The sequence below is a fragment of the Peromyscus californicus genome, unplaced genomic scaffold (assembly GCF_007827085.1).
Source record: "Peromyscus californicus insignis strain IS unplaced genomic scaffold, ASM782708v3 Scaffold_9__1_contigs__length_137607984, whole genome shotgun sequence".
In the NCBI taxonomy this organism is placed as follows: Eukaryota; Metazoa; Chordata; class Mammalia; order Rodentia; family Cricetidae; genus Peromyscus; species Peromyscus californicus.
Window position 1 is genome coordinate 50,516,933 of NW_026294617.1, and position 72,089 is coordinate 50,589,021.

Genomic DNA, 72,089 nt, shown 5'->3' on the forward strand with positions numbered 1-72,089 from the left:
GAAGTTCAGATTAATTAAAAATATTTGTGCATTCATTATTTATTGAAGAATACAGAAAGGAATTCAAACATTTTAGTGACAAAGACCAAAATGAGGAAGAGAAAGTTAAAATATGATTTTTTAAAAAAAAAATCATAAAACCCTTAACCTAGAAAGGTAATATCTGACTATAGAGGAAATTTATATATAGATACATACATTTGCCATTATTTTTTACTTTTAAGAATTCAATAGACATGTTTCATAGTTTAATGATTTTACACATATACACACACACACATAAACATGAGGGGTATCATAGACAGAGAAAGATCATGTTATCCTTTTCAGCACAAGTTACTCCCTCCAAATTGTCTTACTGAACTTTGGCAAATACAAATAATTTAAAGCATTCTTCACAGTGAATAACCAACATGAAGGAAGGGAGGCTGTTCCCTTAGGAAGACAAATTCTCTCATTCAGCATTCTTGAGTTCTTTGTCTAGGATTAGGGCCCCTACTGTGGAATAATCCTTTTGTCTTCTATAAAGATTTGTCAGTCTTTATTGTTAGTTTACTAAAAGGCTGACTGGCGGGTAGCCAGGCAAAAGGTATATGTAGGACAATCAAACAAAAGATGCTGGGATGAATAAGTATTTAGTCAGAGGAGATGTCAGCAAATACAAAAAAAGCAGGATGTGTAAAAAAATGAGGTAACAAGCCATGAGCCATGTGGCAGAGGATAGATAAGAAATATGGGTTAATTTAAAATGTAAGAGCCACCTAGTAACAAGCCTGAGCTTTGGCCAATCATTTGCAATTAATATTAAGTTGCTCTGTTGGTTATTTGGGAACTGCCAGGCAGAAAATAAAACCCACCAGTAAGACCCATGTTGTTTCCCTTTTAATGTTAGAATATCTATTGATGTCCTGTTTGAGTCTTTTTTAAGTGGCCATGTTTTTGAAACCTCATGGATGTTGCTTCATTGTCTTAACTAGTAGATACAATCTCACAGCAGGCAACCTGGTCCTCTGACTCTTATGTCTTGCTGCCCCCTCTTCTGAGATGTTCTTTGAAACTGGCTACAGGAGTTTTGTTATAGATAGATCAAATGAAGCTGGGCATCACAGAATCACTCTTGATCTGATGCTGTTTTCTATAATGGTCTCTGTTGCAAAGGGATGTCTATGGATGTTTATGGATGAGAACTATATATACAAACATGTAACATTATACAAAATGTAGATTATATTTACATATTTAGTATCTATGAACAATTAATTAATAGTATATAGGCCATGAATTTGAAAGAGAGAGAGCAAAGGGAATTACATGAGAGGGGTTTGGAAAAGAAAAGTTAAATGGAAAAATGATATAATTATATTTTAGCTTCAAAAAATTAAAAAAAATTAAGAAACTTCTTAAAAAGAAAAGTTGGGGTAACAAAAGATATGAGATGAATAATGAAATGTATAGAAGAAGGTAGAGTAAAATCAAACCTGAAGAGGTCAAAATGACTGCAATCACATTAAATAGCCCATGTTAAAACCATAATAATTTTGTTTTATGCATACAATTTTGCAGTCTCATTTTAACAAGAGCAAAAAGTCAACACCAATATTTAATATATACTAATATATACTAGTCGATTATGTAAACCAGACTCTATGTTGCCTCTTTAAATTTTGTATAAACTGTTTTAAAAATACTTTCACTTATTTTGTATAATTAAAAATACTCTGGCGCACGCCTTTAATCCCAGCACTCGGGAGGTAGAGCCAGGCGGATCTCTGTGAGTTCGAGGCCAGCCTGGGCTACCAAGTGAGTTCCAGGAGAGGCGCAAAGCTACACCGAGAAACCCTGTCTCGAAAAACCAAAAAAAAAACAAAAAAAAACAAAAAAAAACTCACTTTTGCCGGGCAGCGGTGGCACATGCCCTCAATCCCAGTATTTGGGAGGCAGAGCCAGGAGGATCTCTGTGAGTTCAAAGCCAGTCTGGTGTACAGAACAAGATCCAGGACAGGCACCAAAACTACACAGAGAAATCCTGTCTCGAAACAAAACAAAACAAAAGCAACAACTCACTTTCTTAATCACAATGTGTTGCTTCTTTTAATGGCTTTGTTAAATATATACAGGAAGGCAGATAGAGAAAGAAGCTGTTACCAAATTATATTGTAAATTCAGGTTGTATATTTTTAAATATTCAGAATAAATTACTGAGAAGCATTCAGTTTACAACCAATAATTACTGCTTTGATATAAGTATATTTTAACTTGTATCTCATATTATTGCCTTTCAATATCATTTTGAAATGCTAATATTTTGTATTGATGGAGCATGAATTTTTCTGTTCTGTGTCTCTACTCTTAGAATCTGATAGTTAGAAATCTTAACATAACACTAACATTCTTTGTTAGGTTGTTATTATTGCGTGTGGACTGAGGATATTTCATTCTTTAAATGTTGTACTCCTTTTGTCAAAATTCTAAACCACTTAGGGTATTACTTTTTAATTTAAAGGATATTTTTAAATGTTTCAGTACCTATGAAGTAACTCCTTGTCTTAAATAAAATAATGTTCTTCAAAATTATTCTCAAATCTTTATTTTGTAGCCTCCATTATATTATTAGTGCTACAAAAATATAAAAGTGACCCATTACACATGTATCAGGTACATCATAATTTTATAATGAAACTTTGAAATACAGATATATGAATTAGAATTGTCAAAACTCTGAAGACGTCATCAAGAAAGACAATTCTTAGTGGATGAATATTTTTTTTTGCTACATAAAGACCATGTTTGTTATTTTTTTTAATAAATGCTCCTTTTATTAAATTTCATAGTATACAATCAACTGCTTTGTTTCTAAGTCTTCTAAAGGATACAAGCTGAGTTACTTTCAAAGTCATGAAAAAAGGAATCTTTGCATAAATAATTGTAACTTTCTTTAGTAATAATCAAGAAAAAATGACACATTTTGTGCACCAATCTTAAAATATAGTTATTTATTATATTATGTGTGCTTTGTGACTCTATTTGCTACCTGTCTATTTATGGACCTCATGCATGGCTGATACACAGGGAGGCCAGAAGAAGACATCAGATCCACTAGAACTGATCATACAGATGGTTGTTAGCATCCACATGGTCGCTAACCACAGTCCTCTGGAGAAACAGCTAGCACATATAAGTTCTGAGCCATCTTTCCAGCAACATTTTATATATTAGCTTTAGCAAGTAAATGCATAATTCTATTGAATCAAAGAACTAGAGAGTAGTATTATAATGTTCTAAAAATGAGAAAATACGGCTACTTCAGAAGCATATTTTAAAATGCATTTATTTGAGTTAAAGAAACTTCTAAGAATTAGTAAATAAAATGAAAATTATCAAATAAAAATGGCAGCCTTTGTAGATTCACTCTTAAATTACATGCTCACAAAGTGACAAAATATAAAATTTATGTCATGTTGTTCTAGACCAAAATTATAAAGTCTCAAAACCTTAAGAGAATTAAAAGCTACATTATTCATAATTTTTAAATAAAACTAAGCATCAATCTGAAATACATCATTTTGATGCAATTATTTCAAAGACATGAAGTTAATGGTATTAGATTGTAAATAATACTATCCCTGGCATTCTGAGAATCTGGTAAATATTTGGTGCACCTGGCACATTATATCAAGACACAAATTTAGTGTTCCGATATCTCTTACTGCACTGTTATAATTACTTCTTTGTTCACTAGTGAATGGCATCTATATACTGTAAAATTTCAGTCAATAAATATTATTGGATTGTGAGCTATTTCCATCTAACAACCAAACACCAAACTCCATCAATCTCAACAACTTGAACATCAATTTATAATTTCTCCTCTCTTTCACAACAGGTAGAAATAAGTAAGATAAAGTCATAATCTTGCTAATACTCAAGTCAGTAGATATGTTCACTTTTTGGAATGTTAAATTTAACCATTATATTTTAAATACTTTTATATTAAGATTCTAAAAAATGTGCATTTAATATACACACTCAAAGTTAGTAAACAATCAACCACCCTAATTGTAAACAATATATTTCTTCCATTATAAATTTTGTCCCACATATTAATGGCAATAGGAAACGGGTTTGTGGTAAGAATCACAATCTGTATCTACTGTTCTGTTCTTGTCTGCAGGGTCTACTGTCATTCCATGACATACTGCATGAAAATATGCTGCTTGTCTCTCAGACCTAAATGTAATTTCATTTCTAACCTTATTCTGAGACAAAGGCAGGATTATTTCTCTCCAGCTTTTCATTCTCTCTTCCCTTTTCCCTGATAAAGAACTGTGATTACTAATTTCTCTATTTGAAAGTTAGATTACATAACCAATAAAAATAAATGAACAAAAGCAAGTAACAAAACAAACTGAATAATGCAGACAGCTTCAAAGAGGCTCTGGGAAGAATGAGAAGGAAAGACTCAAGGCCCATCTAAGAATGTGGTTCAAAGCTCTTACAGAAAACTTTGATTTCATAACAGTGTTCATACTTTTGGCAATGATCACTTGCTGTATTTCACTGAAACTCTTGTGTATATTTTCTCTAAGATGAGTATCACCACCATCACAAATTTTGAATGTACATATCTGGTTTGGATGGTAATGATTAGATAACTGATACCATATACTTCCAGTGATTCACTTCCTTCAAGGATTAAGTCGTTTCCTTGCATCATCATAAGTCTGTTGCTTTCTAAGTGTTCTTTAGCATCTATATTTATCACTTGTGCATGGAATGCTACTCAATTTTTATTTCCCAAATTTCTCAAAGATACAATCTGAGAGACTACTATGATTAACATTGATGTGGGATTTAATGCCTCTTTATGCCACTCTAACAGTATGGGTTGATGGATCTTGCATATAGCTTCACATCTTTGCTGCTTAGTATCTGTTAGTGCTGCTGTTAATTCTTGACTATTCTTAAATTTCAGTGCCACATCATGCTTGAGTGAGATACACTTTATATTGACACCAAGATGTGAGAGTCACAGTATTAACTGTGTATACATGGGCTGGCATGACAATGCTCCAGTAACTCTCTGTTTAAAAACAGATGGTAAGACCGTATTTCTTAGCTTCTACTCTATACTACAGATTTCTGTTTGCAAAAGAAGAAATAACCATTTTCCCAATGTATTTGATGAATTTCATGACAATACTATAAAACAATACAGATTTTTTAGCAAAGAAATAGAAGTCAAATTTTGGAATTTCACTTTAACAGATAATAATAACAACAAATATTTAAAATGTATTGTTATTACATGGTCAAAGTCATAATGATGCAAATTTATTGAAATCTGCATATTTTCTTTCAATAGATGGCAAAGTAGAAAATTGTGTGTAGCCTAATTTTATCAATTAAAATTAGCCTAACTCTATTAAACCATTGTTCTGGTTATAGTGGTCCTGTGGTTAAGATATAGTATAAAATTCTGAACAATTTATCTAAATATAAAATGATCTTCTATCCTTTTATATCCTGATTTTCTGAGCTTTCTTATTTGTTTAATGGTTACATGACTGTATCTATATTTTTGCAGTACTATTGTACTCAATTTCATCAGCAGTAATACTCTTCAAATTCTTTGAGTTTGAAATTATCATGTATGTGAAAATAGATGATAGTTGGAAGTCCCTTCTCTCATTTTGTAAGTGTGTATTTGAGTGTGTGTGTGTACATGTGTGTTTGTGTATGTGACATATGTATGTGCTTTATAGAATTGCATACACACATTATTAATATATGAGAGAGATTTATTATTTGATGACACTTATTTTGACAATGTATAGAATGCATCTATCCTGCATGGCTTTGAAATAGTGTATAATCAGATACTGTGGCTTTTATTAACTTAAAAGAATAGAAAAACAAATTTATTATGAAAAAATAATTATATTATAAAATAAAGCTGGGCGATGGTGGCGCACGCCTTTAATCCCAGCACTCGGGAGGCAGAGCCAGGCGGATCTCTGTGAGTTCGAGGCCAGCCTGGGCTACCAAGTGAGTTCCAGGAGAGGCGCAAAGCTACACAGAGAAACCCTGTCTCAAAAAACCAAAAAAAAAAAAAAAAAGAAAATAAAATAAAATTCAAGTGTCCTCAAAGTAGTTTTTTCTAACTTTGTCACTCAGTGAATTACACATACCAGCATTCCTTATGATTTAGAGAAGTTAAAACTTTATAGTTTAATTTTATGTTAAATAATTCCAGGATATATAATGTTATAATTTGAAGAATATGCTAAGTTTTTCCCTTCATTCATACAAGGCATTAAGGAAAGCAGTGATGCCAACTTGTAGATGTATCCAACCTTCCCATCAAACAATAAACACAGAACCAATGCAAAGAAGAAAGCCAAGAGGTCAGAGCCAAGAGCCAAAACCTTACCCTTCCTCCTGCGGTGGTCCTACCTCTCCGAACCAGAGCTACCCCTGTGTTAAAGTCTTTATATAGAGTTCCTGTCCTGCTTTCTCATTGGTTGTAAACCCAACCACATGACTGCCTCCTCACAGCCTGTCTGTATAGGCCTCCAGGTTTTCCATGATTGGTATTAAGATTAAAGGCATGTGTATCCAATAATGGCTGTATCCCTGAACACACAGAGACTTACCCAGCTCTGCCTACCAAGTGCTGCAATTACAAGCGTACACTACCACTGCCCTGCTTTCCTATGGCTTGCTAATAGCTCTGACCCCCGGGCAACTTTATTTATTAACATACAAATAATATTTTAATACAAATAAAATATCACCATATTTCCCCTTTTCTATTTTAATAAAAAGAAAAAAAAAGAAAAAGCTTATAACTAATATAAGAAAAACTATATACAAAAGGACAATAACTATATACAATATATACAAGTAATAAATACCTAAACAATGTCTAGTCCATTTGTATTTGACAAATTCAGAGAAAATAATTTCATTATCTATCCTATTTTGGTAAGTCCAAAATGTATCCTAATTAATCTTCAACTATAACTAACTAACCTTCAACTATAACTAACTAATCTTCAACTCCCTCAGAGACCCAAGAAGGAAATAATATTAGCTAACAAAAATAAAAACAGGAAGTGCACATAAGCAACTTCCAAAAAATTTGTGAGTTGACAGAAACAGACAGCTGTCTGGACAGTCACCTGAGGTTTCTCCGAAGTGCTGGGGCATCATCTTCAGCCTATAGGCTTAGCATATCTGACAGACTCATTTGTGAAGTAGGATGTACACAAGGTCAACAGTTCAACCTCACATTGAGTGAGAGTAGTCCATGTACCAGAAACACCTGAATTCCACTAGTGTCATGTCATGATTCAGGATTTTAAATTCTGGAAATTGTTGATGGTTTTTTAATTCAGCTGTCCATTCTTCTTGGCTGTGTATATATGGCTTCATCTCAGCATCCCATTCTTCTCCATATCCCTCCATCAAATGCCACTCTACTATTGAGAGGCGTGAGCTTAGTTACTCTTCAAGAATAACTGTTTCAGCTGCTGTTCCATTGCACATCAGAGGCCATCGGCCCACTGCCTGTTCAGCTGCCTTCGAAGAAAAGGGCACTGTACCTTTTTCGAATTGCGAAGGCCACTTCAGGGATGGTGCCATATTGTCCTGGCCTCTGAAGATGCCTTTTGATAAAGCCATAACCACACTTGTTTTGGCAAGAATCAGTAATCCTTTGTTTTATGTCCTGTTTGTCCATTTTGTCCTGTTGATTCGAGGATACTTTGTTGTCCAGTGGCTAACTTTTGCCACAATGAAAGTTAACTCCATATGCAGTTTCTTCAATGCCCATATTTTCTCTGAAGTAGATTGGTACTGCCAGGAGCCGACATGTCTCATAGTCATAACAAAAAAGAAAAATTTTCTAAGTTATTAAAACATTTTAAATGCCATATTCTGTAGATCTCTGAAGGGTTTGAAGATAACCTGTCTATCTAAAATATATCTACTCAATCTTGAAAACATACCTAATATAACTACAAGTTCTATTATAATATCTAACTACTAACTTTCATTTCTTTATATCCTAATAGTTGGTAATAACATTCAAGGATCAGAAAATTGCATTACATTGTTAGATGAACGGTACAATTAGAAAAATATATATAACATTTTCTAACAATAACAATTTCAATATATATAATTTGTATACAATATAAAACAATCCAATCCAATGTAAAGTATTTACATTTTTCTTTTCTTTCTTTCTTTTTTTTTTTTAAATAAGAACCTTAAATCTAATCTCCTTTGCTTAGCCTTTTTCCTAACCCTTGACAACAACTTGTAACCAACCCCCCTAATCAATGAAAATTATCCCAGACCCAAAACCCATTAAAAGACCAAAAAAACCAACCGCCCCACACCACCTCTTTGGGAATGTGGGCGTCGTATTCTTGAAATTGCTTCCTGCTGGGTATGGGCGAAGGTATCTTTATCCTGAAAGAAAAATTTTAGGTTAATTGTCAAATTCTAGGAAAGGTAAATATATCCTTCGTTATCCAGTCTGTGTATAATGCCAAAATTCAGGGTTTATCTCAAATCCTTATTCAAGTAGTCTTTGAGACTGGATCATCTCAGCTAGCTCTTCTCAAAATTGCTCTGAGCACTTTGTAGTTCAAAGCTGATCTGTAGATGATGTTTGTCAGCTTAGTGATGTTATTATTGTCCACGTGGAATTGTTGTTGTTGTGGGGCCCCATCTTCTTCCTGGAGACTTCAGTTGATGTTAGGCCTAACCGTGATTTCCTGCAAAAAACTGATAAGAGACTCGAACACAAAGACTATATATGCGACTTTTTAGAATTAGTTAGTACTCTATATGACCATTTATATCTTAACAAAGTTTAAAATGTATATATATCTATATATATTGATCTTGTAAATTTTGATATAAAATTCATACTTTAAGAAAAGTTTAAAGAATCAGAATAGAATCAAAGAGTTGAGATTCGTAATAGAATAGCCCCTTAATTAATTTGACTTTTCTCCTGTCCCATAGCAGAAGATGGCTCTTTTCTTCTGGCATGATACAGGGAGTTTGCATTTTCCTTTTAACAACATGCTTGAGTTTAAAGAAGGAGAGAGCCATTCTCCAACTCCAAAGTCAGCTTTAAATTTTAATTGAACTGGGACTATTAGAAGTTAAATAGTGTTAAATCTTTAAAGAAAAGCAGAAACAAACATTTAGGAAGACATAAAATTTTTTTAGATAACATACCCACACGCCATTTCACTCTGTTTCTTAGGATAGATGATTTGTTCCTTTTCTTCAGTTGTCTCATTTGTCCAGTGTTCTTCAAATTCCTTAACCTTCATTCTCCTAAAAGACAAAAACAATAACCTTTCCCCAAGGTTTTTTGGGGATGTTCCTTTTTGACAAGTTATCTGATTAAATGAAAAGGCATGTGTTACTGGTGTAAGTTAGTTTAAATTGGATGTTTACGATAGTTGATGAACTATCACCTCCTCTAATTAAGAGGTCTCTCTTGTTCAAATCGAACCTTTATCAATTTTGATGGTACCCACAGCTTATCTTCTCCTGTAGAAATAAAAGCAAAACCTCGTCCCCAACGTAACACATACCCTGGTTTCCATTCTGAGGTCAGCACATCCTTAAAGTATATAGGTTGATTTAATTCTGTAGTTTTTTCTATTATCCAATGTCTCTCTGCAGCTGTTGTTCCTTTCTCATTGGCATTGAGAAAATTCAAAGTTAATAGAGCATTATGTAGTCTATTTCTGGGGGTTTTTGTTACTCCTTTTTGTTTATTTAGCATATCCTTTAGAGTTCTGTTTGATCTTTCTATAACTGCTTGACCTGTAGGATTATGTGGTATACCTGTAACATGGTTTATATTATAATAAGCAAAAAACTGTTTCATTTTAACAGAGACATATGATGGAGCATTATCAGTTTTGATTTGTGCAGGTATACCCATAATGGCCATAACTTCTAGCAAATGAGTGATTACAGAATCAGCTTTTTCAGAACTCAAAGCAGTTGCCCATTGAAATCCTGAATAAGTATCGATAGTGTGGTGTACATATTTCAGTTTTCCAAATTCTGCAAAGTGAAACACGTCCATCTGCCAGATTTCATTCCTCTGAGTACCCTTTGGGTTACATCCTGCTGGTAATGGTGTTTGATTGTAGAAGGAACAAGTAGGACATTTCTTTACTATTTCTTTGGCTTGTTGCCAGGTTATGGAAAAATCCTTTTTTAAACCTTTACTATTTACATGATGTTTTTTATGAAATTCTGAGGCCTCCAGCACATTTCCTATCAATAATTTATCAATCTCATCATTGCCTTGTGCTAGAGGGCCTGGCAGACCAGTATGGGATCGGATGTGAGTTATATATAAAGGATGACTCCTTTTTCTGATTGTATCTTGTAATTGAATAAATAATGAAGTTAATTCTGAAGCATCATCGATAAATTCTGCAGTCTCAATATGTAATACTACTCTTTCAGCATACTGAGAGTCAGTTACTATATTGAGAGGTTCTGAAAAATCCATTAATACCAACAGAATAGCATACAATTCTGATTTTTGAACTGAATTATAAGGACTTTGAACCACTTTACTTAAATTTTCTGATTTGTAACCTGCCTTTCCTTGTTTGTTGGCATCTGTATAAAATGTACGAACTCCAGATATGGGTTTTTTCCTCACAATTTGAGGCAAGATCCAATCAGCTCTCTTTATAAGATCAATTCTATTGCTTTTGGGATATTTGCTGTTAATTTCTCCCAAAAAATTACTACAAGCTTTTTGCCAAGCTTCATTTTCTATCCATAATTTTTCAATGTCCTCCTTAGTTAAAGGTACGACAATTTCTGCTGGGTCTATTCCTGCTAATTGACGAAGTCTCAATTTTCCTTTCCAAATCAAGTCAGAGATTTTTTCCACATAAGTTTTTAATTTTTTATTTGGTTTATTTGGTAAAAATATCCATTCCAATATAATATCTTCCCTTTGCATTAATATTCCTGTTGGGGAATGCCTAGAAGGTAAAATAACCAAAATGCAATCCAGCTTTGGATTAATACGATCTACGTGCCCTTCATGTACTTTCTTTTCTACCAAGGCCAATTCTTTCTCAGCTTCAGGTGATAATTCTCTTGGACTATTTAAGTCCTTATCACCTTCTAAGGTTTTAAACAAATTATTCACTTCATCATTTTTTACCCCAACAATAGTTCTTAGATGAGAAATGTCTCCAAATAATCTTTGAAAGTCATTAAGAGTCTGTAGTCGATCTCTCCTAATTTGTACTTTTTGAGGTCTAATTTTTTGAAGTTCTATTTTATATCCTAAATAATTAATAGAATCTCCTCTTTGTACCTTTTCTAAAGCAATTTGTAATCCCCAGCAAGGCAAAATTTTCTTTACTTTTTCAAACATTCTTTCTAAAGTATCTGCATTTGAATCAGCTAATAAAATGTCATCCATATAATGATAAATTATAGATTTAGGAAATTTTTTACGTACCACTTCTAATGGCTGTTTTACAAAATATTGGCACAAAGTTGGGCTATTCAACATTCCCTGTGGGAGAACCCTCCATTGAAATCTTTTAACCGGTTGAAAATTATTATAAGTAGGCACTGTGAAAGCAAATCTTTCTCTGTCTTTTTCTTGTAAGGGTATTGAAAAGAAACAGTCTTTTAAATCAATAACTATGAGAGGCCAGCCTTTTGGTAACAGAGTAGGTAAAGGAATTCCAGATTGTAAAGAGCCCATTGGCTGAATTACTTTGTTAATTGCTCTAAGGTCTGTTACCATTCTCCATTTACCAGATTTTTTTTTTATAACAAATACAGGAGAATTCCAAGGGCTGGTTGATTCTTCAATATGATGAGCATTTAACTGTTCTTCCACCAGCTCTTGTAAAGCCTGGAGTTTCTCTATTGTTAAAGGCCATTGCTGAACCCATACAGGCTTGTCTGTTGACCATTTTAAAGGTAGAGCTGTTAATGTTTTTGGAAGATTATCAGTTGTTGTGCCCTGTTCTTGTATGACATGGATGGCTGGTGAGCACTCATTAGAATAATATCTTTTAATATTTCTCTCAGAAACATGTACTAATTTATGATTTGTTTCTGAGATTGGAGGGATATTAATCTGAGTATTCCACTGTTGTAACAAGTCTCGACCCCACAGGTTCATAGCTATGTTAGCCATATATGGTTTTAATTTTCCTTTCTGTCCTTCTGGACCTATACATTCAAGCCATCTTACACTTTGTTTCACTCTAGATAATGTCCCAATTCCTAAGAGTTGAATGTTTACCTCCTGAAGAGGCCAAGTTGGATGCCAAAATTCTGGTGCAATTATGGTAATGTCAGCACCTGTGTCTACCAGACCAGACAACAAAACACCATTTATTTTTATTGTTAGTTTTGGTCTTTGTTCATTAATAGAAGTTTGCCAAAAAAATTTTCTTTATGTTTTTTCCTGTATTTCCTATTTTCTCTGTTTCATCATCTCGACTAACATGATTTATTCCAATAGACATTTGGTTATTTAGTTGCTTTGAGTAGGGGTTTCCTCTACAACTGCAGGAAAGGTTTGAACTGGATTTACTGTGGGGGCCTGCCTGAGGCCCCTCTGGGAGTTTCCCGAAGCTCGAGGCAGAGGGTTACCCTGTCTGTCCCTTGTTGATCTACATTCGTTGGTCCAGTGTTTTCCCTTACCACACCTTCTGCATACTCCAGAAGGAAGGGGCATTCTGTTGCCAGTGTTCCTTGAAGAAACATTATTTCTAGGAATGACCTGTTTACAATCCCTTTTCAAATGTCCTTGCTTTCCACATCCAAAACATCTAACATTGCTCAAACCTTTTGAAATTGCTTTTCCTACCCACATATCATCATGGTCATAAGCCTCTACATTAACTGTATCTCTAATCCAATCTTCCAAAGGTGCAGATCTTGCCTTTAACGGTCTAATTATTCTTTTGCACGCTGCATTTGCATTCTCAAAGGCTAAAGATTCAATTATTATCTGACTAGCCTCTGAATTCGGGACCATTTTTTGTACTGCTGAAGTCAATCTTTGTAAGAAGTCTGTGAAAGATTCTTTGGGGCCCTGTATAACCTTTGTAAATGACTCAGTTTTTTTTCCTGGTTCTTCAACTCTGTCCCATGCATTCAAAGCTGCCGTTTTACATAGAAGTAGGGTTTGGACATCATATGAACATTGTGTTTGTACTGAAGCATATTGGCCTTCGCCAATAAGCTGATCCTGGCAGACTTGTATTCCGCTATCCCTCCATTGTCTTTCTATATTTTTAGCCTCATTACTGAACCACATTTTCCACTGGAGATTTTGTCCGGGTTCAAGAACAGCCTGTGCCAATTCCCGCCAGTCCTTTGGTATAATCCTATTACAAGTTGACCAGGTGTTTAACATTTGCTTTACATATGGGGAGTGCATGCCATAAGATGCTATTGCCTCCTTAAATCGTCTAACATTTCAACTGGAACCCAAGTATTTTGTTCATTCTCTTCATCAGGTAGCTGCTGTACGGCTACTGGATAAATTAAGGGTGATTGTGTGAAAACTGGCTTTCTTTCTGTAACCTTACGATCCAATTTTGAAACAACTTCACTATTTATTTCTTCTGTCTGAATTTGAATTTCTCTATAATTCATTTTTACTGGTTTAACAAGTTTTTCTAAGACTGTTATCCTGGCACTTAAGTTGACGATCTTTTTAAATAGTAAAATGAGGATAAGAAAAGTAATAAACTGAATAATTCGATCAATATTAATCTTTTCATATAGTTGTTCCATTGTCAGAGTGCCTAAAATTTCAAACAAAACCCAATTTTCTTCCAATGTACACATAAAGCCCATTTTTTTTTAATGTAGAAAAAAATTCTCTTTTAAATAGATATGTTAATTGACTTACCAAGTCTGGGTAGAACAGTAGAATCCCAGGGAATTTCACAGCCACCTGGTGTTCGAGGTGTGAATCCAGCGAGAGAGAGAGAGAGAGAGAGAGAGAGAGAGAGAGAGAGAGAGAGAGAGAGAAAGTGTAGCCTCTTGAGCCGAGTCAAGCCTTGGCTTTACAGGCAGGGGCCCTGTTCAGCAGGGCAGGTCTGAGTTGTTTGTAGCAGTTGCAAGTAGCTCCAGCTGCGGGTCAGTCAGGCCTGGGCCCAAGCTAGGCAGCCGGGCCGCCCAGGCTGGAAACCGGACCTGCCACCAAGCCAAGCCAAGCGGTTTTTAATGAATTCTTGTCACGTTGGGCGCCAAATGTAGATGTATCCAACCTTCCCATCAAACAATAAACACAGAACCAATGCAAAGAAGAAAGCCAAGAGGTCAGAGCCAAGAGCCAAAACCTTACCCTTCCTCCTGCGGTGGTCCTACCTCTCCGAACCAGAGCTACCCCTGTGTTAAAGTCTTTATATAGAGTTCCTGTCCTGCCTTCTCATTGGTTGTAAACCCAACCACATGACTGCCTCCTCACAGCCTGTCTGTATAGGCCTCCAGGTTTTCCATGATTGGTATTAAGATTAAAGGCATGTGTATCCAATAATGGCTGTATCCCTGAACACACAGAGACTTACCCAGCTCTGCCTACCAAGTGCTGCAATTACAAGCGTACGCTACCACTGCCCTGCTTTCCTATGGCTTGCTAATAGCTCTGACCCCCGGGCAACTTTATTTATTAACATACAAATAATATTTTAATACAAATAAAATATCACCATACCAACTAAACTGTGTATTGAATTCATGTCCGTTTTTGGTAGCCATGCCGTTCTTTTGAGTAGTAGGGAACTAAGAGCCCTGTCTGTAGCATCAGTCAATAAATTGTTCAATAGTGTCTGCTACTGGTGAGATGTTTTGATCAACTTTTCTATACAAGCTACTGTGACTCATCATATGTGAAGGTGAGGCAATGCCATTTAAAACTTAGACATCTTTAGTTGAGTAGATATAAATTCCAGTTCCGATGAAAAAAAGGGAAGCTGAAAACTATGAGGTGCCCAAAGTAAGTTCAAGTTGAAGGATTTAATGAAAATTTGAAAAAAAAAAAAGTGGGGGTGCCAAAACACACCATCATATAAGATTTCTTGAGGTTTTCTTCTTTTAGCCATTATAATAAACATTAATTAACATTGTAGAAACACAAGAGAATTGCAAGTAAGTTGCATGTGTATTTGGTAGGAAATAACTAATTTAAACTTATTCTTAACTTTGTTGAGTTTTGAAGATCTAGATGTGCTCTTAAGAAAAGACTTTGATATTCTGTTTAAATCCCAAACACTTTTTAAAGAAAATTAGTATTCTAACAAGACATTTGTCTCTGTTTAAGGTCATTCTTACAACACTGAAGAGAGAACATGCTGACAATTTATGAAGCAAGTGTCTTCCAACTACCAATAGTATAGGGCAAACTTACATTACCTGTCAAAGCTACACTGAGAAATGGAAAGAAAAGACAACTGTACAGAGAATGTATCTATATTCATGTCAGTTTTCCTCTGTGCTGGATATGCCACTAGAGAACTACAAAGAATCACATTCCTTCTCTGAATAAAAATTGACAAAGAGAAATCTAACAAAGAATATAGGTCATTTCAATATATTTGAAAAAAGTCTACTACTCTCTGAAGGCATATCCATTACGGTTACTAATCACACAACCCAATTTGAAAGAAATATACAGAAACATATGTTAATTTCAATGTAGGGAAGAAAATTATAAATGTATACGATAGTACTTAGCTTGTGGCAAAACATCCACCCCCTCCAGCCTATATGGAGGAGTTCTGATTTTCATTCAGAACTGAAAAATTTCTAATCTGTGCTAATTTTAATAAGTTTGGAGAGGATGTTTTGCTATCTACTTTTCCTTAAATGTAAGACAATGTCTACTGGGTAGTGCTTACTGTCTTACACTCATGATTTAACATAGCAGGTCTAAACTTGATCCATTATAGATACTTCTAGATCAGCTATTGAATTTAGTCAACAGAAATCTTTACTTCTCCTCTACATTAACACTGCATTTCCTAACTATACTATACACTATTTATCATCATATAAAAAGGATTTTGAAGATGACATGATAGTATACTTGAGCGACCCCAAGGACTCCACCAAGGAACTGATACAGCTTATAAACACCTTTATTTTAAATGTTATTTCTTTGCTATACTAAATATATTTGCATTAATATTAAAATAGTAAAGGTATGTGAGAATTTTTCTTAATGATTGATACAGGCAATGATATCCTTAGATAAGTTGTCATGGTATGGGTAAAAAAGCAGGTTGAGCAAGGCATGGAGAGCAAGCCAAACATAAGCACGCTTCTCTGGCCACTGATTCAGATTTGGCCTGTGAGTTCCTGCACTGAGTTCCTGCCCTGACTACACTTGATGATTGGTTCTAACTTGTAAACCAAATAAACCCTTTCTTTTCCTAATGGCTTTGCTTCATGATGTTTATCACAGTAGGAGAAACCTATCACAACGGCATTTCAAGGTTTTAATACCTTGACACAGATATGTGGGCTCATTTGTAGGTTATTGGGATTCTATACCAGTTTTTTTTGTGTGTATGAATGTTATTAATGTCTTGATAAATTAGCTCTTCACAATCAACAAAAGGTTCCTCTCATATGACCTCAAGTTTGTTACACTGTATTTGTTTCCAGTTTTATGATTCAATCTTCCTATCTTTGCTTCCAATTTACTGGTATGTGGAAAAGATTGATACAACATGATGAGGTCTGGAGATCAATCACTAAAAGGGGTGCTGCAGATTCTTATCAAGCTAGCATTAAAATGAAGACCTGAAGTTTTTACTGCACTAGGTGACAGCTAGAATTGAAGATCATTTGAGTAGCATTTGAGGGTCAGTATAGATCATCCGTTTTCTTATTACTTATTTATTTTAGTTATTTTTATGTATATATTGATATTAATCTTCTATTAGATGTATACTGGAAACGATTCTCCCCTTCTCTGTATATTTCCTCTCTACTCTATTATAACCCTTCACTGTAGGGAGCTACAGAGCCTTTGAGTTTCCCAGCTCAACAAAGAATCTTCTTTTTCCAACAGATGGAGACTATTACAGAGGTTCACAACTGGTCAAACTGCAGAAAATGGTTTGGGGTTCCCAGCCAGAGTTTAAACTTCTACAATATAATCCATGCACATAAGGTTCAGGGAAAATAGGAGAAGAGGAGCCAGATTACTTTATTAGACATAGTATATGGGTGCCTGCTGAGAGTGTATTCTATTCTTGACATGAAAGTTGCATCCATGAAATTGCAAAAATATGGTTGCCTAAAGAAGGCCTGCCCAATGATAGCACCAATTGACATGCCAACATGGTCAGTGAAAATTTCACAAGGTCCCTCCCACCTCTAGATGAAGAGATTAGGCTACCAATGTTGCTAAGAAAAGGAGAATCAGTTTTCTCTAAAAAAGAGCTTCAAATTGTTTACTATACTACACGTTTTATGATACTATTTTTACAGATGTTCTTACAATTTACATTATTAATTTGTTTCTGAGTAAATAGGCTCCTATAAGGATGGTTTAAATTTTCAGGCATTAATTACACCTAATAGAATTCAAATACACTTCTTAAAGTATTTTCTCTCTCTCTTTTGTACTGTGTATTAGTCATCCTTAAATTATTTTTATCCAGTATATCTTTTACTTTTGTATTTTAATCAAGATCTTAATATAGCATGTAAAGAAATGAATTTCATTACAGTATTTTCCAAAATCCTTTTTATATGATGATAAATAGTGTATAGTATAGTTAGGAAATGCAGTGTTAATGTAGAGGAGAAGTAAAGATTTCTGTTGACTAAATTCAATAGCTGACCTAGAAGTATCTATAATGGATCAAGTTTAGACCTGCTATGTTAAATCATGAGTATAAGACAGTAAGCACTACCCAGTAGACATTGTCTTACATTTAAGGAAAAGTAGATAGCAAAACATCCTCTCCAAACTTATTAAAATTAGCACAGATTAGAAAGCTATATAGTAGAAGCATGTATGCTAATTTAGCAATCCTATTGTACACTATAATAGCAAAAACAAAGTTGAAAGAAAATTTTATTGCCAGGGTACTCATTGGTTAAACAATCATGTAGATGTATCGAACCTTCTTATTAAATAAGAAACACAGAACCAATGCAAAGAAGAAAGCCAAGAGGTCAGAGCTAAGAGCTAAAACCTTACCCTTCCTCCTGCGGTGGTCCTACCTCTCTGAACCAGAGCTACCCCTGTGTTAAAGTCTTTATATAGAGTTCCTGTCCTGCCTTCTCATTGGTTGTAAACCCAACCACATGACCGCCTCCTCACAGCCTGTTTGTATAGGCCTCCAGGTTTTCCATGATTGGTATTAAGATTAAAGGCATGTGTATCCAATAATGGCTGTATCCCTGAACACACAGAGACTTACCCAGCTCTGCCTACCAAATGCTGGAATTACAAGCGTATGCTACCACTGCCCTGCTTTCCTATGGCTTGCTAATAGCTCTGACCCCCAGGCAACTTTATTTATTAACATACAAATAACATTTTAATACAAATAAAATATCACCATACAATCACATTGTTCAACTCCATACTATAAAAGGGAGAAAAATTTTCAAACAATTTCATTAAACATGGACCCATTTCCTCAGCAATCTACTTTCTGAGAGGTTACAGCAAAATTAAAGTTTAAATACCATTTTGAAAAGTTTAGTCTCAGCAATCTCTTCTCCTCTTGATCATATTTAATTGTTTGAAATTAAAATATAGTGTATATGTGTGTGTGTGTGTGTGTATGTGTGTGTGTGTATGTGCATGCAATAAAAATTATGAATAAAGAGGCCATAAATTTGTAGGAGATCAGGAAAAATTGTGTCACATTAAAAAGGAGTGAAAGAAATGGAGAAATGTTGTAATTAAACTATAATCCCCCAAATTAAAATAATCAGTAATTACATCTTTTTCTCTTTCTCTTTCCTCCCATTAGTCACACCCTCCAACACACACACCTGCATGTATAAGCTCTCTCACAAATCCATGATCTCTGGCTTCTGTTTCTTGAATTGTCACATGTATGTAAGCATATATATCCACATGTATATGCATATATGTATAATCTTTAGTATAAATACAATCTGCTCAGTCAAATAATATAACTTGTATTTGTATTATTAGAACACCATTTTAATGCTCATTATTTTCATTGCTTGTGATCAAATCTAGAATTTTACACATACAGAAATGTGTTACACATCTCTGGTAGATTCCCTTCTGCAATCAAAAATTATCTTTGGAAGCACATTTATTTTTACAAAGCTACTAAACAATCAATGTAAGAAAACAAGAAATTGAAAGTTGAGCCCTTCAATAATAAAATAATTATAGTGTTTAAGATTATTTTAGGATGAGGTAATACTCATATTCAAAAAATAAGTCTATGTTGAAGACAGGTATTTTTACTACATATTGATAAGCAAGGAAAGATTCTTACCATCGCATATAATTAGGTCATTTTCCTAATTTGCTGCATTTTGAAGTGCAAAACACACATTTGTGAAAGATGTACATGCATGATTTCACTTCACTAGACATTTAATAGCTATCACTTGCCCCAACTAAGGCTTGTATCAGTTTTTTGTTTTAAACAAAAACACTATATGTTAATGTCATCCATGTAGATTCAGCATTGATAGCAATCTCAATATAATTATAAGTGGGCTTATGTGAGATATACACAGATATACACAGCAACAGAAATAAAAAGCTGAACATATTTTGCTTGATTATATTAGGTATATCAGATCATATGGGACGTTTTTCTTTAAAGTTCCTTTAAAATATGATATAAATTTTATTTTAATATCATTAATACAAGCAATTCTACTTGAATTGTGGTAGAAATAAAATTTGACTCCATATTTTTTCCAATAATCACCTTTCCTTGTCATGGGTTTTTTTTGTGTGTCTTTTTATGCCCATTTAAAGTCAAAAACTCTGGCATTTCCAATAGTAAATTTCCTTTTATGACAATTTGGTTCATGTTTAAACAATTTGATTATATATATATATATATATACATATATATATATAATCACATATATATATGAATCATGTTTTGTATGTATCATATATACTGTCAATATATATGTGTATATTTTATTATTTTATTGCTTTTAATAATTAAAATTTCTTCCCTCCATGTTGGAGATATGCCACCTGCCACGTAACTGCCTAAAATATGAGACATGTATTTAAGTAATAATTCAGACATGGGTTTTTAGTGATGAGTCACAACAGTAAGTATTGTATCAAAATTCTGTTTCCAGAAGGTTTTCAAAGCATCTAATGGACCCAAGGGGAGATTTTAATTTCTCAATTTTCAGTAATGTGAAAAATATGATGTGGATTGTCTTTTTAAATAATAAATAATTCAGAAGTACTTTGATTTTTAATGAATGTCTCTGTTCTCCTTTTGAATTTCAGTAAATTTTAAAAATTATTTTGTGATTTATCTATAAAGATCCATATGAATTACACAAATTTTCATGCTTATAGAAATCAACTTACTTTTATAGGAGTCAAATTTATCTTTGTCATTACAAATTTTTATCTGTCTATTATCTATCTACCTATCTATCTGTCTGTCTGTCTATCATCTATCATGTGTCTGTCTATCATCTATCTATATAATTTCTATTCATATCCTTCAAACTTGGGTATATCCAGTTGCCATTCAGCAAGCAGCACCCCACTAAGTGATCATCTGGGGAAGATGCAGTGGAACAATTATTCCCAGAAACTGTACAGATGCAAAACTCAACTTTTGAGCCTGATGTCACACCCAGAGACAAGATTTTTTTTTCTCCTGAAAATGTAATAGAACTTCACAGACGATTAATTGTTGTTCCTAGACCTCAATATCTTAAGAAGAGCTTTGGACCCCTCTGCTCCCCACTCAATCAGGAGAGAAGCTGGTAACTTTGACAGTGCAGTTTAACTCCAGGTTTATTATTTTTCTTTCATTTCTTTTCTTTTCTGTTTTCTATTTGTAGTATGTTTAGTACAAGGTGGTAAATGGTCTTGAAATTTAAAGATGCAAGGTATAAATATATAGACTTAAGAGAGCTCCGTGGACATAGAAAAACATACTTTGAAACTTGATATATCTTATGTGGTTGGCAATAACAACACAAAATCACAATAGTTAAGTGTGATGAGTTCAACCACAGTGTGCAGTGTCAATGGCATTGGACTTACAGTGGGCATGTGTGATGATACAACTGTAGGCACTGGAAACAACTCAGAAACAGTATTAATTCTTCTTCACTGATCTAATATTGGAGACCACAGGACATACTAAGTGGAGTGTTGAAGGAGCAATGAGATATTCCAGCATGGTGGAAATCAGTTTACCAGAATGCCATTGCCATGATACATGGTACTAATACAAACATGCAAATGCTATGGAACAAGCTTTTTCATAGCTTTTTCCTTGTTTAAGCAAAAGGACACAAATTTTATGTTCCCATATTTTTGTACTTTTAATTGTGATCAAATGAGATAGACAACACTTCCTAATTTTCTGATTTGACTCAAAGGAAAGTAAGAGATAAAACAGAATGTCTGGCACACACACAAAAAGTATTTAACAGTACATATCTTGCTTTTATAGCTTAAAAACACCATAAAATGCAATGATTCCTGATCCTAATTGTTCGAAATCATATTAGTGCACAGAAATGAGATACATCAGAAGGAGACAGGAGCTAAATATATTTCAAGATAGACTAATATATCTCATTAGATCTAAAACCCATGTGGCTAAACCTATGGATTAAAATAAGAATTTACCATCGTTGAATGAAAGTGCTAACAAAGAGAGAAAGGAATTCAGTGACTCATTAGAGTGTGTTTAACCAGATGATACCAGATAGCATAAGCAATTAGAACTAGCTAATAGCTTTCTACTCATAGAACCTAAATGAAGTAAAAATGTTGTTTGGGGACATTAAAATGAGAATAGGAGCAAAAAAGAAAGGGCAGACAATTTTAGTGTGCATTATAAATAACAAAATATATAAAAAATATTCACATGAAGTGTTTTTAAACTATTTCGCAGTGTAAGATTCTTAGATGAAAATTAAGTAACAGTATATCTGGAAATCTATTATAAGCATTGATTTTTAAAAGCCTAGCAGTGAACTTTATGTACACTGAATTATATTTTAGTGTATCCATTTACATTAGTGATGACATAATTCCCTTAAAATAAAGTTCAGGTGATCAGTGATTTAAAAGGAATACAGTGAGTACTATTCCTCTTTTTCTCTTTCTGTCTCTGTTTTTCTGTCTTCTGTCTGTCATCTCTCTCTCTCTCTCTCTCTCTCTCTCTCTCTCTCTCTCTCTCTCTCTCTCTCTCTCTCTCTCTCTGTAGTGTGTTTAGACTCATGTGAATGTAGGTATGCAATTATGTATGTACACACATTGGGAAACCAAGATTTGATGATGAATGTTTTCTTTGATTTCTTTTCCCCTTATTTTTTAAGAGCCTCTAGTTAAAACTAGAGAATATTGGTTTGATGATAACTGCTGACCAGCAGACACCATGGTTCTGTTTATTCATACCTCTCAGCACTAGTAATAACAGTAATTCACAGCAGTACACAGTTTCTATCCAGCTCCTGGAGATAAAAATTCCAGTCTTCATGCTTGAGTGGCAATCAATTTACTGACTGAGCCATGTTTGCTACCCCTACACGTGATAGTTTTTGTTTGAAAATACTTTAAAATTCTGGGAATTTTACTCCTCAATAAAGATTTCCTCTCCAGCGTAGTGTCAATATTCCTGGTTCATTTGATGAATCACCATCTCTTTCCCAAGTTATACATCAAGTGTTTCTTGAGATTATCACTTAAGAGAATGGGAAGGTGGAGGTAAAGTATCTGAAGTGATTTTATGTCATTTTTCTAGATTGAATCACTGTGTGCGTTAAGAGTATAGAAATAAAATTTTTAAAAAACTGATTAAACACTAAGGAAACGGATATTCACAGAACTTTACTACCAATGTTTTTCATTAAAATAAGACTAAATTACTTCTAAATATATTTAAAAATCTTGACTTGACGTATATTAGTTGTTTGTTTGTTCCTCAAAAGCATATGAGTCTTAGTAACAGGTTGTAAGGTGACAAAATTAACAACATAATCTTTGGGCTTCTTAGCTTGTGTTTATTTCTTTCATTACAGTGGCCAAAGCGTGCACACATACAACTTTTTCTCTTTTTTATGTAAATCTCATCTGTTACTCCACAACAGTTACCTATATTTCTGACTTCAGCAAATCCTTCTCATCCATACCTTTCAAACAATAGTGCTACAAATTGCTGTATTTTTCAAATCAAATTTTAATCTACTGACTAAAATCATATTAGTACTATTAAGCCAAACTTCTTTCCATTTCATGTTCACCATCTAGATCAAATGATGTTGTTATTCCAGACTGAGAATGCAAGCTCTGTTGCTCTGTTTGAACATTTCCTCTTCCCTCTTTCTCTCTCTCTCTCTCTCTCTCTCTCTCTCTCTCTCTCTCTCTCTCTCTCTCTCTCTCTCTCTCTTTCTCTCTCTCTTGTTTTTTGAGATAAGGTTTCTCTGTGTAGTTTTGGTGCCTGTCTTGAATCTTGCTCTTTAGACCAGGCTGGTCTCAAACTCATAGAGATCTGCCTGACTCTGCCTCCTGAGTTCTGGGATTAAAGGCGTGCACCACCACCACCCAGCTCCTCTACTCTTGATGTGTTTTTATTATAGGAAATTTTTTAACCAGTATAGGACTTAATTAATCATACTATAAAATTACAGGATCTATTTTCTATATCACAGATACAGAATATTGTAGTGATAATAAAGTGTGCATAATGTGTCAGTGTAAAACACATTGAAGTTATACTAATTAATCAAATTGCACTTATTTTCTTTTGTATATATATATATATATATATATATATATATATATATATATATATGTTTGTGTGTACATCTGTGTGTGTATTTAACACAGAGATATATGTATTAGCTGCTTCTGTTGCTATTAATGTTCTAATTTGATCTTTTGTCTTCATTCTTTCTTGAAAACATATTATCTTTTATTATATAAACTTGAGGAAATAAAATAAAAATTGGCCATATGAGGCCAATTATTATTAATTTTTAGATTTTGTTCCTTTTTTGGTATTTACTTATTTATTTTAATCTTGTCCACAGCTTCTCTCTCTCTTCTCCTCCTGTTTCCTTCCTCTACCTCATCTCTGCTCCTCCAATTCACCCCTCCTCTGTATTCACTCAGAAGGGATAGGCCTCCCATGGGCTTCAGCAAAGCATAGCATATCAAACTGCCATAAGACCAAGCACCTCTCCCTGTATTCAGGTTGGGCAAGGCAATTCAGTGTGAGGAATAGGTTCTAAGAGCCGGTCAAAGCACCAGGGCCATCCACTGCTCTCATTGCAAGGGGTCTCACAAATAGATCAAGCCACTCAATTGTCACCTATATGAAGAGGGCCTAGATCAGTCCCATGTAAGCTCCCTGGTTTTTGGTTCGGAATGTCTGAATGACTAAAATCAAAACCACAAATTACTGCTTATTCTGGAGAGGATGTGGAACAAGAGGAACACTCCTCCACTGCTGATTGAAATGCAAACAAGTAAAGCCTTTGGAAATCAATATGGAGCTTTCTCAGAAAACTGTGATTTAGTCTACCTCAAGACACAGCTATACCATTCTTGGGCATATATCCAAAGGATACTCAATCATACCACAAGGACATTTGCTCAACTATGTTCATAGCAGTTTTATTTGCAATAGCCAGAACCTGGAAACAACCTAGATATCCCTCACCTGAGGAATGCATAAAGAAAATGTGGTACATTCAACATTGAAGCATTACTCAGCTGCTACAAAAAAATAACATCAGGAAATTTGAAGGCAAATGGATGGAACTAGAAAAAAATCATCCTGAGTGAGTTAAGCCAGACACAGAGAGACGAACATGTGAAGTGCTCATTCATAAGTAGGTATTAACTATAAAGTAAAAGATAACTATGATACAATGCACAGAACCAGAGAGGCTAGGTAACAAGAAGGGTCCAAGGGGGAATGAAAGGAACTCCCTGGGAAAGGGAAACAGAAGAGATCTCCTGAGTGGACTGGGGGCTGTTGGGTATGGGAATTTGAGAAATCAGGTTGGGTGAGTTTGGACAGAGGGGGATAGTGCTGAGAGAGATGACTGGAAAGGGGGGCTTCATGGGGTCTGATAGAAGCCTGATGCAAGGAAAACTCCCACGGAGTTTTCTGTCCACCCTTCAAGGGTAGCCCCAGCTGAGACTCCTGGCATCGCCCCTGATCAGATTGGTGGCTACCTTGGTTGTCATCAGTGATCCTTCATCCAGTGACCCATGGAGGCAAATTCAGGCCAAACATTGGGCCTAGCTCAAGGAGTCCTGCTGAGGAGAGGGAGGAGGGATTATAGGAGCCAGCAGGGTCAGGGATATCGCAGCCAATTATTGTTTTTTAATCTTCATATTAAACTTCATGGTTTCAAATAATGAGTTAAAATTCCTTTGTCCAGATCGGATACATAGATGGAATTGTAACTCCTTAGTTTAGCTTCCAATGACTGCTATATATCTCAACCTCCTAGTTCTAACTTTACCATTTGTTTCTTCGTTATTTGCTGAGAGCTGGGCAAAGATTTCTCTCAGGTTTCACAGCATCCATGTGTCTTCCATTGCTGCTTGCTTCTCAATGACTTCTTTCCTATTTAGATCTTTTCCTGAGTTTGAATGGTCTAGTTTTAATTACCTTCTGACTAAAATGAAGTAAGTTTTTAAGTTTTTATATACCAAAGATATTATATTCTATTTGTTTTTAACAAATTGGTATAACTGAAAATTGCACGGGCCTGTTTCACTTTATCAGGTTTAGGTGTCCTTGTATCCTTGCTTGTAGGTGAGAAGATATTGCTGTAAAAGTTTTATATTGTTTAAAAAGCATTGTGTTTTTCAGTTTTAGAATAAAGATTCCAAAGCTTGTATACTGTCAAAATAGCAAGTTTGTTTACGGAGGAAAATTATAGAATTTTAAACATTGTTTGTTTTCAAAAGCAGACAAAGAGATTTAATACTTATTTTTCTAGAAACATCTACAAGTTTTAGTAAGCATAAGAAGTATATTCAACATGGCTACTTGTCAGGCAGGGATGCAGTGGAAGAAGATGCAAGAACACAGAGGGTACAGCCAATGGGGAGAAGGAAGTACTCAGAGACAAGGTACAGCCAATGGGCAGAAGAAAGTACTCAGAGACAGGGTATAGCCAATGGGGAGAAGGAAGTACTCAGAGATAGGGTACAGCCAATGGGGAGAAGGAAGTGAGGGCAAGACACAGTGTATGGCTTCACTTTTGAACATGGAAGATATTTCACTAAGAAAGGTGGAGTCAGAAAGGTGGAAAGGACAATTCAACAGAGAGTCTGGTGATGATGGCGGGAAATACCATGAAGCTGTGGTAGTTTGAGTGAGAATGAGCCTATTGACAGATAAATCTGAATGCTTTGTCTCTAATTAGTGGAACTATTTGAAAAGAATTAAAGGTCACGGTTTTGTTGGAGGAAGTCTGTCACCAGGTGTGGGCTTTGTGGTGTCAAAAGCTCATGGCAGATCCAGTCTGGCTCTCTCTATATATATACCTGTTACCAGCACTTCAGAATGTGATCTTTTAGCTAGGGTTCCAGTGCCATGCCTGACTACCCACTCACTCCCGGCCATGATGGATATGGACTCACCATCTCAAACTGAAAGTAAACCCCCATTTAAATGCCTTCCTTTATTAGTTTCCTTGGTCTTGGTGTCTATTCACATTAACATTAACTAAGACAGAGCTCAAATCAGAAAACATCATCATTATTTCAAAATATTTGTATATATATTACGTATTAGACCACATTTGATAATATCTTTCTTCAAATTGAATACCAATATACTTACTTCTAGTTAGAGTATGTCCAACTATACTATACTTTATTCCGTATTTTAAAATAGAATGCTTTTTAACTATAATAATCTCCTAATAATGCTTCTGAGTTATTTTTGTTGTCTTTTTGTAAGTTTTAGTGACAAGTAATTTAACTAGAAAGTAACAACTCATTTGACTTTTAAATGAAAGTCTACTGCTGATTCACATCTCTATATGAACAAGCCTATGGATAGAAAACAGGGCTTCAGAATTGGGAAGAATGGTGATTATAAAAAATCTAGCTAAATCTTTCAATTAAATAATATTTGACAGAAATATTTCCACTTCTGCCTATAACTTTTAAGTTACAATTGATATTGCCTGGCAGTTTTATTCATCTCCGTTAAAGCTGATTTGCTGATGGCAAGTTCACGTCATTAATGGCTTGATAAAAACTAATTCATTACAATAAAATTAAAATTAAAATTTAGTTATCTCACAATAGTTTTTTATACTCATCTGATAACCTAGCTAATGCAACCAATGTGTTTTTTTAAAAACCTAACAGGTACTGAGTGGATTTTCTGCACTTGTTACAAATCAGATTACAATTGGCCATGAACCATGGTGTGATAAAGGGCCATGCCTTTTGCCTTTTGGTACCCTCACATGGTAAACCAATGCCTACTTCCAGGCCATCTTTGTGGTTAGTTTCTCAGGATTATTTCAACAGAGTATGACTGAAATGCAACACCCATGTCATAGCTAAAACCCTTCCATGCCCTTAAAAGGGCATGTAATAGGATATCTGATATCATAATCAGATTTAAAATCATTCCATAGAGAGGTATACTCACTCCACCTTCCATATTTTAGTTTTCAACAAAGAATTTATTTGCTCATAATATACAGTGTATATTATTATTTATTTTTATTTTAGTCTATATTTTCCACATAAAATATATTTTCCATACAGGGTTTTCCTCAGTATTAAAAATAATTTTTAACACACAATAAAATCCAAAAATATTTTCTCAATAATTGGACACGTGAATGAACCATTCAAGTCTAATCTGTGTGATGTTGCAGTCTTGTATGTCCATTCTCCCCTCTAAAAAATTTAAAAACAAAAACACATTATTCTTTTTATCTTCCTCCAGAAACAATTCTTGTCTTAGAACAAAATATCTTTCTTTTCCAGGATAATTTGCAATACAAATATCTTTGTAAAGCTAGTCTGAAACAGTAACTTTGTAAGACTCAAAGGAGGAGAAAGCATTACCTCAGAAAAGTATTGTAAATCTAAGTTCCTGGTACTATGCAGCTCACAATAGAGTGCATGTAAGAAATTATTGGCAGTTGGCTAGTGGGGAATGAAGATTCAGTTTTATACTGAGATACAGTCCCTAAAAGGTGACCCATGCTCCAGGAAATGGTCCTATACCCATGAACACAAAGAAAGCACAAAAGTGGACTCAGTGGGTTTTATTTCTTAGTCTTTTATTGTTTTTAATTTATTGAAAATCCTATACAATATATTTGTATCATATTTATTTCTCTTCTCTAACTCATCCGAGATCATTCCCCCAACTTCTTACCTATCCAACTTTATGTTTTTTTCTCCCTTTCTCTCTAACAAAGCACCAAAATAAACATGAGTTCTAGAGAACTTGAAGATGGGGTGAAAAGAGGGTAGACAGGAGAGATAAGGAAATAGAGAGAGAATGAGGATGGTGCATTTCATCAAAACATATTGCATACATATTAACTTTTTGAAAAAAATTAATATATGCTGATGGCTATTTAGGTTTTCAAAATTTTATGCTTTTTGAAAGTTAAGATAGTACTTACTCATTCTGTCCTTTGTGGTTTCTTCCTTTTTGTTTATTCTTCAGGTAGGAAAGAGTTCAGAAATGTCATTTGCAGTTCTAAGAGATGGTTTAGTTTTAAATTGCTCTAAAATATGCATTTGAGTTGTGAAGGCCAAATGGAAGTTAAATTCACTTTGTGAAAAGAAAATTAATTTAGACATCTGTTTTATCCTTAAATACTAAAAATTAAGACAAATTCCAGTCTACATTTAGTAACTTCTTAAGTGTGTGTATTCAGTGAGTCATTCTGTAGTGTATAAAAAGACTCAGAAAGAACTTAAGGTTTCCTAAGAGCCCACACAGAAGTCAGTCCATATTCTGCCAAGATTATTGAGGGTTAGATGACCATAAATTAATTATATTTTTATTAAATATTCAGTCAATGAAAGTGGAATTGTCTAAGTGTATCACTTTCCAAATCCTTCCAAGACACAGATAGTTGATATTAGGTCATTCCATCACCTGTGACTCTGCCATATTGACTACACTGAGATAAAAGCGTTTAAAAGGATCAAATCTAAAAAGAACACTCTAGCCATTCATCTTGGAAAAAAAATAGAACAGAAATCCCCATGTGAGAACCACTCTTCATATAGCGCAAGAAAAGAAATGTTCTATCAAGAGAAGCCAGAGACTGACAAATTCTGCAAGTAGAAGTTACCAACCTAATTCTTACTTTCATTTACCTCCTCTGCACTTTCTAGGTGTTTCCCGACTACTCTGTCTTTTTATCTAACCCAATATGCAAATGATGAAGGATTTATGACTACTTTTCACTTCTTATTGCATAAAAATTACATCAATCCATGTACTTTTCTACAGACAATCTTTTTTTAGCCATATTAATTTCAGACCCAGATAGATACACTAGAGGAGAGAATGCCAAGTTTTATGTCTCTTACAAAAGCATACTGAAAACACTAAATGTAATGGAAAAAATGAGAACATCTAATAGCAAAACTATGACTAAACCTTATGTGTTTTGTTTTCTACTTCTGTATAAATATTTGTATATTTCTCAATCTAATGTTTCTCAAAATACACAATTATCTTCCTTTATATATTCACATATGCTATTCTCTGAATAACCAATTTAACATCTTTATATCTTTTATTAAATTTCACTGATAGATTCAGGAAAATTTATATATTTCTAAAGAATATAGAGGCAATCAATATTCATTAAAACTATAATTTAAACTCCAGGAAGCCAAAAGGGAGCATTCTTTCTGTGCTTACTTTTGAATTTTTCTTTCCAAAAAAAAAAACCATAGTAAGTACAGAAAGAATCAATTTGGAAAAATGTCAGAAGTCTTTCTAAACAAAAAGACTTCTAGCTCGCATACTTATGATTAAATTCTTCCAAAATTTACTTTGAAAAATGTCAAATGTATGGAGACTTTGAGGTATCTCTAGAGTCTTTGCTCCATTGATGTTGGTAGAATTGTGAGTGCACTAGTCAATTCTGTCCTGATTCACTTTATAACAAAATCCTATGTATGACAAATATTTCAGGAATGTAGTTCATAATTTCAATTCCAATTTCTACTAATAATATAAAAAGGAGTAATTATAGTTGAAGATGTTCAAAACAAAGACAATAATCTTAGAAAATATGTATTAATCAGATATGCATCAATAAACAGATGGAATGAGTTACAGTGTGTACAAAAATGATTTGCCAAATCAGTGTGCATGAAATAATTTACAATATATTCACAAAAATGGAATTCAGAAAAATGAATAAGAAAAGCGTGTATTTTCCTATTATTTAGAATTAGTATTTTAGGATAGAATATTTAAATCATTTTTTCAATTTCAAACTCATTGTCCATATAAAATATTTGATACCCTGGATATACAGATATATTATATAAAACAAAAACAAACATATAAACCATATATGCATAAATAATGGTAGATAATGAAATATATTACACATATAATAAACCAAACATAATTTGACATTAAATTATAAGATAATTATATACAAGTAGTTGTTTGTTATATACATAATTTTTCATTAGTTAAAGATAAAAAAAAATTCCCACATTGCTGAGGTATGTATGCTTGTTTTCTTAACATAAGTAATTCAATATTGGCTGAATATTTGACAGTGCACAAAATATAGAATACTAGGAGTTTTAGAATTGATCCATTTTTTTTTTTTTTTTTTTTTTTTTTTTGGTTTTTCGAGACAGGGTTTCTCTGTGTAGCTTTGCGCCTTTTCCTGGAACTCACTTGGTAGCCCAGGCTGGCCTCGAACTCACAGAGATCCGCCTGGCTCTGCCTGGGCTGGAGAGATGTCTCAGTCGTTAAAGGCTAGGCTCACAACCAAAAACATATTTTATTTTTAATCAGCAATACTGAAAACATTTCATTATGTAAGTATGTAGTACAGAGTAATAGAAGTATCAGGATCACATCAAAAATTGTTGAAAATTCTATCATTAGCAGAAATCAAGTAACTCAAATGACATTTTTAATTAAACCCTCTAATACAAAATAGTCAATACACATTATATATATATATATGTGTATATATATATATATATATTCATATACATATATACACATATATATATGTGGTACATAAATGGTAAAGAATGTCATTAGAAAAAGATTTAAATTATTAGTTCTCAGATAATACATTGCTGTAAGGACAGAAGACTTTGTATTTATAAAAAAAAAATCACATTGCACAGCACATAATCTTGTCAAACCTGAGGTGAGTTTCAGGAAGATATGATGGCAGGGCACAAACAGTCAATGAGAAAGTATTGTGGTTAACACACAATACTTTTGTAGAGAACCTGGACTTGGGTACAGGTAGACATCAGGAAATTTAACAATTATCTATAAATCCGGCTCATGCTCACACATAATTAAAAACAACAGAAATAAATCTCAAATATATCCTTTCCTTAAAATAAAGAATTATGTTTCCAAGAATCTTCTGGAGACTTTGACCTAAAAGTTGCTACCAAGTAGGAATGAGAAGATAGTTTTAAGTGCAAGATTCTGGAGCTGTCTCATTCTACATGTAATGGGCATTAAAATCTTAATCTACATGTCAAGAGTTTATCCCTGGAAGTGTCATACTTCATGATTTGTATACTACATATCTTTGCTTAACTGGCAAGAAGTATAAATTACCTGTTGATAAGATGAACATGGTGATACTCACCTTAAAATATAAAATATATTAAATAAAATACCTTTTTTGAACAATTTTGGAAATTTTTTAGGAATAGAAGCCTGAAAACTGTATTAATAACATTATATTAACATAAAGGTAATCAAAATGGTAGCTTTCAACAGGATTTTGCAAAATGGCCTAGGAGCATTGATGTTGCAATTTCCACATAGAAATAAAATTAATCTTTAAAAGCAATGTTACTCACCAGTTGCTTACTGCTTTATATTAAGCTAATACATTAAAATTTTCTATGAGTTTATAACTTTACATATGAATGGCATGGCTCTGCTTGTATTTTTCAATGTAATATATTATCAAGATAATTATTTTATATAATGCAACATTTTTCTGATAGTAATTTTCACCATTTAAATTCTCCATATCACTAATAATTTCTACTTTAAAACCATGTTTAATAGGGAGAGATTGCATATAAAACATTTGATAATATGGAAATGGGAGATAAGAGATGAGATTCAGAGGCTGAAAAAGAGTATTATACATGTTATGATATCATAAAAGATTTCATAAACACATAATAGACTTCTCAGTTTCACTGAATTTGCTTTCAGTATAACACATTCATGTCTTTCCTTCTATACTATTCTGCTTTAAACTTTAATTAAAACAGAACAATTGCTGCATATATTAATTATAATGCAATATTACTTGGTTTGAATACCATGTCTTCACTTAAAGTTTCTTACCTTTTCATTTTTCTTAAAGGATTAAATCTGCACTGTGTGCTCTCAAATACTAGTTAAATTTTCTGTTAAGAATTCCAGGTTAAGTAGTGAATGATTTTTTTTTCTGCAGTACCTCTAAGGATTGTGCTCACTGAGGACACTGAGAAAATGGTAATTCTTTAATTCACATGGCTGGGTGCTCCAGAAAGTCCAATCTGGTGTTTAAGATCCACAGGATTCTAAAGAGGCTTTGGTCTTCAGTTAACATTGGCAGGTGGAAGAACTGGGGTTCTGATGTTCACTAAGGATGGTGGTGGCATTTGCTGCTGTGACAAGACAGACCCTGGTGAGCAAGAAGAGAAGGCAGAAGTAGCATTGTTTCTCTTTGGCCCTGTTTATATGATGCTGCCACACAGACAGAAGGTTTTCTCCAGCCAATTAATTCTCTCCAGAAATCTCTTCATAGACCTGTCTGTCATATCTATCTTCATTAATTTTAGGGATGACCAAGTTGACATCAAGATTAACCATAATGCACCTTTCCCTCATCACCCTGAAGGATAACAGAGCATATAGCCTGAAGATGAGAGTTTCTTTGATCTAAATTAGAGGTAAACTTACATTATTCCCCTGTTTTCTACCTTGCGAGAAAGACATAGTGTCGCACAGTATGTAGAGCACTGATAATTTTAAATTATTGGCATTTAAAAAAAACAGAAGTATGGATTATTAAGGTTTTTACCTTACTGAAATGGTGCTTTTGAATAAAATTTACTTAAAATTTATACAGTGTGTACATAAGTCAAAGAGGACTAAATTTAATATGTACAAATTTTGCATCAGTACATCATTTACAGTAGCAAATAAAATGTCCTCAGTACTGAAGAAAGATGAAAAGGAAGTTAAAGAGGAAGAGTAGAAGAGGAGGAGGAAAACAAGTATGTCACTTCCCATCTTATTTAATGTTAATTTAATCACATTAGAACCACATTAGCAATGGTTCTCATCTTCTTAATGCCATGAGCTTCTAATATAGTTCTTCATGTTGTGGTGACCCTAACCATGAAATTATTTTCATGGCTACTTCATAACTGTAATTTTGCTACTCTTATTAAACATAATGTGGATGTCTGATATTCAGAATATTTGGCATGTGACTGTTCTTACCTCTATGTAATCCTCAGCTTCAAGAGAGTGAGTTTCTATTTCCTCATGCCTTATACACCTTTTTCTGCCCTGCCATCTTACTTCCTGGGATTAAAGGTGTGTGTACTTCCCAAGCAAAGGCATGAGATCTCAAGTGTTGGGATTAAAGGTGTGTGCCACCATGCATGGCTCTGTTCTCAGTGCGACCTTAAACTCATAGAGATCCAGATTGATCTCTGTCTCTCGAATGACAGGATTAAGGGCACATGCCATCACTGTCTGGCCTCTATGTCTAATCTAGTGGTTGCTCTGTCCTCCGATCCCCAGGTAAGTTTTTTTTGGGGTACACAATATATCACCACATGTGACCTCTGCAAAAAGGTCATTCAACCTCCATGTTGAGAACCACTGCTCTAAATCCTAGGAAGGCAGAGGTAATACTCTGCTCCCCACACCAGCTAAGGCTGCCTTTTTATAATAATTTGATTGTACTTAACATGAACTCTTACACATAGCTTCAAATAGAAGATTATTCTTGATTTGGGTCCTGTGCTGTGGGTCAAAGCCCTCTTACACATATGCTTTTTTTTTGTATGATTCAGAGAATGATGTACAATAACAACACTTTCAAAGTAGTGAATTTATTAAGGTCTATTAACCATAGAAATTAATGTATGACATGCAGACCTCTGGTATGATAAATGTATGTATTTTAAGCAGCTCACATTTTGTTACTTTTTTGGGAGCAAGAAAGCCTCATGTATATATTTTATGTGTGTGTATATATCCATGTATATACCTAAAATTAATGTTTTTATAGTTATATAACACTTATTGGTGGCTATACATGAAACCATCTCAGAGTGCAGCATGCATTGTAGTCAGTGGATACAATAAATGAATATCTGCTTAAACTGAAAGCTAGGACATATAATTTGGGTATAAAAACACATTTTCATTAGGATCCCAAATGATGCATTCTCCCTGAGGACGCTGATAACAATTGCCAAAGAAGGTGATTATAAATTCCTTGTTTAACTCCTGTTTTGACTAATGGAAATGACATTTGCAGCTGTAAAACACTTCACAGCATGGAACAAATATCCAACACATGCTTGCATGGTCCATTCTCATCTAACTCTCTCTGCTAGGGTTGATTATGATAGCAGTTACTTCTGATATGTCCATTGTGGGGCTGGGGGAGTTGCCACAACAGTTGAGACTTCATCTTCATATTTTCATCAGGGTCTGGAAAGAGATGTTAGATTTGATAACTGCTGTGGATTATTCCATTACACTGTGTTAATGTATGTCTCTATGATTGGTTTAATAAAGAAGCTGAATGACCAATAGCTGGGTAGGAAGAAATTGGGCAGGAGAGCCAGACCAGGAGAATTCTGGGAAGAAGGTGGGCAAAGTATGGGATTGCCTGCCAGATGCAGAGGCAGCAGGAGATGAATGTGCCATGCTAATAAAGGTGGCACCACATGGCAGAGGGTAAGTAAGGAATATGGGTTAACTTAAAATGTAAGAGCTAGTTAGTAAAAAGCCAGAGACTTTGGCTGAGCATTTGTAATTAATATTGAGTCTTTGAATGATTATTTGAGAGTGGCTGCAGGACAGGAAAACTCTACCTATAGATAACGATAAAACAATAATGTTCTCAACACAGGTCCTCATTCCAGGCATTGTCATTTTGTGGCCAAGAAGGGAAATTCATCTTAACATATGCAGCTAATGAATCAAGACCAGTAATTAAAACCTTTGTGGCATTGTCTCTACCCTGCATGTTCCATGGCTAGTGGCTTCTTTTGATGGCTCAGCAGCTCAATTCTCTCTTACAAGTATGATACTCAGCTTTAATCTTCAAGGCAGTTGGGTTTATTAAGACATTAAAACCACATAATAATGAAGATTTTGTTTCATAAAAGAAACTTTACAAAGTTAAGGTATCAAGAGGTATTAGAATGACTTCTATCATTGCTGAAGCTGGAATTTATGCATGTCTTAAGTTGAAAAACTAAAAATAAAACAGTGATGCTCCTAGTGTGGTACTAAGACAGCATGACCAAGATAACATATAGATTATAGAGTTTATTGAGCTTAGTTTCAGAGTGAGTCCATGATCTTCATGACAACAGACAAATAGACATGATGTTGGAGTAGCAGCTGAGAGCTTACATGCTGAGATAACAACCATGAGGCAGAAAGAGAGCTAACTCAGAATACCATGTACTTTTTAAACCTCAAAGCACACCCACACTGAAATACCTGCTCCAACAAGGCCACACTTCCTAATCCTTCCCAAACTGTTCCACCAACTGGTGACCAAGAATCCAAATATATGACTCTATAGGGGCCATTCCATTCAAACACAGTATCATTGTTAAAAATCATGAGTCATTTACCGTCATAGAGAAAGATTTTTTTTTTTTTAGAAATGTGATACAATCAGTGAAAACTAGTGTTAGACTCCCAGCTGGAACTTGAAAAAGTTTGAAGTAGTAAAACAATATTTAAGCATTTGCATAAATAGCTTTGTCTTTTTCTTAAATATAAGGCTTCTCTTAACCTTGCAAAAAATTCTACAACAGTTTGTCAGAAATTTAAATAGCAAATACATTAAATTTGATGAAATGATCATATTAAACCCTAAGAAATGGGAACTTCAAAGTTTTTTCTAAGACAACAAAAGTGTAAGCAACATCAGTAGTGGAAAGGATTGCTTCTTAATTAGAAAGTTAGATATTCAACTAATGAAACTATTTGAACTTTCTTGTGGTATGTGTTTCACTTACAGGACATTGATTCAGTTTATTTTTTTTCCAAGAAGTATATTTTCTGATGACTATGGCCATTACCTGAAGATTATAGTAGCATCCAGCTGAGAAACACAATTGTGAATACTATACTATACAGATAATTTTGTGCCTTTAATTTGTAAGTTGCAAACATTGTGGATAAATATTACTATTGAGAAGTTAATGTGGTACAATTTTTATGATTCTAAATGGATTTAGATTATGGTTAATGAAGCCAAAAAGGTCAGTAAATGGATTCAATTTAGAAAAAAAGTCATTTTTAAAGACTGAACTGAAGCCTTCATGATATTTATGTGGTCATTCTTTTTCCTTTGTGTTGAGGAGTTGGTGTCATGATCTTCCACTTGAGAAATATTTGCTGTACCACTTATTATGGTACAAATTCTTTTTTCTCTAAAATTCATGCATAGATGCTTGAAACCTTGTCTTTGAAGATAGAACCTTTAATGAAGTCATTAAAACTTATTGAGGCTACAAAGGACATTTATTCACCTACCAAGCCTGACTTTAAAAACAAAATCCAGTAGCATGCATATACTGAGAGAAAGCTGAGTGAGTACAAGGTACTAACAGAAGTCAACCCTGCTAGCACTTTTGTCTTTTATACTACTTGGCTCTATTATAATTGATAAATAAATTCCTGTGCTTTAAATCATCCCGGTATGATATCTAAATGTGTGGAGTAACTATGAAACATGACTAATGCCATTCTGAATGTGCCATATTAAAATAAAAACTTGACTTTTTTCCATTCCTACTCCAGGGAGTTAACTTTTAAACTGTGTTGTACTTAAGTTTGTGAACTCTGTAAGGTACAAGGATAATACTGATGAATAAAATTATAGCATGAATCTTAAAAGGTCTTATTAATAAAAACAAACCTGGAGCCAGGTATTGGAGTGAATGCTGGAAGATCAGAGAAACAGAACAAGCCACAGCTTACCTCACCTCTCCAACTTCTTAGCCGATCCTATTTCCTCAAACTGGAAGCCTCTGTGTCCTCATCTGGAATAGATCTCAGCTGAACTGCTGCTCAAAAGCCTAACAGCTTAACAGACTCTAGTTCCTGGTTTTCATGCTCTATACCTTTCTGCTTCCTGCCATCACTTCCTGGGATTAAAGGCATGTGTCACCATGCCTGGCTGTTTTTAGTGTGGCTTTGAACTCACAGAGATCCAGATGGATCTCTGCCTTCAGAATGCTAGGATTAAAGGTGTGTGTGTGCCACCATTTTCTGGCCTCTATATCTAGTGACTGTTCTGTTCTCTGACCCCAAGTAAGTTTATTAGGGTACACAATATACTGGGGAACATAATATCGTCACATGAAATGAATGTGCAAGCTTAAAAACAATATAATAAAAGTATATTCTTGGCACAATTGTTCATTTTTTGTGAAGAAAAATGCAGACAAACCTAATGCATGTCAATAGGGAAGATTTTCCTTCCATGCAAAAATTGAAAAACTATGTATTTCAAACTGAATTCTATGAACAAACATAAAAACTGTAAAGATATCTTAAGTGACAAAAATAAGCTGAGTAGTTTGGATTTTGTTATTTCATTCATCAGAAAATATAACAACTCTAAATTTCTCTACTCCAGAAACCTTAATCCTCAATTATAAGAGCAGGAATACTCCATCTTTCAGCTATTTCTCTTATATATTGATTTATCTTTCAACCTAGGATTTGGCATTTAAAATATAAAAGCTAATTTATTTATAATGGTGTATAAGATTTTTCTCAAGATAAAGATTTGCTTCATATGCATCAAAAATCATGTCAAGGTCACACCTTAAAATAGGAAAAATGTGGCTATTAATATAACAAAGTGTTATTTATCAATTATACATTACTATTAACATGAAAATAATTTTAAAACATAGTTAGTAGAGAGAAACAAAGCATGCTTTCATGTCTTTGTGGAAAGGATTTTATTTTCAGTATGTCTGTGTGTGTGTGTGTGTGTGTGTGTGTGTGTGTGTGTGTGTGTGTGTGTGTGTATGTATGAAAGTATACTTATGTGGTGGAAGAGAGCTGAGGATTGAAATCTCCATGCAGCAGGAGTTATAGTTATATAATCTATATAGTGCTCTATATAGATTTCGTGGACTGATCTCAGGCCCTCTGCAAGAGTGGTATGTACCCTTAATGGGTGAGCTATCTCTCCAGTCCCATACTTTATGTCATTATCAAGCAAAAATAAAACTTATTATCATTACTATTATTTAATAGTTTTGAATTAACAAAGGGTAATTAATTGTTCAAATACTAAATTTTTAGCCTATTCATATTGAATGTTCTGTATGGTTTTAAATATGTTCATTGAATTAAAATAATCCTAAAATTATATTCAATGAAATATTCTTTAAAATATATTATAATTTAAAATAAAGAATTACTAACTTATTTAGCATGTGCCAGTGTGTGTCTGTGTTTCCAGTCATATGCGTACCATGGCTCAGGAGGATGTCAGAGGTCAGTATTTCCGGACTCTGGTCTGTCCTTCCATCTTGATTCTGAGGCAGAATCTATGCTTTTTAAATAGCTGTTTAATCTGTGTGAGTTTCCCTAGATAGATTCTGTCAGATCCTTGGGACTCTGCCTTCTAGCTTGAGAAATGCTGGCATTATAGATGTCAAATGCCACATTCAGTTTTATGTGTGGATTCCTGAAATTGAAGTCAGGTCAAGAATCGTCTTCAAATTATATAGGCATTTTTTTAGAAATATGATTATGTAGAAAGTGGGATTGAAAGCAAAGTTTTATGTAAAAAGTGAGTTGAAAGAAAGGTGCACTCTGAGAGTGACAATTGCTTACTGTTCTGCAGGTGAAATTTGAAGAGTCGAGAGCTATGAATCTTCTGTATAGTAAGAATGTACACACTAAAACTTTATTTCTTAGAATGGCAGGAGACAATTGTGGGCTGATTTTACAAAACTCAGAGAATTATGTTCTCCCATGCCAGATTTTGCAATGTCCTTTTGGATATGTCCCTTTTAAAAAATGTTTTGAGACAGAGTCTCATTCTGTAACTATGAATGTATTGGTACTGACTATGCAATCTACGGTGGCATTGAAATTGTGACAATACTTCTGTCTCAACCTCTTCTGAGTTGAGGATATAGTGTCACTAATCTGGGATTCCCAAAATGAAAATTAAATGGGTCAGTGACTGTAAAGCCTGTAACATTATACTAAATTCAGTTCACTTATAGTACAGGTACAGCAGAGGTCATCTTTGACAATATTCAACTTAGGTAATTTCATATTTTATCAAGTTATTTATCTAGAAAAGGTGCCAGAGGATAGCTTTTTATTTGAGTTGATATGACCCTATTTATTTTATTAAATTACTTTCAGAAAAAATTCCACATGAGGTCAACATTAAAAGATAAATTGGAAAACATGTTTTAAAATTCCTTCCTTAAAATTTCATCTAGAAATTTCCTTCAGGCTACCAGTCCTCTTGCCTGTCCATTATGTACTAAATACAGTTCATATTAGCATGAGAAACCACATTCTGTTTCTGATTCTCTTACCTGCTCATATGAATTATTAGGTTCTATACATTAATTATAATACTTGTGAATTCTATTATAGTTTAATTGTGCTTCCATTTTGTGTTTTCTTTTGTATATGTCTCCATGTTTCCTTTTCCAGGCATTGATTTAAATAACTTGTTCGATATCTGCTGAAATTAAGCTTAGTTAAGACTGAAGTCTATAGCGTATTCATGATAGGAATATTTCATAATTTTAAAATAATATTAGCATTCATGATATTTTTTTCTTTTGAAAGAAAAATAAAAATTGAGTGCCATGGTACTTTTCTTTCAAGGTCTTCCCGAAAGTAAACTATTGAAAACTAAATATTGTTGTGGGTGTGGTTAACAGAAGATAAAAGAACATGACTTCTTCTTTATCATTACAAACTGTTGCACATGTGAATATAGCACATGGAAAACCATTAAAATGTGCAATTACTAGGTGTCAATAAAATCAAAAAAAATGAGAGCTTCTGCATTCTGATCATCATATACTTCATATGGTTGAATGAACTGATACTGAAATACAGAAGCAAAGACAAAACAGGATTTTAAATTAAAAATAAAATTAAGAGACTAAAATATTTAATATGATGTTTAAGATGTTCAGAACTTGGAGGTGGTGGATCGATACTATTCTATTTATTAGTATTACACATCCATATTGATAGTTATAAAATATTTTGGGAACAATGATCATGCATTTACTTTTAATCATGACTGAATTTTCAATTGTTACGCAACAATTATAAATTTTTCTTATTAGAACAATAAAATACTTTTTCCAGTTTTGTAAAATAGAATTTAAATACAAATCAACTGATTATCTTTGTTTGGGTTTCTATTGCTGTGAAGAGGCATCATGACCAAGGCAATTCTTATTAAGTCCTTTATTGTCATGGTAGATGGCAGACAGGCAGACATAGTGCTGGAGAATGAGCTGATGTAAGAATTGCAGGTGGTTGTGTCAGAGGAACAGCAGGTGGTAATTGAAGTTCAAGGTGTCAGCCCACCAGTAGGCAAATCCCTGATAGATTAATCTCAGGTGGGCAAGGTCTTGAGGCCAGTAACCCCAGAATGCCTTTTGCTTCTGCTGTGCCTTTACATGTTTGCTGCTGTTATCTTTCTCTGGTTTCTGGCATGGCGTGAATGGATGTAGAGATCCTCACTGCCTGTAATGTAGTGTGTTTATCCGTTGGAAACACCCTGTTCTACTGGGCATCTTTACCTGTGGATTATTATGAAAATTATTTCTTCTTATACTGTGCTGTCTAATAAATAACAATAATGTTAGTTTAAATAGAATTTTGATGATTAAAAATAAATACAAGGAAATAGGCCACATCTAGGGTCTATGAGTTTCACATAAGAAGCTTCTTAGATCACAGTTCAAATTAATGATTAAAAAAGAATTGAGCCTCAGGAGCCAGGCTAGCTTGAGTACTTTTAATCTTCATGTTAAAAGATTCAGTCACAAATTTCAGTGTGCATCATAGCTGAAACAAAGCCTTAAAATAACTTCAGGATATATCAGATATTTTGATCATAGCTTTGAGATAAAAAACACTAGAAAACAATCTAAAGTTTACAAGGACACATAAGGTCAAAAGTACAAAGTAGTCTGATTGTTACTAGCTGATGCACTTTCCTTGCTAGGCTTGGTTGATTATCAAAAATGATGATTAATTTCTTGTACCCATTTTTGCCCTCAAATTCTTGATATAAAAACTATTGATGAGTGGTTATCACCCTAAAGAGTTAAAGTAGAGGTAACAGTTTTTTATGTATAAAAATTTAGGTTTGTGATTCCTCTAAGATTCCTTGTAAGATTACCTTTCAAGATAAATAATAAAGTGTTTGGTCCTTTCTTTGTAACATCAAAATGCAGCCTGCCAGTAAAAGAATATCTTGCTTGCTTACAAACTGTTAATCTATAAGAACTTGCTTGGTCATGAATGCAGGTGGGTCCTTGGGATAATTTGTTTTTCACCTGTATTACATCAAATGTATAATCATTTTAAAGGATATGGGAAACATGCTGCATTTTTTTTTTACTTTTAATCATTGTAATCATTTACTTGACAAATAGAATGTAACCATATTGTAATTTTTATGTTGCCTGAAAGATTTTGCTGGGGTATATAAGCTGTAAGAGAAAGAGTCAAGTTAAAATGAATTAGAAGGAAAATATCAAGACTGAGTTAGAAGGAATTAGAAGGAAAACATCAAGAATAAATATAGAGTTAGAAGGAAAATATCAGGAATGAGAGAATAAAGAAGAATAAAAGAGTAAGAAGAAAAACGTCAAGAATAAAAGAAGGGCATCACCAGGATAAAAGAATAAAGAATGCAAAAGAAGAATAAAGAAAAGGTCTGAAGGAAACAATCAAGAGAGTGTGAGTGTCTTTTCCCTTTACTCCTTCAGATAAAAAATCTTAGTCTGGGCAGACTGCATGAATTCCCTTTGAGCCCTGTGCTGCTGGAGGCTGGTCCCCTAAGCAACTAAACAGAACTAAATATATAATTCTTGTTTTCTCGAGTTCTCTATTCATTATTGGGGGAAAAAAGCAGATGCTAAAGTTCATTGAAAAGATTAGAAGATGTATTCACATTTATTGCTTAAATATTTTTAAGTACACATGTTATAGCACAGACATTTCTCTCCTGCACTGCCTTATATCACATTAATGTGTTTCTAGCTGTAACACAAGAGGTTGTGATCCTGTTTTAATGTGTGTTCTCCCTTTGTTTCATAATTAATCAAGTTTATTTCAACAACTCTAATTTCCCATTCTTTGAAGTCGTTTTATGTTTATCCTTTCCTCTGTCATAACTGTTCAGGTAAACTCAAGTGACAGAAAAAGTATGTCATACCCATGCTGTTTAAAATTGAACTGAATTTCTTTGTGCATATTTTAACACTTTTGGTTGTAGACCTGTGGCCAGTTTCTTATGAAAGGCTCCTTTTATGAATCATATATTGTGATAGTTTCAAATATCAAAGTCAAAGCACTTAAGTGACTCAAAGAAACAGAAGAAAATCTATTTCTTCAATATTCAGAAGTGGGATATATTGAACATATATTAGATGTACAATAGAACTTACCTGACACTCCATTAAAAAGAATGTGTATTTCTGTTAAGTAAAAGCACCAGTGTCTGAAGTGTATGAGAATTCATATGTGGAAATGTGTAGTTTGTATTCCAATTATATCCATTTACAAAAGTGTGTTTTAAACCAACACATAACTTGAAAGACACAAAAATCAAAGAATTATCGGTATGATTTTTGAAGTGTGTGTAATAATTTTTTTTCCAGAAATCAGTGTATTTTTGTCTTACTGCCACTGTGATTAAGAGACGGTGTTTAAGTATTTAAGTAAACATTAGCAGCTTTAGATTATGGGGTTATTTCAGAAAGTGTGCTTTAGCTACGTAAATATGCTAATTTATGTTATCTTGAAATTTATAACCACATTCAAATCATAGCTTCCACCCACATACTGTGCGGATGTTATAGAATTTGCAAACGACATACACATGTACGTTAAATCATAGAAAGGCAGGTGTGTGTTCATTATTCTGTGTGTGTATATATAGTTTTGCCTGCACCATATATTGAATAGGTGATCTTTCTTTCCCCACTATTTTTTAATCTTTTATCAAAAATGAGTTGGCCATGGCTTTGGTGGCTAATCTATAGCTTCTTAATTCTGTTCCACTGCTCTACATGGTTTTATGCCAGTACTAGGCAGGCTTTACCACTACAGCTTTGGGATATAATTTGAGTTCTGATATTGTGATACCTTTAGCTGTGTTTTTGCTCCTTAAGATTAATTTCACTAGATGAACATATCTATCCTATCATCTATTTTTTTTACATTTTTTTTTTCAAATTTTATTTCTCTAACTCCCTTGGTCATTCTTCAGCATTAAATAGTAAATGTGTCTTGCTCCTCTCTATATCATAGCTCCTCTGTATTATGTCATCAGCTCTATTTTTCCATATTCAATGCACGTCAGTGCTTAGTATTTGAAGCTTCAACAGTAATAATTTTCTGGTTTTGTTTTTTCACCATGTTATACAGGGTAACATTCTTATCTTGGTCTACTGTTTTCCATGAACTATAGAATAATTATCATTATCCTTCTATATACCCATTTATAATTCTAATAGTTCTTTGAAGAAACATAGTATGTTTATATGAATAGTATAGTATGCAGAATATTTGTATTTCTACTCACCAAATGTTATTAAACTGAATTGTTAGCACCAATGCACTTAAGAATGTGTGAAAGCAAAGGAGAAGTGTAGCTTTTCACTAGCACTGAGGTGGACTGAAGGCAACACCAGGAGATATTTGGGAGAAGAGAAAAGTCTTTATTGTTGTGCTGTTAAAAAGTGGATATTTCAAAAGCATAAATAAATTGACTGCAAAGACTATGCAGTGGGTGTTATCACATTTTAGGACACAAAATAGCAAGTGTTGTAGTCTGAATCATACAGGAAGGTAGAGTGCAACAATGAAAATAGATTTAGAGTTAATGACAGAGTTTCATTAATTAACATAGTATATAGATAGACTGGCGATATAGTCTAGGAAATGTAGAAGACCTTTCAGTAAAATCAAAGTTTTATGCATTAGAAAAAGAAAAGTGCATGCTCACTTTTGTGAGAGTGCTAAAGTGTAATAATCCAAGTACATATGACATTAGAGCATGACTACAGTTTGCACAGCCTGAGTTCTGAACCAGACAACTTTGATTATTAATGTCACAGATGCTGATAAACAGTGACGTTTATCTACATTTTCAGTCTCTTTTTTTCTGCTCGTAGTTTATTGGGTAGAGTTTCACAGTGTGCACAAGCACTGGTATTTTAGTTAATAGTGACTGGACGGGGACATTGTTTGTAATCTGAGTGGTGGTAACAGCTTTTTGGGCGCCATCAATCATGAAGCAGATCAGGCTAGGTCTAAAGAACAAACACAGTGACAGGAAAGAGGCTGATGCTTCTTTTAATTGGGTTTAAGGACAATCTACCTGTGATATGGCAAATTCATCAATGGGGTATTAACATTTATAAATTCTTGAAAGCTTTCCCTCACAAATGTAGTGACATACAGTGGCTTTTAAAATTACATTTCATCTTGAACTTTTTATTTGTCCTTTTCCCTCTTTGTATTGAAAAGAGATTCTTTTCTCATATAATATATTCTGATTACAGTGTTCCCTCTCTCTACTCTTCCTAGTTCCACCTCACATACCCTCCCATCTGGATTGACTCCCTTTATGCTCTCATTAGAACACCACAGGCTTCTAAGAGATAAAAACAAAATAACGTAAAATATAATAAGATAAAAATCATCACATCAAAGTGGGACAGGGCAAACCAACAGAAGCAAAGGGTCTCAAGAGAAGACACAAGAATCAGAGAACCACTCATTCACACACTCATGAACCCAAGAAAATACTAAACTGAGAGCTATAATATATACACAGACCCCTGCAGGGCCTGTGTTTGCTGCTTCAGTCTCTATGAGTTCCTATGAGCTTTGCTCATGTTTATTTAGAGGGTCTTGCTCTCCTGGTGTCCTTCATTCCCTCTACCTCTTACATTTTTTTCTGCCTTCTCTTCTCCATGGTTCCCTGAGCTCAGAGGGGAGGTGTTTATTTGATGGAGATGGTCTTATTCAGTTTTGGCAGGCATGTTGGTGAGACTTCATGAGTTTATCTTCTAATATTATTAGGTGACACAGTCTCACATCATAATCCTCTGACTGATAAATCTTTGTGACCCCTCTTCCACAATATTCCCTGAGCCATTTATGTGGCAGTGTTTTATAGATGTATCCATTGAGACTAGGCTCTATATCTGTATTTTGATTATGTGTGGTTTTCTGTAGTGATTGGTCTATTGCAAAGATTAGTGTTCTTGATAAGAGGTGAAGTCTACAATTATTTTCAGGTATACAACACACATTTATAGACTGTTGTTAGGGATTATGTTGACTTAGTAAATTAACAGTCATATATTTTTCTTCCAATGGCAATTTTTCTAGCAGGTGGATCTAAATATTATTGTTGGACCCCAAAGTTTAGGGTCTCAAGTGGGTGCCCCAAGAACCCAGACTCCAGTCCAGTTGATGCAACAGCACGAGGAATTTATTAAGGCTTCTGTACAGAAGGGCTTCTCTGCTCCCAAGAGCAAGAGTTGCATCTTATTGCAGCCCCATGAGGGTTTTTAAAGGAAAAACCCACAAAGCCCTAAGATTACAATTCCCATACAATTTCATTTCACAAGATCATGGTCTGATCACAGAGTGGGTACAGTCACGTCCACATGTACATTCTTCCTAAAACCTCAAGGGGGGGTATCAGAGCGGGAGTGGAGTTTACAGAAAGGTCACAGTGGTCCTTCCTGGAACACCTGCAACTATCCCAGTCACTGTTGAGCACATCTCTTAACAGAAATCTTTTTACATTGTTACAGGTTGTAGGGGAGATTGAGTAATGGATGAGTCAGGTTGCCCTTGGAACTAGATTTTTAGTTTCTCATTTCCTGGTGCTTGAAGTTTCTCTTTTCCTGAGGCTTGGGGGTGTAAGCCTGAAGGACTAGGGTCTTTCATTATAAAGAAAGTTAAACATGGGTGAATGAGTGAGCCAAAGAGCAAACCAGCCAGCAGTTGTCAGCCTTGAACTCCTCCTGTCTTCCCTTAATGATGGATTGTGACCCAAAAGTGTAGGCTGAAATAAATGATTTCAACCTCAGGTTGCCTGTGTCATAGCAGCAGGAAGGAAACTAAAAGGGTTAACGAGTATCTGGGGCTTCTTGGGTCTCCGCATTTCATCTTATTATTTCAACATACAGATTCCATGCATGTTCTATGGTGTCTGGATCAATGTGTGTGCTCAGAGTTGGTACTCAGGAGTCCATACTTGTGCGGCACTCTCTTTACCTAGTGATCTATGTCTCCAGTTTCAGAAATTTTAAAAGGTGTTATTCGCTCTTTAAGATTTATTTAGTTTAATCAAGAAACAATCATTTAACTTTGTCTGCCATTGCAATCATCACCCTCAGCCTGTTGCTTGTGTAACAAAGCAAAAAATGAAAGAAAAGGTGTGAATTCTGAATATACCTCCTGCCACCTTGAGAATTGTTACGAGTTTAGAGTGGGCAATGTCTGTGTCAAGTTGCCCAGTGTCTAATATTCTGTTAATAAACTTGTAGGGCATTCCAGGAGTTTGAGTCAGGAATTACTGCCTTCTCCAGTATCTCTATTAAATCAAGTCACTGTAATTGCAGTTCTTAGAGAATATTATCTCTGATGAATTTTTTAGAAGGATTTCCTGAAGCCAAGCAAATGGTATTATTTGTACTTTCTTATCTAGGTTGAAGTAAGAGAATAAAGAGTTCTGAATCTAAACATATTTATTTTCTAATGTACACTACATACACAATGTATAAATATTTTTCTATCATAACTGCTATCAGGAAAATAAAATTTTTATGCAAATCTGTGAGTATTATGGAAGCAGGATGGAAGGAACAGACTGCCTTTGAGTTTCAGGCTAGAAGGACTCAGATTGCGATTACTTGAGGAATTCTAAAGTGGCCTGTCTGTACACAGATCAGCAGCAATTCTACCATCTGGAAGCTTTAATTTCCTGCAGCTAGACACTTTTAAATAGCTACTCATCCCTGACGGTAAATTCAGCATTTCTGCTGTCCTGGCAGGTATGCACTGAGTGTACCGTCTGCCCCTGGCTATTAAGTCATTCTTGTCAGCTTACCTCTTACCCCAGACAGACTGGAGCCTGCGGAGTGAGCCTCTGGCTGGGTGCTGAATGTGACAAGCTGGAGCCAGCATCACCTGGAGCTGGGCTGTGCCTCAGGGTTTCAGTTCCTAGAGGTATAGGAATCAAGCAAGTGGTGGAATCTTTGGCAGAAACAGTAGGTGGAAGAACCACAGTCATAAGAAAGAAAACCTTACATCGAAAATCCATAGGTGTGCAGAAAGAGACATAGACTGAGACAGAGACACAAATGAAAGACTCAGATGGAGGACAGTTGGACACATGCAGATAATTGAGTTATGAAAAAAGGAATAAATTCTCAAGGGGAAAAAGTGAAAGGGAGCAATATTTGTGTCTCAAAATCTGTACATTCAAAGTATTGCTTGGAGCATCTTCAGTAGGTTATCATGGCATTAGGAAAGAACAAAAAGACAACAAGGTAGAGACAGCGTCGACCAAGACTTGGACAAAATATGTTACTTAAAATTAATTTTCTCTTTGTTTTGATTAGTAAAATTGTCCTTTCTGTAAATGTATGCAAATATATATTCAAGAGGTATGTGCATATATATATATATATATATATATATACACACATATATATTATAATGACAAACATGTAGATGTTATAATAAAAGAAAAAAAAATTTGCTGAAAATTTTACAAAAATTTCTATAATAGCTCTAACCTGATAAGAAAATTGGTTCATTTGGAGACTTAGATGCATTATTGTGCTTTTCACCATCAAGTGTGATTTTATTCTAACTAATGACATACAAAAACTATTGAGCGAGTTCAGGTAAGATATCTTAAGAGGGCAAAGGCACTGTCAATTAAGCCTGTCAACTGATCCCTAGAGCCCACATAAAGGAGGAAGGAAAGAAGCAACTCCACAAAGTTGCTCTCTGACCTCTGACAGTACGGCCAGATACCCCAGTGTCCATACATACATTGTGCACACACAGATACATATACAATAAAAACAATTCATTTAATTACAAAAAAGAACTGCAGAGGTGGAGTATAACACAGTAGTAGAGGGTGTGCATAGATTGGGTCTATGAATTCAATTTCTAGTACAAAGCAAAATCTTAGATAGGCAGGAAACTCAAAATATCACCCACATTGTAAGATCTACTATAATGAATCACATAAGTCACTATACAGCACGTTTCAGAAAATTAATTTTGGATTTAAAAAGTATTCTGTGGTGCTGGAGAGGAGGGTAGGTAGTTCTGAGCACTTACTGGTTTTGCAGAAGAGCCAAATTTTGTTCACTGGAGCCACACCCAGTGGTTCACAGTAACCTGAACTCCAATTCTAGAGGATCTGACACCATTTTCTGGCTTCTAGGGGTACATGAACATATGTACACCAATAAAGACAAAGCTGCATTTCCATAAAAGTAAATAAAAAATCTGAACTACAGACAACGTATCTTTGGGACACTAATTTAAGTTTTCTGCTTGATTTGTTCATTATACTAGCAATTTCTAATTTCAACCTCCTGATATTGGCTTAAATTATAGAAATCTGGGGAACTCATTGTCGCTGTAATTCAGTGTAGAGGATATTGAGATAAGAATGCTGTCAACAGTTATATTCTCTTATTTACACAGATAATGTCTTATAAATATCCTTTGTTATAGATGCTTGAGAGGTGACCTCACACTAAATGGACTCTGAACACTGAAAATGCTGCTCAAGCCACCACCGGTTTTCCCCTGATATATGAATGCAATTTTTTCTGTTTATGAATCCCCCAAGAGAAAAGCGTCTCTCTATCCAGTTTTTATGAATTTCCAGTTGCAATAATTGTAAGCGACTGATGAGGACAAAGTTGCATATGCCAGCATATTAGCTGCTGCTGTGCCCAAGACAGCAAGTAATGGGCAATTTCGTTTTTTGTAGCAAGAGATCTATTATGCCTAATGCAGTAATCTATAGTCAATGGTCTTAAAATTCCCTCACATGTATGGACATGAATTAGATTAGTCTGTTTTTAGGATAAAACTTTTCGCTTAGTAGCATGGCTGTCTTGTAAAGTCTTAATATTCTCACATTTGATGTGGTTCTGAGATTTCTATATAAAGCTCTTCACCCCTAATTTGCTATCTTCTTGACTCTTTTACATTGTCTCACAATATGGCAAAGTATTCAGTGCAAAACTCAAATACTTCTCAGTGGAGCTAAGCTTTGTATTTTAAAAAAATGAATATATGTCACAAGACCCATACATTATTCCATCAAGATAATACTGTAACTAACTTGCCATCTACATGAGTACAGCAAAATATATCACTTTGGCTTTTCCCAGATGCGTTTACAACCCAGAGTCCTAGTACTTTACTATGTTATGATCTGTGACTTGATACAAGGATGCTTTTTGGTTGATATAAACATTTTTTTAATTTATAACAAGAAAGAAAAACCAAATTAAATTTTATCCTTGAGTTATATTCATTCCTTTTGTTTGAGTTCATTCAGAAATTCTCTAGTTTGTGACAAGTTACAACATTGTTTTAACAAATATTGGCATTCTTTTATAGTCATAACAATCTTGCTAAGTCACTATTACATGCTAAATATAAATTATTGTAATAATTATTGAATAAAATGAGAAGTCTGAATTCTTGTTTTCTATGTATACATGTATTTATTTATTTTTTAGACAACATATCATAGACCAATTCTTGCTTTGAATTCACTGTGTAGCTTGGGCTGGCATCAACTTTTGCCCCCACATTCACAGTAATGGGATTACAGGTCTTTGCTAATACATTAGGTGAATTGCATAGTTAAAGGCAGAGTGTTTAGATTATGGAGGTAAAAGAGTACATGCAGAAATACATAAATACTGACTCTGCAACTGGTCATTTCTTATAGAGTGGAAGATTTGAACTATTAAAGCCCTGAAGTAAGAGAAAAGATCTATTTACTATCAGATTGTTTTTCTCAGTTTTCAGGGATGAAATAGATTTTCCAAGAACAAAGTCTAAATCCTCCTTTGAATTTACCGAATACTTACTATTCCTTTGTTGTAATAGATTGTCAGGAAGAACTCAGAAGCAATCATACAAAATATCTGATTAACATAGCATAAACACACACACACACAACACATATATAGTATATACATATATATATATATAACATAGCACACATCTATGTATAATGCATATATACGCACATATGCTCACATATATGTATATATAGAGATATGTATTGTATATATATATATATATCATATACACATATATGTACATATAGGTGTATCTATATGCTATACATGTGTGTATATATGTATGTGTATATACATATATGTGTATATGTACATATATAGCATGCATAAACACACACACACACACTCACACTCACACACATACACACATTCGAGGCAGCATCTCACTGTGTAACTCTGACTGTCCTGGACCTCACTGTGTAGACCAGGCTGGCCTGCAACTCACAGAGATCTGCCAGCTGCAGGCTCCCAAGTGCTGGGATTAAAGATGTGTGCCACCATGCCAAGCCTATATCGTATTTTACAAAGCTGATAGCTCTAGATAGAATGTTGAAGGTCCATGGTAGTGATTTTTAACTTGGTCATCTATAGGAACATTAGACATTAGATTGTGAGTGCCTTTGTTCCTGTTGCAGATATTTGAAAGATAATTAGTTTTGGATATTTATTATATTTTCCTTTCATAATTCTTTGGATGTTTATATTCTATCATACAATGTTTTATCTTTTAATATAAATGGAACATATTGATCAAAAGAAGTTTCTTTTAAATTTAAATCTTATTTTTAATTGTATATTGAAAGATAAATACTCTATTTTTTTGTTTCCTTGGTTCATTATAAATAATCTTTTAACAAAATAAATATCAAAATACCAACTTGTATACAACTTTATAAATTCTATTTGGATTACACTATTCATTTAATTTACCATGACAGCTCAATACTTATGTTAGAATAACTAACTTGCTTTTGGATTCCTAAAATTTTTCTCACCCACCGTAGAATACTGTTTCAAAAGGCCACTCTACAAGCATTTCTCTTTCTAGTTCAGCTTCTATTTTAAAGCTTAAAATTCCTAATGATACTCTGCTATACTCGTAGATCATTGCCTAGCCCAGCTGTCATGAAGGAGGCTTCACCCAGCAACCAATGGAAAGAGGTTCGAAGACCCACAGCCAAACTTTAGACGGACTTTGGTGAATCCTGTAGAAGAGGAGGAGGAAGGATTTGTATAAGCCAGAAGGATAAAGGGTGTCACAAGAAAATTCACAGAATCAACCAACCTGGACTCATAGGGACTCACAGCGTTTGAACTGCCGACCAGAGAGCTTGAATGGGACTGACCTGGGCCCTCTCCTCATGTGTTACAATTGTGTAGCTTGGTCTTCTTGTGAGATTCCTAAAAGTGGGAGGAGAGGCAGTCTCTGACTCTGTTACCCACTTTTGGGAAGGTTCCCTCCTACTGGGTTGCCTCGTCCAGCCTTAATAGGGCAGGAGGTGCTTAGTCTTTATACAACTTGATATGCCATGCCTGGGCGATATACATGGATGCCTGCCCTTTTCTGAAGAGAAAGGAGGAGTGAATGGGACTGGATAGGTAAGTTTGGTGGGAGGAACTTAGAAGGGGAGGAAATTATGAACAGGCTAGAAAAAATTAATTAATTAAATAAAAAACTAAATTGCAAATCACTTCTCTCCTCTTTTTACATACAGTTTAAAATAAATTAAAAACCTCTGCACATTTTATAAACTCAGGCTATTGTTTTTCAATAGGCCATACCTTTATAATATCATTATTAAACAGGATGTTTCTGTTTTATTGCATGGATAGAAGCCTAAACTTTATGGTTTATTCTCTTCTAGTTTTGAAGCAACTATGTGTCATGCAAATATAAAAACGTTTACCTTTCTTCAGGTATGATTTTAGTTTTTGGTTTATCATTATATTTGGATTTAGAGTTGCCTGGAAGTGAGTGTAACTAGTCAAGTCATGGATTTGGGTGTTTCCTTTCAGGAGATCCCAGAGAAGACAAAGAAAGGAAAGATCCAACCTCAGTATTGATGGTTCATCCAGTAGGCTGAGAAGTCCATTGGGAAAAAGTAAAGGAGAATCCCCCCAGCACAAGATTGTGGTCTCCCTGTACTTCAGCAATACCAGAAAGAGTAACTTCCCTTTGCCAGTTCTTTCTGCCAAGATGTTCTTCCTTGCCCCATGCAGAAACAGCAGAGCCAGCCAAACATGAGCTCACACCTCTGAAACTGTGAAGTCAAAAGATAATTCCCCTCTCTTAAAGCGTTTCTTTCTAATACACACATACATATATAATAGCTATTATCTATAGGTGAATGAAAATTTAAATATTATTGTCTTCATTAAATTGATGTTTTATTCATAGCTATAATTTTAAGTTTTGTCATACAGTTTGTCAATTAAAACACATATTTAAGATTTTCACTAAAAATAATGCTTTTAAATACAAATATATATGATATAATGACCTCCAGCATGCTACAAATGTTTAAACATCAGTGAATCCTAAAGCCTGGATTAGTGCTCACATTAATCTATGGACTTACTTATAACAGTGGTCAGTAGAAAACATATGTCTCAAGGAATAATTAAAGAGAAAAACAGGGAATTCATGAAAAGAAGTAAGGTCTACATGAAACAGATGTAGACAAGGGGGCTACTGATCATTTCCACACAATCACCTGTTCAACTACTCTGGTGAGTAGTGTGTCCTCAAAGATGATCATGAGGAACACAATGACTTTTATTACTTTTACACAGAAATCACTTTCAGAAGTAAACCTCTTCATTGTGAGTCAATAAATAGCTGCTTTCTATAGAAAATAAGTTCCATAGAATGATGTATCAGTCAGACTGATTGTTTAAATGTTGACTCATCCCAATTAATCATTCTGGGCTTATATTTTTGCTGTGAAGTCAATTTGTTTCCCAGTTAACCTCAAATGATTGTCTTGGTATTTATCCTTGCTGTGGGATGTTCTGTATGGCAAATGTGTTAATAAATAAAACACTGATTGGCCAGTAGCCAGGCAGGAAGTATAGGCGGGACTAACAGAGAGGAGAATAGGAAGGGAAGGGAGAGACTGCCTACAGTTGCCACCAGGACAAGGAAGATGTAAGGTACCAGTAAGCCACGAGCCACGTGGCAAAGCATACATTAATAGAAATGGGCTGAATATAAGAGTAAGAGCTAGACAATGATAGGCCTGAGCTAATGGCCAAGCAGTTTAAATAATATAAGAGCCTGTATGTTTATTTTATAAGTGGGCTAAGGGACTGCCGGGGGTTGGCGGGACCCGGAAAGAAAACTCCAGCCACATATCCTTAAGGTGATTTTGCTATCACTCCAAAGCTTCAGCCAAGACATCCTTCTGTAGAGGGAAACAGAAAAAGGATAAAGAAGCGTTATCATATATTCAAACATCTAATCAAATATAATGTGGTATGTGATACTCTACAGATAGCTTTTATGTAATTTATTTGTTAGTACTTTTTCTTCTAGTAGAGAGCTTTCCTAGCATATATAAAGCTCTGGATGTGACCTGTTACTACGGAAAGCAAGTGGAGTAGTGCAACACTCAGTAAGTGGAAGGAGGAAGATAGGGAGTTCACCTCATCTCTTGTTTTATAGTGAGTCTGAGACCAGCCTGGGTTTTCTGAGATCCTGTCTCAAAAGTAAATATACAACTGAAAACATGAATACATTTGCATAGTAACTCTGGGTAAGGTATGCAAATTCCTTCATTACCATTAAAGTATATTAGTGTGATTCATAAATGTAAGATATGAAACTGTGCTACTATTAACAACATTAGATACAATAACAAGAAAACCAGCTTGTCTTCTGATATTTCATTATTCTTATTACACTTGTTAAATATCCCTAGTAAGTAATTAGGACAGAGCCTCCTGGTTCATGAGATAATTTTGTAAGCTATTTAATATGTGTCATTTCTAATATTATCTAATTAGATACTGCATTGCAGAGACAATGTTCTTAAGGAAATAATGAATCATGTGAAAATCTATTGTGTCACTATTTTAATAATTCAGGATACTTTCCCAAAAGTTATTGCTCAATAGTCATCTAACATAAAAGATAACAGAATGGTCTTTCCTTTCCTTTCCTTTCCTTCCCTTCTCTTTCCTTCCTTCCTCCCTCCTTTCCTCCCTCCCTCCCTCCCTCCATCCCTCCCTTCCTTCCTTCTTTTCTTTCTTTCCAAACAGAATTTCTCTGTGTAACAGCCTTGGCTCTCCTGAAACAAGCTTTCTGGACCAAACCGACCATGTACTCACAGATCCACCTGCCTCTGCTTCCTGAATGCTACAATTAAAGACATATGCCACCATGCTCAGCTAACAGACTGGTTTTCAATATATTGTATAGACTTGGGATGTTTTTTGTTGTTATTGGTGGTGGTGGTGAGAAGAAAACTTTTTAACTGTAGTTCCAAGTTTTTTTTCAGAAATGAATGCATTTTGGTGACCAAATAGATTTTCAAAAATAAATATTCACCAAGTTGTTTATTTCTTTTTTTTATTTTATAGTATTTTCATTTTATAATTAACTTAATTTCACATATCAGCCATGGATTCCCCTGTCCTCCCTCCTCCCACCTCCCAACCCTCCCCCCGCCAATCCCATTCCCACCTCCTCTAAGGCAAGGTCTCCCCTGGGGAGTCAGCCCAGCCTGGTAGACTCAGCCAAGGCAGTTCCAGTTCCCTCCTCCCTACACCAAGACTGAGCAAAGTGACCCAGTATAGGCCCCAGGCTCCAAAAAGCTAGCCCATGCACCAAGGACAGGTCCCAGGTCCACTGCCTGGGGGCCTCCCAAACTGTTCAAGCTAATCAACTGTCTCACTTATAGAGAGGGCCTTGTTCAATTCCATGGGGATTCCTCCATCATTGGTTCACAGTTCATGTGCTTCCACTGGAACACCCGGCCAACTTGTCCCCAGTTGCCAGCCAGCAGGCAGGGCTCCTGCTGGAAGGCTCCCTGTTCACCAAGACCCCTCAGCAGCAGACCCTGAAATCTACACACCCTGCCCACATTCCCATCTGCTGGAGACCCCAGCCACTTCCTGAGACTTGGAAACCAACCCCCAGCCCTATTCGGACCTAGAGGTGAGTGACTATTTATTTCTAAAACTTCAGTTAGGGCAAATAACTGTCTACAGCTACATCATACCATAAGCATGTTAAAAGGCTACTCAACATTGAAAACCTTCTATGATCAGTAGCTCTTTAACAAGTACAAATAAGGGATCCAAACCATGCCACTGAAAAGTAACTTCCCCAGGACTCCTGGTCAACTTGTCAGTTTTAGTCTTCAGAGATCCCATGTTACTGCTGCTGAGTAATAGAGCAAGTGCTAAAATGAAAAATTCAGATGTATAGGATTTGGAAATCATGAAGATTCAGTTGCAGAGAAAAAAAGGCATAATAACTCAAGATCTTTTCACAGAGGATACTGAATAACGAAAAAATGTGTTCATAACAAGTTTCTAAAGGATGTAAAAATTGAAAACATGCAACTTGTAAAATGACAAATCTGCTTATCATAATCTATTTAGACAAGGGCATTATGGAAACTACCAACAAAAAAAAAATGGTCACATTATTCCAGTTAGGAAAGAAGCTCCCCAGTTCTCAGTAGTTACAGGAAAGGTACAATAATTAATGTATTAGTGTTGCTTTTACAGCCTTAACAATTCAATGTGAGAGTGTAATCTTACTTTGTGAGCATATTTATTCATCACTATAAGCATCTCACACCTCAGAGGGCAAGAGCCCACCTCGCTTTAGACTGCTACTGATAGACAATCCACCCTACTAGTTCTTAACTCTATCAAACCTTTTAATAGATTTCAGTCACACAATTTCTTGGTTTCTTCTACTTTATCCTTATTGTCATTAATTTCACTTTTCTAATTTCAAACAAAAAAGTGTTTATGATACTTACCCTAAAATCACAATAATACTTTTAATTCCTCCTAACTGTACTATTCCTCTACCAATCAGTCTCTCACAGAGTTAAAATCTGTCACGATGCTGATTGTCCTTCAGGGCAAAACATGTTTGTGTGTGTGTGTGTGTGTGTGTGTGTGTGTGTGTGATGCATGTGTTTATACAGTCACACACATATGTAAATAAGTATTTTCTTCTGCAATAGAGTTCTCTAAAGTTACTTTATATTTTATTTTACAACAACTATAATGTAAATGTAAAACAACTTCAAACTTCTATAGAGTTTGTGTTTACAGCATACGGTCTTAAAGCAAAAATAGATCCTATTAATATAAAATTAAAATCTATACTGAAGACTGACTTATGCATACATATCTTAATAAATTTTGAGAGAAATGATAATACAAAATAAGTAACTGCTTAATGCCCTTCTTAATGTGTTCTGAAGTAACTATATGCAAAGTGAAAAATAGCATGGAGATTAAGCATGTTCAATCCAGAATTTTTCTAGTTAGTATAAAATATCGCTCTCCATGTATTATATGAAATAGATAAATTTAAATTTTTCCTATGATAGAATTTTGTAATAAAAAGTTAGCACATTTAAACGCAATGAAAGTGTACAGTGAGCCTGTATATATACACTATGCTTATTTGATATTTGTTAAAATTATTATATCAATATACTACATTGAATTATAGAATCCATATACTATGATATCAATATTGTTTAATTACAAAAATGACAGAATAGTCAGAACAGAAAGTAATAACATAATTTTGTCTGCTATATTTTTTGGAAATAATATTAAACATGGTATTTGATCTTGAAATAAAGCTAATAAAATTTTTATTTTATACGTTTTGATGGCTTCTTTTTGTTGAGATCACTTAGTTAATAGCATTTAAAACTGTTTCTTATTCCCTTTAAGTGAAGCTGAAAAAAAATTAATGCAGAATTTTCCTATCCTTGATACTTCACCAAAACTGTTCTTCACAAATAATTTAGGAAACACATGCCACATTTGCTCAAAGGGAAAAGAGTTTAGGAAAAATAGAAAATGTGTGTGATTTACTGAAGCAGAAAGCCCCCTCAATTTCATGACTATTTGAGCATGAAAATTGCCTAAAATTATTTATGGTTTCAAATGAGTAGATTCCACTCAGGGATGCAAATTACTGCCCAGGGGACCTTAAACTTATGAAAGTTTGCACCAACTGAGCTACAAGAAAAAGTTAGATACTCAGTGAATGTTTCATAAAATTTACTTTAAAGAATATGGAGTTTGTGAGGTGTACCTTTAAAATAACATATTAGTCTTCACTTTAAAAACTATCTTGCAATTATGTTCTAAGTTAGAATATGTTCAATTAAATATGAAAAAATCTCAATCTTTGTGTTGCTGACTTACGCAAAATCATCTATACATTTATAAAACATTCTCTTCATTCATTAATTACCATGTTTTTATTAGTAGCTAGAATTAAATAACAATAAAAACCAAAAAAGAGAAATTCAGGCAAAGAGAGAATATGAACTTAAAACCCTGAGAAGTCATTCCCAAAATGTAAAGTCACTCATTAAAACTAGGAATCTAGAGTTTCATTCCCAATGATAATTGCCTAAATGAACAATGCCATTCTCCACAAATACACACACATACACACACACACACACACACACACACACACAAATGTAAATCCCAAAAGGCAAGTTGTTTGATGACTATCTCATGAACTCATTCAAATAAAATATCTAAATTGAGAGAAGAGCATCCTCTTCTTGAAATTCATCAGTGGTAAGCAGGGAAAACTTCTTTTTTTCTTATTTGTGTTTTCCAAATCACAAAGATTATAGCAGTGCTAGTAGTGTGAGAAGCAGTCATTAATTTTCTGCTGGTGTCATTTCTCAATTAGTAATTAACACTGAAGTCATAACTATACATCCAGAGTGGAAAAAGGGGTAGATAGTTCAGGTGGCATCAACTAGTGAAACCATGACACAGATAGTCATCACGACAGGCAATTTGTATTTCTAGGATGGTGAAGAAATTATGGATACAAACACTCAAACAATAAATAAAATTATCGTGCAGTTCTTCTTAGGCAGCCAATGTTAGCAATGGTCAAAAAACTTGGTACATATACAGGAGTACTGGAGTATTCCTGCAGAGGAGACAAGGATTCCCAGTGATTAAATTGCAGTTACATGCAAATTTGGCTATAGCTTTACTACACAGAAGACTCTGCCAGTAAAGAAGAGAAGCAAATGAGCCTGAGTAAAAAGTGATGAAAGCAATTGTTTTGGGTATAGGAGAGAAATTAAATCCATGATTAAAGATGTCAGGAATTTAAATATGCAAATAATCCACTCCTCCCTTCTGTGGCTTCTAATGATAAAAGTAAAAGAACTATTGAGGGTTGTTTATACTTTAATAAAAGTTGGTACCAGACAGAAATCTGGTACCTTAATTTATAAAAGATACTACTCTTAAGTAGTCACAAATACATGAAGGTCCTGTGATATCTCACACCACTGAGGTCAAGGCCTGCGATTGACATCATAATTGAGGAATGTGTCTTTTTGAGGTTTTGTTTATTTTCTTTTTTTAAATTTCTATTTGTATTCTGTTTATTTTCTATTTGTTTGTTTTCTGCTTGTATGTGTGTATTCTTATGTGTGTGTTGATGTGTATACATATGTATTACTTTATGGGTAAACTTGACTTTGTTAAGGTATGTTCAGACAGGCATGTCTATTGGCTGTTTAAAAAGATTAACATTTGCAACAGCATATTAATGAAAGGTCATTCATCCTCATGTGTGTGTTCAAGCTTCACAGCACTCATCCATCAAGGTCCTGAAGAGAACTAATGGACAGAAGCAGGAAAAGTAAATGTTCCTTGTCCATGAGGAACATTAGAGTACTAAGGGAAGGTCAATGAACTTCTCTGCTAATTAGCTTGAGCTCTCAACACCACACTGCCAAGAATTATCAGAGGGATTCCCAGGAAATTGCCTCTATCATTGGCATATGGGCATGTCTATGGGGCACCCTATTCATTGCTAGTTGATAAAGGAGAGCCTAGATGGATATAGGTAGACTCATCATTCGGCAGGAGATCTGAGTTGTATATGGAAGCTAGCTGACCAAAAGCCTTTAAACAGTGTTCTATGATTTCTGCTTCAGTTACTGCTTGAGCGCTAGATGCAACTTTCCTCAATGATAGATAGTGACATGGAAGTACAAGCCATGAGAACTCTTCCATTCCCAAGTTGCTATGATGACAGTATTTATCATGCAACAGAAAGAAAACTAGAGGGGTTCTCTTCCAAAACAACCTAGAAAGCCAAAAAGAAGGTAGAACTACTATTCCTTTAAATGACATTTGCTAATTAAATGCAAGCTCATCCAAGAATTGATGAACACGAGCTACATCTTCTCTTTCAAATGGAGAAAGAGCACAAGAGGGAAATGGAGAAAGAGGAAGAAATATTGAAAAAATGTTTATGTTCTCTGACTATTCCATCCAGCAACTCACCAAGTTCTCTGACACTCGATGTCCTTGGCCTTATTTATTACCTTGTAAATAGTAGATAATTGACAGCTTGGTCAGCTAAATCACTCCCTGCTTCCCCCCGCCCCGCTCAAAAAGAATCAGATATACAAGTGAACTATTTCTAATTGAGCAGTTTTACTCTTCCTCCCTCAAGGCAGCTTTGCATCTACTTGTAAACTGGCTTTGGCGGCCCCTTTGTGCACCAGTGTGCTTGGCTGAGTGTGTAAATATAAAGCTGAATGTTCCCTGGAGACACCTTACTGGTATCTTTAACAATTACTTAAATTAAAATGTTTAAAACATTTTATTTGGTTTTTCATAGTCATAATTAAGCTTTCCATAACAATTAAGTCTTTAAGTTTTAGCCTGTAGTAAACATGGAGATGAAATGCCACCAAAAGTTAAGAACAGGCAGAAAACCCATCATGAGTTAAATTTGCTATTCTTAAGTTATGTCATTTTTATTCTTTTACTATGGCTGTGATGGAAGCCAGGCACTTAGTATGATATCCAAGTATTAGTGATCTACATCTCTAAATCTCAAGATTTACTTATTATAATCTAAGAACATAGAAGTGTAGTACAGAATTTTAAGGAAAAGTATTAGCTTAATTCTTCAGACCAGTGTAAAGTAGTGCTGATTTCTAAATGTACATATTTGGATGGTACCTCATTAATAATATTAGTTAATATTATCAAATATTAGGAAATATAATGTGCAAAAGTTTCAACTGAGATGATCTATTTGTATATTTGAGAGAGGAATAAACACCTCCAACCATTATAAGAACAGAATTCAGTTAAAACTTGATATTGAGTTAATTTTTTATTGTATATTCTCATTTTCTTTTCCTTTATTTCTTTTTTTTTAATTTGACTATCTTGCACAAGCTACTCAACTTTGTCAGCTCTTAAGGAAGTATCACATTACAGAGTAGGTATGGTGATACTTGCCTAACCCTAACTCTAATTAAACCATACAAGGTGTAGACCCATGATGGATGCAACTCCAATATGTGTTGGGTTTGCTGTAAATACAATCAATTTTTTTCCATACCACACAGGCACTCTGGTTATGTAATCATGCTGCTCAGTTCCATTTTTAGGACAGCTGACAGTTCCATGTTTAGGAAAAACCTTCTGTTCTGCCGCCTTGGTGTGGCAACATTAGGCCCAATAAGAGCTTTCTAGCTTGGAGTCCTTGATTGCTTAGTGTGGTCTTTATCAAAGATGGTAGCAGTGGCTTTCATCGTGGCAATGAGAGCTGATAGCAGTAGCAACAAGAAAGCAGCTGAAGAGTTCCAAAGAATGGCCTGGGCTAGAACCTGTGGTGACAGAAGCAACCGAGAAAATAAAGGAAGATGAGGGTAATGGGACAAAAAAAATTAGACTATAAATAATAAAAGTAAATACATAAACCATGTCACTTGTCTTCAGTACCTCAGTATATTAAAAGCATGTTCCCTATTATACATGGCGTTGGAAAAACATACTGAATCTATAGTGAATTCTGGTGTCAGAAAGTTAGGAGCCAGTGTGAATGAAGGAGCAAGAATCAAATGGGGAGAGACCATGGTGCTGAATACCACGCCAATTTAATTAACAAAATGTACATAGTTTATGTTAAAACTTTAAGAATAAAATAAATGCTGATAATTTCACAATAATACAAATAAATTTGAGAGAACTATCAGACTCTTTCTACCTGTGAACAACAGATAAGAAACATAAGGGAAAGAAGAAAAGAGAAATCTAATACAAGAACAGCATAACGCCACAGACCAGATACATTTCAGTGAGTGAGAGGGCATTAGTTTATGTTCAGTCTGACCTGGTACAACAATTAACCAATAAATTTAACACATAGTTCAAAATTCTTCTGGAATATTTTATCTCCATAATAAAGATTGTATCTCATCTCCTTGAACTTTAATATGTGCTGGATTTAGCGAATTTTCACAAACTAACATCCTGACAGCAATCCTGGTGATATGCAGCATCTAACTCATGGAACATTGTTCCCCGAATCCACAAACTCAACAGAATTATGACAAAACAATTAATCAAAACAAAACATAGGGACATTCTACATGTCTCAACAAGAGGCTTCAGATATAAAAGAGAAGGCAGAAATTCGCAGGGAGAAGGACTGTGAGGATGTGATGGGCAGAAGAAGACAATATAATGGATAGTGAATAAATATAAAAAAGATATGATTGGCCTTTGCTGCTTAGTTTACCAGAAGACATAAAGTAACATTTGATTTCCTAGTAACACATTTTTGTCCTGCTGTTTGGTTCTCACATATTCTTATATGCATCTTTTTTTCTTTCTCTCTTTTTGAAACAAGGTCTCATTATATTACCTTGGCTGTTTCAGAGATCACTATATATACCTGGCTGGCCTTGAACTCACAGAGATATACCTGCCTCTGCCCCTGCCTTTGCTTCCTAAGTGTTAAGAATAAACGTAATGCACCACCACACCTGTCCCTATTTCATAATTTTTGCTTAAATGATATCTACTTTTTGCACATACTTGAAGCATCAGTTGCACTCAATCATGCAGTTACTAGCAACAAGCTTTATTTATTTGAAGCATCATTATTTTGACAAGCAGAACTAAATTTACCTACAGACATGAGAACAACAGAGACACAAGTGTTTCCTGACAACAACTTATAACATATTATCAACTGTAATTTACATCTGAATTCTACATGCATAGATGCATGAAAAAAATACACAATAAGGAATTAAATATAGTGTCTGTTTATCAATTGTAGAGAAAAGTAAGGACATGACGGTTAAAAACAATATGATATCATAGAGTGGATTATAGTTCCTGAAAAGGAGGACAAATGATGAAATATGAATAAAATCTGTAGTACTATTCATGTTGTTTCATGTTAATTTCTTTGTTCTGATAAAATAAATGATGAGTGTATTAAATGCAAACTTCATGAATATCTGGGTAAACAATGTAAATTTACATGGTCTGTAGCTCTTCTTTGAATCAAATTTATTCCAGATTAAAACACTGAATTTGGGGACCTGCCCACTTATCTACTAGGACATTAAGTAATACATTGCTTGAGGCTGGAGAGATTGCCATTAAGAGTATTTGCTACTCTTCCAATTACCAGCCACCCACATACACCTCTGTCTCTCTCTTTCTCCCCCTTCCCTCCTTCCCTCTCTCCCGCCCTTTCTTCCCTCCCTTTCCCCCCATATACATAATATAAAAATAACAATTCTTTATTTTTGGATATCAGTGCTATTTAAAAGCATGTAACTCATTCTCGCTACATCATAGATGCTTTGATCTTTCAAAATATGTGTGTTGATAGAATGTGGTACGTGCATACAGAAATGGTTTTATTTTGTTTTGTTTTTAACTCTTGCAATTTTTTAATATACAAAAATTTAGATGTAACTAAAAACAGTTATTTGTGTGAGGTTGCAACCTCAATTACAGTTGTCAGCATTCATGCTCATTTGCCTTCCTGGTTGACATTTTGATGTTTGGTGTGAAATTACTTAAGTCACTTTACAGATTCATCTATTATTATTCAGTATGCATTATGAATATATGGATTAAAACAGCTTTGCATATAATTTACATGCATACATGTATGTGTTACACAATGTTTTCAAAGGAATTGCTATGACAACTGATCTCTATTTTAAGTCAGTCCTTCATGGTCATTGGTAAGTCCTAGACTTTTCCTTTTGAACAAATTATATCTGCCTGTAGCATAAATAGAAAAGCTGGAGAGATGGCTCAGAGGTTAAGAGCACTGGCTGTTCTTCTAGAGGTCCTGAGTTCAATTCCCAGCAACCGCATGGTGGCTCACAACCATCTACAATGCGATCTGGTGCCCTCTTCTGGCCTGCAGGCCAAACACTCGCTGTATACATAATAAATAAATAAATCTTTAAAAAAAAAAAAAGAAAAGCAATTGAGGGCATAATATTAGTATGACTACATCTATGGTTCAGCAAATACTGAAAAGAATAGAAAATGACCATAGTTGATTTGATCTATGAAGACAAAAATTGCTTAATGAAAGAATAGATTTGATCAGCAACTACAGAAATACTCTGTAGTAAATATTATTTCCTGTCTTTAAGGTTCCATGTAAGATGTGACATTGAATCAAATAGTGGAACATGTGGAGGAGGGTTTTTTTTAAATATACATTTCGTCTTCCATCATTATGACAAAACCAGGGCCTTTTTGTTTTTAATTGAGTAATAGTCAGAGGAGATAATGGAATGAGAGTGTCCCCACAAATAATTATTAATACAAATCATTAAATAAAAATAGTTAAGTGAACTTAATTGCTGGGAGTTAGCTCAGTTTTTAGATGCTTTCCTGTGGAATATTCCTTTCCACTTTGTAAATATACATTACTGTGATTGGTTTAATAAAGAAGTTTACTGGCCCATAGCTGGACAGGTAGATGTTAGGTGGGACTGGCACAAAAATAGAGAGCAAAGTAGTGGACAAGTCTTGCAAGTAGCAAGGAGATGCAGAGGAAGCAGGAGATGGAGCTGCCATGTTGAGAAAACTTACCAACCCACTTGGCAGAGTGTACACAAGAAATATGGATTAATTTAAAATGTAAGAGTTAGCTAGTAACAAGTCTGAGCTATTGGCTAAGTCTCTATTATTAATAATTATATTAATAATAAGTATGGTTGTTTGGGAACTGGCTGGCAGGCAAGAAAAGTCCAACTACACCTACCTAGTTTTCACAGAGTCTTGGGTTGGACCCACAAACTGCAAAACTCCATGTGATGGCATACTTCTGTGTTAACAGAACTCTTGAGGTAGAGGCAGGATAATAAGTTAAATTTCATCTTCCCTAGATTATGTAAAAGCACTTTTCCCATCACACCAAACTAAAAAATTATGTCTTCTTCTGATCAACCCTGGAGTTTGTCAACAAAACAAACAAAACTATTTTGAGTTTCTCATGACAAATACAATTAAGAATTACTTTTCCCTTTTATTGAGATTTTTACAAAAATATGAAATATGTTTTACTCAAACACTGCCTCCAATTCTTCCCCAATCCCTCCACTACTTTCCCTCCTAAATTTGAATTCTCTTCCTTCTCCTAACCCCACCATGGATAAGTTCAGTTAGTGCTACCTTCCGCCCACAGGTGTAGGCTCATCTACTGGAACACAGATAGGCTCTCCGGGACTGTATCCCTGAAAAAAACCTGACTCTCTCTCACATAACTGCCATAAATTTCCGGTAGCTTTTAAGTTAGAGGTGGGACTTCATGAATTCCTTCTCCGTTCATTTTTGAATTTTGTCTGGCTTGATTTTCAGAGGCCCTAACTTGCAGTCACAGCCACTGTAGGCTCCTGGGTACAATAGTCTTGTCACGTCAAGTAAACAATTTTTCCCTGCAGATGTCCACCACTTTCAACTCTTATAGTCTTCCTACCTCCTCTTCCTAAATAAATTCTGAGACTTTGGGGGGATTTCTTATATCATTGTTCCTTATCATAATCTTTTCCAATGCCTCTCCTTCTGAAATGCTTTCCCTTGAGACAAGTTTTCTGTGAACCAGCATTTCTATGATAGTAACCATTTAGGAACAGACTGTATGATTTACTTCCTGTGAACGGTTTGTTTTCCTTCTTTACCTTTAGTAGGATTTAAACACCGTATGGGAGGAGTAGGGGCTTAATTTTTAGGAAAATATATGTTTTTAACCTAATAGATTTGTAGGTAGGAATTGAATATATACAAATAAATGAATGAATGATAAGAGCAAGGTTAATGTAATATACCAATTTATGAACCATGAATAAAAATACACACTCTTCTATGAAGAAGTAGAAAAATAGCCAATAGTGCAACCACCCCCTCTGTCTAGAGATTCCTGCATCAAGAAAGCAAGTAGAGAAAAGTGTGTATTTTCTATTCCTATAAAAAAAATCCACACAAAAATCAACCAATGGTTTAGTAGTAAATGAGAGGACATTGTTACTTCTATGATTTCAATGATTATTTTAGGTTACGGTGACATTAGGAATTGAAATCAGACTTAAGAGTACAAGACATTGAGTTTCTTTGAAAGGAAGACATTGTAACAGAATTGGGATTTTGTTTTTGGTTCCTACAACTTTTCTAAAATGATAAAAAAAAAACAAAGTGTAATATAAATACAATGTTACAATTTATATATAAGTACTAAATCTATAGTTTTGCATAGATATTTTATACCAAAATAATGTCATTATTTCAAAATTATTTCAAAATAATTGAAACAATTATTTTATTAGAAGTAATAAATAAAACCAAAAACCTTCTTAAAATGTTATCTAAGGTATATGACTATGTTAGTTTCCTTTAATTTTTGTCAACATCTTAAACATTGTAGATGAACTTATCTTATACCGAAATACCCAGGAAGTAGATGGATTTTAAAAAGTGTCAAATACAGATAAATTATAGAGAAGCATTCTTTTGTGTTTCAGGGTTATTTAAACCAATATTGAAAGTTCCATATAAACAATCATTTCTCTCTGATACTGCCTTAGGATCTTATTAAATTTCCTTAAAAGTTATCCTTGCTTTGTATTTCATGCAATTTAAATTTTTTACAAATTTGAGAATTCAACCATGTTTGTTCTCATAAAAAAACTGAAAGTATAATAACATTTAATAACAGATATGAAGCTTCATTTTACTATACCTTTATTTTGCTACTGGGAAATTTGAGGTGCTCCATGAAATTTCATTCAAATGAATCCACTATAATGAAGAAAGTCACCCTATAAATGCAACTGGAATTCTATGCTATTACAGTTGGATAAATATGTGTTTGTCACAGAATGGATGCCTCAATGAATGAATATCACCAGTGTAAGGTGTTTCCATCTCTCTTCTCAAGTTGATTTTTTTGTTTGTTTATTTGTTTGTTTGTTGTTGCTGTTGTTCCCATTGGGAACACATTGATCTTTATTGTTTAATTAACTATACTACAAGCATCTTGTTCTCTGTATAGGTCTTGCTGCACGTTGCATGAGGCAGTTACTGACATCCTACTCCCATTAAGTTCACAGAAATTAAGAGTAACTTTCCGTGCCTTTTCATTCCCCATCACTTTCTTGAGCAAAATTATTTCCTTGGTGTTCCTGCACTCTTCACTCCTGGGACGTTTCTTCACCCGAATTTCCTGTTGCTTGCCTGTGTGGGTGACAGTGGGAAAATGGGGCTTTCTCGTGGAGGTGATTAAGCTTCACATCATGAAGAATCTAATGACTACTCAATAAATCAAGGCACTGTGAGGTATCGTGTGATGCTACCATTCATACTCATAAGTTTCATATCAAGGGACTCTTTTCTCTCAAATTTTGCCTTGTTTGTATACTCCTGGATACTGAATTACCTAAAAATTCAAAAATTAAACTCTAATGTGACATAGTATATTAATAAATGGTTCTAATATAAGACAATGAGTACAATGTCCAATGTAAGCCTGAAAATCAGAAAATATATTGGTTATGATGGTAAAAGTAAAAGGAAGAGTATTACTCCCAGAAGAATACTTATTTAAAAATTAATTCAATTTTTCCTACATGAAAATGCAAAGGAGAAGGGAAGCAATACTGAACAAAGGAAGTAAAATAGTAAAGACAGAGAAAGCATGATTTTGACAGATACAATTCTCTGTCTGTGTGTGTAGAGGGCGAGCATCATACAGGATCTTATGACAAGGTCATTCTTGGGCCCTGTCTAGAACTGTGACATAGAAGTTTTGTTCTCAGCAATGTGAAACATACATCATGCAGGAAACAAACCTAGGTCATTTTCTTGTGTTATCTTTCCCAAGTTTAGATTGTAAAATTTTACACATTTCTGCTCATTTAATTCCAAAAGAATACCCTTACTTCCCTTTAAGAAAAAACTAATGTTTGAATAAATTGTCAGATCATAGAAATACATTATGTAATGTTATACAGCATGGCTAAATTAGTTGTATGATACATTAAACAGACACAAACTGATATACAAAAATATTAAATGTTTACACTCTCCAAAGCAAAAACAAAAGTGTTATCACTTTGATCAGAAATGATCAAAGAGATAAGTTATCTGTCCAAGACTATTACATTTTTGTAAAACTATACTATATAGTCACTATTTAAATTCAAACAAAACCGCTCAGTCTGTTTCTTAACCTCATTTTTACTTTTTCATGCAGTGTGACTCACTGGCAGAAAGCTCTCATACCACCCCAATAAAGCAATTTTCTGCCTTTTTACAGTATACGATAATAGCACATTTGCATCTCATCTCTATAACAGCTCTTGCTACAAACAGCTTGATATTTAATTTTTCTTCACCACATACCAACTAAAAGAACATTAGAAAAATCCTTTGAAGGTGATTGCTTCGGCTAGATTCTGTGTTCTTCCTGCCCTTCGTTTTCTGTCGCTACCTGCAGTGTGGACAAGATGTCTGAAGCTCTCACCTCCATCTGACAAATGAGAATGCATTAGAGATTAAAATCAGATGGGAGAAAGAAGTGGGTTGACACTGCCTAAGCTGTAATTACATGCTGCTCCCTCACCAATACAGCACAGACTCTAAGAGTCCTTTGTAAGTGTGTAATCCTTTAACCAGTACTGTTGTCTTCACTCATTTAGCACAATGTCCTCCTGAGAAATCCAGCTTGTCCTCAACAAGCGAACATTTAGGTTCTTTTTATTCATAGGCTACCATGAATATAACTGTAATGACCGTGAAAATTCTGATACTTCTTAAAACTAATTTCAAGTGCATAGACAATATCCTGAGAAGATTGCTGAGATCCATGGAAATGTTCTCATTTTATGAAAACTCTGTAAATTGTAGACATGTAAACACATAGAAAAAGATTGTCTACAGAACTCAATTTACTATGTTGTTGAAAAATCCTGACCCACTGCTATGGGAGTTTACTTTGCATGCTAATACAAACTCTCCTGTCACATTCAAATTCACTGTTACCTTCTGAAGCATGTTTTGTTTGCACAATTAAATAATACTTACTGGGATATCTTTTGTGTGAACATGACAGTGTAACCTCTGTTGCTAAACTCTATGGTGCAGTCTGCTTTCTACGGCTCTGCACATTATTTTATACCAGTTTCAGCTTCACACACTTACTGTTTGCTAAGCAAATGATTACGTAGACTAATATCTTTCACCCTTTTATCTACTCTGAGCAACACCATTAATACAATTTATTGTAAAACCCTAGTCAGCATTTTGCACTCTTAAGTTAATAATAATTAAGGGAAAGCAACTGATGCTGATCAAAATTGTTTCCTCAGGATGATGTGTTTCAGGTTCAACATAATTAGGGGGAACCTCAAGTTCCAGCTCCCAGTTACAAAAGCTCAGCCATGTGCATAATGAGACTCCTTTTGTTTTTTTCAATGCTAAGCAAAGCATAGAAAACAAACAGGAATACATCATTATATGGGAACTTTGACACCAAAATATACCTCATGTACCACAGTATTTTCCTTTGCTAATAAAGCCTTATTTGTAGAGGACATATTATAACTTCTATTCGTACTGGCACTTTCAGACAAAATCAATCCGTTGAGCCTTCTGTTTCAGATTCTCCCATTACCACAGTCGCTACTTCAAATATTTATTATGACATTCCCAAGCCAGAAAATAAACAAGCAAGCAGAATGATGCAATTGTGTGAAATTAGCTTAGGAAAGCATCCCACATTTCCCAAACTTCAGAAAGAGTATGCCCTTTGTATGACACTTTATTTGCTCTATTGTATTTGGTCTGAATTTAGGTATCAGTTCCATAAGTCCTAGGCTCCCTTTTATTTACTTTCATCAAACTTCTGTATAATGAGCAGGTTGAACTAAACCACAACACCTTGCACTAGATATTTTCTAAAAGTAAAATTATTTTCTCCCTGTAATACGAAAGCCGTACTAACTAGTACTGTTGAACTAGTCATGAGATGCCATTGTCCAATGTCATTTTTGCCAGGATACCTCTATTATCCTTAGAGCTTCACATGATTGTGGGACATTATACATTATGATTGTGTGACATTATAAATTTCTCCTAATTGATGATGTCCTTAGATTACAGACTCAGGGAATATCTTTATTACTGATGTGAAAGAATAGTGTTGCCTAAGTCAGAGGTATCACATTTCAATTGGAATCTCTAAGGAAAAAAATACACCTCCTTCTTCAATGGACTTAATTTTTAATGATATCTTTAAGTACTTCATCAGACAGCAATTACCATGAACCAAAAGTTTGCTTTTTTTGTTATCATAATAATCACTGATCTGCGGCTAACAGAGTACTTGACACATATAGGATGCAAGTATATATTCTATAAAGTAAAGACATGATTGTCTTAAATACGTACTGGCAAGGTGGCAGGGAGTTAGCCATGGCTAACTATGGGAAGTACAGCGGTACCCTACATTCTGTGCTCCTGGCTGTTAAACGAACATTTGTGAAGCTACCGCTAAGTTCTTCCTGCCACTTCAGGATGTTTTCACAAAGACTATACATGATACATCGCACTACAGATCATTGTTATAAGCAAGCAAGAAAGAAAACACAACAACAGCAACAAGCAAAACAACAACAATAACAAAAACAGGATTATCCATGCACTGAAGAGTAGGATGAAAGAAATTAGGTACTCAAGGGGAGGAAGTAAGCAAAGACATAGCAAAAGAAGGGGGAGACAAAGTACTTATTTATTTATTTATTTATTTACTTACTTACTTACTTATTTATATTGTCAGCTTGATACAGTATAAATTCTTATCCTAATAGTGGAATGTTTGATTGAGGCTTGCCCAGTAATTAAGTAAAAACAAAACTTATTATTAGCCACAGTCATCCTAGGGTCCCCCCTACTATATAGCCTTCCTGGTTCTGTGGGTTGCAGTCTGATTGTTCTTTGCTTTATATCTAGAATCCAAGTGAGTACATACCATGTTTGTTCTTCTGGGTTTGGGTTCCAAGACATGGTTAATAAGTCAAAAAGACAGCCTTAAAGAATCTGTCTGGATCTCTGTGAGTTCAAGGCCACACTGGGAACATAGCCAGGCATGGAGACGCTCACCTTAAATTCCAACACTAGTTAACCATAAAGGTCTGGAGGTCTGTACAGACAGACAGGAGTGACAGAGGTAGGCAGGAAGAGGGAGCGATGTAGCTGCGCGTAGAAGAAATGAGTTAGCAGAACAGAAAGGAACATAGGCATGAGTATACAGGAAATAGCTCTTTGGAGACTGAAGGTTGGTGAGGTGAGCCTGGCGTGTGGCTTGTCCTATTCCTCTGATCTCTCAGCC